The sequence below is a fragment of the Gracilinanus agilis genome, chromosome 4, assembly GCF_016433145.1.
Source record: "Gracilinanus agilis isolate LMUSP501 chromosome 4, AgileGrace, whole genome shotgun sequence".
Taxonomy (NCBI): Eukaryota; Metazoa; Chordata; class Mammalia; order Didelphimorphia; family Didelphidae; genus Gracilinanus; species Gracilinanus agilis.
This window is the reverse complement of record NC_058133.1, coordinates 33,135,256-33,205,521: the sequence shown is the minus strand read 5'-3', so window position 1 is coordinate 33,205,521 and position 70,266 is coordinate 33,135,256. Positions and strand designations below refer to the sequence as shown.

General features: G+C 44.4%; 3 protein-coding genes and 1 long non-coding RNA gene across 6 annotated transcripts; 1 reads left to right on the top strand and 3 right to left on the bottom strand.

Annotated features, from left to right (window-relative positions):
- Window positions 1-32,940: 32,940 nt before the first annotated feature.
- Window positions 32,941-38,019, bottom strand: CCDC163 (coiled-coil domain containing 163). Its single transcript, XM_044673901.1, has 8 exons — window positions 37,939-38,019; window positions 37,763-37,844; window positions 37,461-37,620; window positions 37,121-37,188; window positions 35,663-35,730; window positions 35,223-35,323; window positions 33,675-33,802; window positions 32,941-33,344 (listed from the first exon to the last, which is right to left on the bottom strand). Exons 1-8 carry the CDS (start codon window positions 37,987-37,989, stop codon window positions 33,211-33,213), a joined length of 792 nt encoding a protein of 263 aa, XP_044529836.1. The 5' UTR covers window positions 37,990-38,019; the 3' UTR covers window positions 32,941-33,210.
- A 13-nt stretch (window positions 38,020-38,032) lies between these two features.
- Window positions 38,033-39,311, bottom strand: LOC123245144. Its single transcript, XR_006506101.1, has 3 exons — window positions 39,121-39,311; window positions 38,322-38,361; window positions 38,033-38,117 (listed from the first exon to the last, which is right to left on the bottom strand). It is a non-coding gene; the product is annotated as an uncharacterized LOC123245144 (long non-coding RNA).
- A 559-nt stretch (window positions 39,312-39,870) lies between these two features.
- Window positions 39,871-44,354, top strand: MMACHC (metabolism of cobalamin associated C). Its single transcript, XM_044674089.1, has 4 exons — window positions 39,871-39,951; window positions 42,589-42,783; window positions 43,212-43,364; window positions 43,950-44,354. Exons 1-4 carry the CDS (start codon window positions 39,871-39,873, stop codon window positions 44,352-44,354), a joined length of 834 nt encoding a protein of 277 aa, XP_044530024.1.
- Window positions 44,355-46,109: 1,755 nt separating this feature from the next.
- Window positions 46,110-53,583, bottom strand: PRDX1 (peroxiredoxin 1). 3 transcript variants are annotated; one of them, XM_044676968.1, is made up of 6 exons: window positions 53,518-53,583; window positions 51,835-51,951; window positions 49,912-50,065; window positions 49,084-49,206; window positions 48,735-48,865; window positions 46,110-46,550 (listed from the first exon to the last, which is right to left on the bottom strand). In XM_044676968.1, exons 2-6 carry the CDS (start codon window positions 51,938-51,940, stop codon window positions 46,465-46,467), a joined length of 600 nt encoding a protein of 199 aa, XP_044532903.1. In that variant the 5' UTR covers window positions 51,941-51,951; window positions 53,518-53,583; the 3' UTR covers window positions 46,110-46,464. The 3 variants fall into 3 exon arrangements, with proteins under 3 accessions (XP_044532903.1, XP_044532904.1, XP_044532905.1); XM_044676969.1 differs by lacking the exon at window positions 53,518-53,583 and adding an exon at window positions 53,431-53,509; XM_044676970.1 differs by lacking the exon at window positions 53,518-53,583 and adding an exon at window positions 53,445-53,508.
- Between the last annotated feature and the right edge of the window lie 16,683 nt (window positions 53,584-70,266).

The window sequence follows — 70,266 nt, the reverse complement described above, 5'->3', positions numbered from 1 at the left end:
TCTAAGACTTTCAAAATGTGAGCACTCAATCACCAGTAAAAATCAGAGCCCCTACTCTCTGTCTCCCCTTTGCTTCACTTCATGACCAAACTTCTGGTCGAAGGTTCTCTGTACTTGATGAGGTTGGTCCCCAAACAGGAAGTATAAAATCCATCACTAGATCTACATTGAAGACTGGTAGAACCTACCCCAGATCATGCTTCCTTGGAAAAGCCTTCAAAAACCCAAGGTCACAACCATGACACAAGAAGACATTAAAATAAGCCTTCAATAGAGATACGCAAGTTATCTCTAAAATCTTTATTTTAAAATTGAAAATTTACCTTTGATTTTTGCACCAAAAAAAGCAATACTAGCACATTATAAATTTTATAATGTATAGAAGAAAGGTTTTTAAAACTGCCAAATAATCTAAGGATATCACAAAGTTAAAAAGACAGAAGAAAACAATTTAAGTTCACCAACTGCAACTATGTGAAAAACATTTATCTTTCCTATATCCCAGTTCATGTTGCTACCTAGGCCTGGGATTCCTTCCCCATCCCTTTCTACATAACACATTCTTACATATAAAGTCCAACTCATATGCTACCTTCTCCAGGAAACCTTCTCGTACCAAGTATGGTTTCCTGGGGAAAGGCATAGAGAGGGAAAGGGAAAATATAGATGACATGAAAACAAAAAATATCAGTAAAAAAATGTTTTTAGAAAGAGGAGGGGAAGATACCATGGATAATTTTGGAAAAGGCAGTTTCAGATGAGAAAGGAGATCAGAAGCCAGACTGTAGGACATTTAGAAGAGACTAGCTTTTGCCTTTTGTGAACTTAATGGCCCTTGTAGTGATTTCAGTAAGCACTGGAAGAGCCTATCTGTATTCTTTCAGATTAGAAAAGACAATACTGTTAGTTGAAGCTGGCTCTGGGGTTTGGGTTTTCCCATAGGTTAGTGAACTCAGTTTCTAACTGCAGTTCATTTGGTTTGGTTTGAATCTGTTTCCTGTGTCAATTTCAACATAAACCACTGAAGCTGTTCTTTTAAGAACTAGTATAAAAAAAAGAAGAAGAACTAGCATTGCTGGATAACATTCAATACCCTTCAGAAGCAAAAAAGTTGTACAAAAAACTCCATGCTTCTTGCCAGTGGAGACAACTCACTGTAAGTAAGGCATCTCTCCATGTCATTAAATGGAGTTTCTGGTTCCAGTGTCCCACAGAAACCTCTGCTGGTACTACAATTTCACTGCAGACCAAGGCCTAACAAGTACAAATGCTTAGTCAAAATAAAGCAAAGCTTGGGATACTTTTATGAGATTTTCCAAAGCTTTTCATGTAAATACTAATATGAAGAAATTCCAGGCTCTACAGTAATGCTGTCTATTTTCTCCTACTATCTAGACCACTTGATCTTCCTTTATTCCCTTATCATTCCCAACTTCATATTTTTTTAAGCGGATGATCATATTCCATCCTATTCCTCTAATAAAATGTAACCTATAGGAGGGCTGGGATTCTCATTTTTACTTAGACATCCCCAGTTTCAAGGAGAAAAAATCTCCATTTTTAAACAGATTTTTTTTAAAGTGCCAAAATGAAATACTACAGTCTACTATCAAAGAAGGGAAGCCTTTCTGCCCTCAGTTTAAGCTCCATCCCTTTGGCCAGTAAACCCTATGATTACTACCTACAGAGCAGGCCAAGTCGCTCCATTTCCTCGTTTAGAAAGTGAAAGGACAAGACTACATGACAAACACAATCCTTTCCAGCCCTAAGTCTATGATGCTACAATCCTTTTTCAAATACTTTAATGAAGTTTCAAAGGACTTAGTCTGACTTGTTTTATTAACCATGGAGCAGCAAAGGTAAGTGCCTAAACAGAATCCCAAGTCACTCCATGAATATCCCACATATGAACAACAAATTCATATTAAAACTCATCAGTATTAACAGATTCTTGAATAAATGTATCATTCCTCAATTGATGAATGATCAAATACACAGGAAGATAATTTTCCAAAGAAACCCAAGGTACCACTAGCTCTATGGAAAAAAATGCTCTAACTCACCAACAAAAAAAAAATAAAAACATGTTAAACTCTTGTATTTCCATTTCATACTCATCAGATGGGGAAGATGAACCAAAAAAAAAGAAAATGGAAAATGCAAGAGGTACTGTGTAAAAACAGGTACATTAATGAATTAATATGATGAGTAACTACTGTCAGTAATACTAGAAAGTATTTTCTAGCTATGTCAAAAAAGCAAATAAATTGTGCATACCCTTTGACCCAGACACCTCTTCTTAGGTCTATACTCCAAAGAAATCAAAGAAAGAGGAAAAGAAAAAAATATACAAAAATATTTATAGCAGTTCTTTTTATGATGTCAAAAATGAGAAACTAAGGGTGTACCATCAATAGGGAAATAGTTGAACAAGTTGTAAACGTGAATATGATGCATATTGTGGCAAAAGAAATGAAAAAATAGATGATTTCAAAAAAATCTAGGAAGAGCTATATGAACTGATATAAAGTCAAGTGAGTCAAAAAAGGAGAACAATAACAATGACATTGTAAAGACAAATAACTTTGAAAGACATAGGAACTCTGATCAATATGATGACCAACCACAATTCCAGAGTACTCATAATGAAACAAACTACCCACCCTTGAGTAAGAGACTCAGAGTACAAGTCAAAGTACTTTTTTGTACATGCCAAAGATGGAAACATACATATAAAATTATGTATATGTATCAAAGAAGTTTTTTTTCTTACTTTCTCAGTGGGTGAGGATGAAAGGGAGATATATTGGAATTTAAAATAAAATTTATTTTAAAAGTTATTTATACCCTTCTACCCAGTAATGCCACTACTAGGCTTGTATCTCAAGAGAAATTAAAGGAAGAGGAAAAGGGCCCACACAGAGAAAAATATTTTTACCCGTTCTGTTTGTAGTGACAAAGAATTGGGAACTGAAGAGGTATTCATCTAATAGGAAATGGCTGAACAAATTAGGGCATATAAGTATTAGAGAATAATATTGTGCTGTAAGGAATGGTGAAGGGAATGGCTTCACAGAAACCTGGAAGCTTTATTAACTGATGCAAAATGAAGTGAGCAGAAATAAGAGAACATTGTAGGCAGTAGCAATAATATTATAAAGATAATCAATTGTGCAACACTCAGTAACTAGAATACAAGTCATTGAAGTTTCAAAGGGCTCAAAGAAAAAAGATATCCACCTCCAGAGAGAGAACTAATAAACTCAGAATGGTGGAAGCACATTTTTTCTTTCTTTTTTTTTCTTGGTTTGTTTCTAGAATAATAAGAATTATTATCTAGAATAGAATTAGAATCTAGAATGATAAAGAAATTTTTTATATGACTTCATATTTATAATGGGTTCTGTATAACTTGCCTTTCTAGTGAGTAGAAAAGGAAATAAGAGAAGGGTGAAAATCTAGAACTGAAAATAACATAAAATTAAATTAAGAAAAAGAAATGATAAAGAGTTTTTTCCCAGAAAAACCTGACAAGATTTGTAAGTTGCATACTGAAGTGAATAGAACAAAGTAAACAATTTATACAATGATGACAATATTTTAATTGCAAACAAATTGAAAGTTTTAAGAACTCTGATCAAAACAAGAATTAACCATTACTTCAGAAAACTCATGATAAAACAGACTGCCTACCTCTAGATTAAGAAGTAATGGTCTCAAAAGGTGGATGGAGACTTTTTTTTTTAAATGAATAATGCAGGAATTTGTTTTGCTTGATTATATATTTTTTGTTTTTCTTGCTTCCTCAATGGAGAGAAGAAGACAAGTGGGCCAGAAAGAAGGCAGATTATTTTTTTAAAATAAAATTTAATTTTAAAAAATATGATTTAAGCATGCAATTTTTAGAATACATTTGCTTTGGAATTACCTGTTTTCAATCTATTCATATCAACATTAGCTTTGGAACCTAATGTAGTTCCGTCCTCCTGCAAAGATGTGGGTATTTCTTGAATAAAGACAACTAAAAATTTCTGCCCCTCTGCTACCTCTAGAAAAAAAAGTGCAGATGGGGAAAATCCCAAGGGTCCAGGCCTATAAAGCAGTTGAGATGGCTGCCCAAAACATAGCTCTACAGAGGGGATGTGGTCTGGTCCTGAGATTTCTTCCTTTACCAGTTGAGCTATACAACTTCCCAAGTAGCCTGGGGCACTGAGAGGGCAAGTCTTGGCCAAGATCACAAAACCAGTAGTTCTCTGAAGGTGGGGGGTAAGGGGGGCCTAACTCTGAGGCCAATTCTCTCTCCACAATGCCGAGCTGCTTCTCACCACAGATTATATGCAAGTGGCAAGTCAATCACTTAATTGACAAGGACTTTATGTCCCTGTTCTGTGCCAAAGATTGTGGATACAAATATCATAAATAATATAGTCCCTGTCCTCAAAGAAGATTCTATGGGGAGGCAAAGGGTGGGGTTTGGGAACAACATGTACAAATATAAATAGAGCACATAGAAAATGCAGAGAAAATAAACATCATTTGCAGGGGGAGGGAAAAAGGCACATGGAGGTGAGGAGAAGGATCAGGGAAAAGCTGTATGGAGAGGTGGTACCTGGGTGGAGTTTTAAAGTCATCCAAGCATTCTCAAAGCAGAGATGGCTGGAGTGAAGGGCAAGCCTGTGGGGAAAGCCAGGGCAAGTGCACAGGCACAGGAAATAAAGTGTTATAGTCAAGCTACTTGCAAGAAGGCCAATGTAGCTACACTGCCAAATACACGAAGAGTAGTAATGTAGTGTAATCCTAGAAGGATAAGAGGAAGCCAGGTTGTAAAGGGCTTCAAATGACAGAGATCTTTATATTTTATCCTAGAAAAACAGGGAGCTATAGGAGCTTCCTGAGAAAGGTATTAACAAGGTTGGACCTAAGCCACTTTGGTAGCTATGTGGAGGATTGGATTAAAGAGGAGGGCAAGGGCAGCAATTGCTTAAGTGCTTCCCCCATTAAAATGTAAGTGCCTGGAGGTCAAAGGCTGTCTTGCTAGTATCCCTATCCTCAATGCCAGACACATTGGAAGTATTTAATAAACATTTTCAGGAGGAAACACAGTGATGGCCATGTCAGTGAGGAAAAGGGAGAGATGCAAGAGATGACAGGAGGTAGACTTGAGGGCAGTTGGTAACCACTGTGAGGGGGAGGTGAGGAAGAGTAAGGATGACTAGAAAGGTTTGGAAGCTGCTAAGTATGTTTGAGTAGGAAGGTTGTTCCATTTTAGGAAAAGCAGTTCCAAACTTCACCAGGCCAATGACAATGAGTGATCAGTCTTACTCTCTGGAATATAAATTAGTATTTGAGAGTTTTCAGAAGGCTAAATAATTATGCGGTTTTCAAAGTTACAATAGATTTTTCCAGTAATTTGTTTATAATTTCACTGGTTAATAAACTGGAAAGCTCAAAAAGGGATGTTTCCTTCACAAAACAGGTTTTTCTTCTATTACCTGTATAGACTAGTTTGCTATCTCTGAGTTAGTTCTGATTGATATTGAAGTGAATTAATTTTCCCAATGAGGGAATGAGGGGAAAATATTTTTTAAACAAGGAGCTCAGATTTGGGGAGGAGAGAAGAAGCTGAAAGAAAATTAAAAGATATTAATAAGAAAAAAAGTTGGTTTCCAATTAGTAGAAAAAAGTGTTAAATATCTAATGCTCATTATCATATTGTCTCTTGATTTGAAGATAACAGAAATTTGTTTCTCAAATCGTTGTCAGAAAAAACACATTCATTTTTTAGGCCTTCCAATGTTGACAAGTCCTCAGTTTCAAATATCTCAAAAAAGCTGTCCCTCCCCCTATAACGCTATATATAAATATAAATATTTTCCAAACAAAACATGAATATTTGCCACCTATTACACTAAATAGCTAAGGAAGCTTTGGCTACTCTCCAACCCTTGTACCACTTACTGAGCAAGAAAATCAATTCTCGAAAAGCAACACATTTCTCTTTGGACCAAAAACTGGCAGCCTTCCCTCACTCACCTATAGCAGACATTAATATCTTACGCAGTAATATGAAAGACAAATTAAAAGCATCAACAGAAAAGTCATGCTGACAGTTCTTCAACATGGTTCGTTACCAATCAAAAATCCATTGTCCCTCATCCCCTTCAATTTAATTTGAAAAATAAATCACACATGTACCAGGGGCAGCTGTGTCAAGCCAGAGAGCTAAAATAGACTGGGCAGAAAGGTGTCCCAAACTGGCAAGATTCTCCAATCTTAATGATCTCTAGGCAAAGATATTCACCAAGATGCCCTGAAAAGGGCACAGAAAAGGGCAAAAAACTCTAAAAGCCAGATGCTCTTTAAACCTCTCTGAACTAGGAGTGAAAACCAGAGCACATCATTTTAACATTGTCAGTTCTTTTCTATTTCTATAACAGTTCCCACATGCTTAAGAATAAGCACAGAACTCATCCAAAAGCTCATCTGCCTAATTTGGTGTTAGATAACTCTGAAGGGTTCCTTCAAGATTAACATATGGATGCTGACAAGAGAGCTTTGGGTTATCCAGACCAGTCACATGGGTTTACATGGAAGATAGGTTTGCTCAAGCAAGCATTGTTTCTAGGTCTCAAAACAGCAAGTGTATCCATTAGATACATTTCAGTTTGTTTTTCTAATTAAAAAAAGAAGTAATAATGCTGTGCTGTTGAGTTTGCCATGCTATTATCAAAGCTTCCGTTTCCATTCAAGTCACAAAAATTATCATTAACTATGTAATTTTCCCCACAAATACCCAATGATATACATCAAAACCTGATTCTTAAAACTGAATTGAGCTCCTTGAAACAAGTCTCCTATTTTTTAGTTCTCACAGTCTCCAATCCCCTGCACCAAGGTCTAGAGAAGAATCATAAAAACTCAGATGTGGAAGAAACCTTAGAAGTCTTCTGACCTGTTATGAAATCATGAAGTACAAGTATGTCCCCAAAGATGAGACAGGAGAAGACAACTACTCCCACTCCTCAGGAGAGGTAGAGGGTCCGGAGGTATGGTGAATTGCAATGTAATGCCAGATTTTTTCAATATACTGATAGATTTTGCTGATTTTTTTTCTCACCTTAATCTTTTTCTTTTTGTTATAAGGAATGAGGGGAAAGAGATACAGGAGGGAATCTAGGAAATATGAAAACAAAAGATATTAATCAATCAATCAAGATTTCCTAAGTACCTACTATATGCCAGGCCCTATACTAAGTGCTGAGGATACAAAGAGGCACGAGACAGACCCCAGCCTTCAAGTCGCTTACAATCTTATGGTCTTCCAGCCACACTATTCTCTCAGTGTAGAAAGATCTGTAGATCATCAAATAATAAAGATTAATAAAGGCTTACCATTTTTTTTCTTTTTTTTTCTAAAATTTCCCTTACATTCCATCTTGGGATTAATATCATATATTGGTTTCAAGGCAGTAGAGTAGTAAGGGCTAGGCAAAGAGGGTTAACTGACTTGCTGAGGGTCATACAGCTAGGACGTGTCTGAGCTTAAATTTGAACTCAGGACTTCCAATCTTTGGGCCTGGCTCTAGGCCTGAGCCACCTAGCCCTAGCTACCCCCTTACTATTTTATTCTATGATAGACAGTGATATTATGAAAGTTACAAAAATAAGGTAGTCCTCGCCTTCAAGGAAATTAAATTTTTGTTAGGATATGTTCAAAATATAGAGTGATATGGAGGGTAGAGAGCCACTAACTACAAATTTGGGGAATGAAGGAAGACTACTTAGAATAGGTAGGACCTGAACTGAACCTTGAATAGAGCTAGGAGTTCCAAAAGGTAGAAGTGAGAAAGGAGAACATTTTAGACATGGTAGACGTCATTTAAAGGCACAAATGTAGGCAAAAGAGTATCAGGTACAGGGTATCGGCAAATATCAGGTAACAGCCAATAGGTCAGTTTGGCAGATCTTAAAGTACCTAAGGAAGAGAGATGGGTCATCAGTCTGAAAAGAGAGGCTGGAGCCAGAATATGAAAGGCTTTAAATATCAAACAGAGTCAGTCAAACATTTTCTTTTTTTTTTTTTTTTTTTTTAGTTTAATTAATTAATTTAGGGTATTTTTCCATGGCTACATGATTCATGTTCTTTCCCTCCCCTCGTTCCACTCCCATCCTGTAGCCAACAAGCAATTCCACTGGGTTTTACATGTGTCAGTCAAACATTTTTTAAGTACCCACTATGTGCCAGGCACTGGACTAAGTCATGGGGATACAAAGAAAGTCAGAAGATAATCTCTACTCTCAAGCAGCTGACCATCAATGGGGGAAAGAACCTACAAAATCTCAAAAACTATCTACTATCAAGCTGTATACAGGAAAATATGGAGATAGTAGAAAGTGCTAACATTAATGGGGTGTGTAATTAATTTCTGTACCCTAGAACTCCAATTCCCAGCACCCCACTCCCCTTTTCATGTTAAGTGCTGATGTAGATAGGATATAAATTTGTTTTGTTTTGTTTGTTTGTTTTTTTTAAACCCTTAACTTCTGTGTATTGGCTCCTAGGTGAAAGAGTGGTAAGGGTGGGCAATGGGAGTCAAGTGACTTGCCCAGGGTCACACAGCTGGGATTTGAACCTAGGACCTCCCGTCTCTAGGCCTGACTCTCAATCCACTGAGCTACCCAGATGCCTCCTACGATATAAATTTGTATAGCTCCACCTCTTGCTCTCTCTTTCTGTGATAGTGTGCTGTCAAGGGGAGGTGAGAGGCAGGAGACTATGGCTCATGTGATCTTTTTGTTAGATAATGAGGGTTTTTATACTTCTATTTCCTTTTTATTCCTTCTACTTCAAGTGATTATTAATAAACTTTATATAATTAATACTTGGAGTGTTGGACATTAATTTAAATCTTATAGGGGTAATCTTCCTGTAGAAGGTGAGATTTTGGCTGAGAATTGAGGGAACCTGGGAGATAGAGATAAAGAAGAATTCCATGCATAGGAGATAGCCAATGAAAATGCCCAGAGCTGGAAGATGAAGTGTAGCCAGCCCTCATTTTTCTCTGATATATATCTATAGATGATAATTAAATCCCTGGGAAATGATGAGATGGAATCCTTTTTGTTATGAAGAGATACTTTTTTTTTTTAAACCCTTACCTTCCGTCTTGGAGTCAATACTGTATATTGGCTCCAAGGCAGAAGAGTGGTAAGGGTGGGCAATGGGAGTCAAGTGACTTGCCCAGGGTCACACAGCTGGAAAGTGTCTGAGGCCAGATTTGAACCTAGGACTTCCCATCTCTAGGCCTGATTCTCAATACACTGAGCTACCCAGCTGCCCTGAGATAGACTTTTGAAGACAAAGGGGGAAACCATTTTCAATGAGGAGACATAATTGGATTTATCTGAGGAAACCAATGTGGATACACAGGGAATTCACTAACCAACTTAGAATTTAGGAAAAAATGTCAAGAAGACAGAAGGCCAGGTAACAAAGGATAAATATAAGAGGCTGGCACAGCCCTGTAAAGAGTTTCAAGAATGCTCAAGCTTAGCATGAGCAGAAACTGGCAAGGGAAAACTGAGAAAAACAGAAGAGACGAAGCAAGAAGAGGACCTTTGCCCGGATGCATAGGACAATGAGTCCTGATAAGAAAGCAGAGCTGCTCAATCAGTATTTTGTTTGTTTTCTCTGAAGAAGAAAACTCCACATTTATTCTGGGAAGGATAGAACAAAAATAATTCCCAGGGAGATGAAACTCAAGATTAGCAAAAAGATTGGAAGAGAGACTCTGACTATCCTTGAGGAATCAAATGAGCTGGCCTGGATGAACTACCAACAACAGCCTTAGAGCATGACAGAATGAGCAGGTGTGACTGTGGAGGTCCTTTCTCAGGTATGTGAGGGATTGTGGAAAAGAGAAGCTTTGTCACAAGATGGGAAAAGGGCAAATATTCTGATTTTCAAAAATAGGAAGAGAAGGGTCTAGAAGCTAAGATCAGTGACCTTGACTTGGATTCCTGGGAAAAATCTATGAAGGATCATTAAAGAGGTGACTGTGAGCTATCTAGAAAAGGAAATAGTGATGACGAAGCGCCAACAAGCTTGATAAAGGATTTCTTAACTGTGAATAAGCAAGAATGTCATGGCTTATAGTCAACTAGACTTCAGCAAAATGTGGGATAAACTCTTTTGAGACAACTATTCTTGTGGAGAAGATGAAGAGAGATGGATTCCATGATAATAAAGTAAGATGGATTCAGAATCAGTTGGATGGCTGTACTCAAAGGGTTGTAACAGCTCTGTGACAATATAGCAACAATTCTCCAGTGGAATATCCCAAAGATCTGTACTTGGCCCTCTTTTGTTTAAAATTTTTATCAGTGACTTGGGAAAAGTATGCATAGTATGCTCATCAAATGTGAAAGTGACATAAAGTTGGGTGGAATAGCTAGCACATTGGATCTACATTGGCTAAAGCACTGGGCTGAACTTACTAAGCTAAAACTCATTAGGCATTAATGTAAAGTCTTCCACTAGAGTACGAAAAAAAAAAAAATCAACTCCAAAAATGTAAAATGGGGAGGCATGGTTAGGGAGCAGGTGTTCTGAAAAAGATCTCAAAGTTTTAGTGGCCTGTAAGCTCAGAGTCAGGAGTGTGAATGTATTAGCCACCTTGGGCTGCATTAGAAGGGGCATAGCTACTGGGAAGAGAGGTAATAATCCCACGATAAGTGCCTTTGTCATACCTCTCATCTAGAACGTTGTGTTCAGTTCTGGGCAATACAGTTTAAGAAAAAAGAACATTGATAGAGATTGGGTCAAAGCCAAGGTAGTGGAGTGGAGTGGCAGGAAAAAGTATAGGGAATCTACACCCCCAAACTCCACACTCACCCTAGTAAACTCTTCCAAACACATCTAGAAAATGCACTAGACCAAATGCTAATGGGAAAATCTAAGAAAAAAGTCACAGTGAATTGCTTTTCCAAGCCAGATCAGCATAGGAGGATAGATAGTATGATCAGCAAAAATTAGGAACAAACTCTGGCCAGAAACCATGCGTAGGGCAAGAGGATATTCCATACCCCTATGGGGGCACCACGTGTAGGATACAGGAACGGGTGCCATGGGACAGCTTTGTCCCCACCACCCAGATCCAAGTCAAAGATTCAAGATGGATTGAGAAAGAGTCTTGCGTTCAAGGGTTACTAAGCAAGGAGAAAGTTCTGTAGCAAACAGCAGCAATATGGCTCAGACCCCAGCAACAAAGAACTCTTGGCTCTAGCTTCTAGCCCACTCTGAAACCTTCAGGGAATGGCCAGAGCAGGAATTTCAGACCAAAGGGAGTCTGTAGTTCTGTCACCCTGAAACATCAAAGCTTCCTAGTTGGCTGACAAAGGCTGTATCCAGCCTGCTAATGGAGCTCAAACCCAGATCCATGTCAAGAAACTGCCAAGCTAAAATCAGAAGGGCAATGATCAGATTTTCCCTACATCACATCACTTTGGAAGTACTGAAAGCTTGTTGGTCCCTAACTGGTTTCTGAGATCCTGGAATAACACAATATTTAAAACTTCAAGAAAGCAACTATAAGACCAGCCCAGACCTTCCCTCTAGAAATAGAGGGAAAAACAGAGACTAGTCCTAACATTATATCCAAAAATAAAAAGTAAGCTGGAAGAAAGATCAAACAAAAAGAGTATGCCACCATTAAAAAAAAATCTATTATCATGACAAGAACATTCAAGACACAAATTTAGAAGCAGAGAATAACAATAAAACCTTTACAAACAAACCCTCAAAGGAAAACACAGCCTGAGTTTTTCTCTCTCTATTTCCCTAATTTCAACCTTCCTAATTGTAAATAAACTTCCATAAAAGTCATCCTGACTTGGCTCTATTTTAAATTCGGAATTGAGCTAATCCAATTCCTGGCAACCATACCTTAAATATCTAGTTTCCCCTCTTACGATACAAATTAAACTAAAATTCTTTAAGAGATGATTCAAGAGATTTTTAATAGTTTTTAAAAATGTATTTTATAAATTAAATGAGTGTTAGAAGAAAAAACTGGAAAGGAAATGAGAGTTATAGAATCCAGGACACAAGAAATATTTAGACAAAATCAAAAGACTTCCAAAAAAAAAAAAGAAAGAAAGAAAAACTGTAAGATACCTCATGGAAGAAACAACTAATCTGGAAAATGGATGGAGGAGAAAAAAATATAAGAATCACTGAACTACCTAAAAGCCATGACCCCCCCCCAAAAAAAAGCCTAAACATCATGTTTCAATAAATTGTTACTATCTCATTTGATCCTCACAACAACTTTGGAAGGTAGAAATTATTTTTATCCCTCATGTTACAAATGAGGAAACTGAGGCAAACAGAGTTTAAGTGACTTGACCAGGGCCACACAGCTGGTGAGTGACTGAGGCTGAATTTTAACTCAGGTCTTCTTGACTCCAGCCTAACAATCTATTCACTGTACCAAAAATCAGGAATTTGTTCTGCTTGACTATACATATTTATAATGAGTTTTGTTTTTCTTGCTTCCTCATAGGAGAGAAGGGCTATGATATAGGAAAATGAAAATTCAAAACTGATAACAAAATAAAATAAAAATTTTTAAATAAATAGAAGGGGACAACTAGGTGGCTCAGTGAACTGAGAGCCAGGCCTAGAGATAGGAGGTCCTAGGTTCAAATCTAACTTCAGATACCTCCCAGCTGTGTGCCCTGAGACAAATCACTTAATCTCCCCATTGCCTACCTCTTACCATTTTTCTGCCTTGGAATTAATACACAGGATTGATTCTAAGACAGAAGGTGATAATTTTAAATAAATAGAAAGAATCCATCAATCACCTTCTGAAAAAAAAAATTCCAAAATGAAAACTCCCAGGAACATTACAGCCAAAATCCAGGGCTTCCAAGCCAAAGCAAAAATACTACAGGCACACACAAAAAAATTTTTTTCAAGAGTCCGAGGAGCCACAGTCAGGATCATATATAGTTTAGCAACATCCACTATAAAAGATCAGATAGCTTAGACTGTGTGATTTCTGAAAGCAAAGAATATAAACAGAGCCAAAAATAACTTACCAAGCAAAACTAAGTATAATCCTAAAGGAGAGAAAATGGATCTTTAAGGAAATAGCAGAATTCCAAACATTTCTAGTAAAAGAACAGAACTACACAAACTCTAAAGTACAAAAACAGAAGTGAAAAGAAACATAAGATATACACTAACAATGATAAAGGACTAAATAAGGATAAGCTGCTTACATTCTAACATGGGGAAATGACACATATGTCTCCTCTGAACTTCATTATCATCAGGAATCACAGAGATCAAAAGGCCTAGGCATGGTTCTCTTATGTATTAATGATATTTTTTAAAGGATGAGAAGAAAAGAGAAATGCACTGATAAGGGAGAAGGGAAAGTTGGAAAAAATTATCTCATGTAATCAGATTCTACTAGTAGTAGTCTATACAAAAAAAAAAAAAAATCAGATGGGAAAGCAGCTGACTCTTGAACCTCATGCTCACCTGAATAGGTTAAAGCACTAAAGAACCCAGATATGGGTGCATGTATACACACCCAAAGAGGTATAGAACTACATTTTACTCAACAGGGGGAAAAAAACGAAAAGAGGAAGAAGAATAAGAGGAAGGGTAGATTATGGCAAGGATTAGTCCTAAGCAAAACAAACTAAGAATATACAAAAACATTTATAACTCTTTTTGAGGTAGACAAGAATGGGAATCTCTTCAAAGGGATGCCCATCAGTTGGGAAATAGCTGAACAGGTTGTGGAAGAAGAATTAGAGGAAGGGTAGATTATGGCAAGGATTAGTCCTAAGCAAAATAAACTAAGAATATACAAAAACATTTATAACTCTTTTTGAAGTAGACAAGAATGGGAATCTCTTCAAAGGGATGCCCATCAGTTGGGAAATAGCTGAACAGGTTGTGGTGTACCGATGTGATGAGAGTGTCACTGTACTCTAAGAAATGATGATGGGAATGGTTTCAGAGAAAATTGGGAAAACTTAAATATATTGATGCAGAGTGAAGTAAGCAAAACCAAGAGAACAATGTTATACAATAACAATAATATTCTAGTAAACAACTTTGAAAGACTTGGAACTCTGACCACTCTAATGACCAATCATGAGAGTTAAGAGGTATATACATACATGCATATACATATATTTGTTAACATATATGTATATGTATATATTACACATATAGTTTCCTTTTGCAAATTCAGAAATGTGTTTTTCTTGACTATACAAGTCTGTAACAGGGCAGAAATGAAATATAAGGGAGGGTAAATTTTAAAGGACACTAATAAACTAGAGAGTATCTTGAGAAGGGCAACCAAAATGGTGAAATGTCCTTAGTCCATGATATATAGGACAGATTAAGGGAATCGGGTGTGTTACCTGAAGAAGAAAAGGTTCAAGGGAGGCATGACAGCTATGCTGAAATATTTGAAGGTATACAATGTGAAAGGGGATTCAATTTATTCTATTTTGCTCAGAAGGACAAAGTCATACCAGATCTTACTCAAAATATCAGTCAATAGGGCATCAGTAATTAATTACCAACCCACATATCTACTTTCCATCTCCTTATAAAAATTTTATGAGAAGCCTCTACATCAGGGGTCAGCAACCTTTTTGGTCGTGAGAGCCACAAAACACCACATTTTTTAAAATGTAATTTCATGAGAGCCGTACAGTGTTCACAGTGCCACTCCTGTAACAGTGCCTGAAAAAAAAATGGACTTTATGGCTCCTGTAGAAAGACCCATACGTTGCCAACCCCTGCTCTACATATTTATCAAAGGTGTCCTTAATGAAAATATGACAAAAGTTCCCCACACAACCTTCCATAGCAGGTCATATCTTCAGTCACACAACTGAATGGTACAAAGAACACAAGATCACAATGCATTTATTGATTATAAAAAAAGCATTTGAGGTCTGTAAAGCAAAACTCTCTGTCCAGAAGGCATCTTACAAGTTAAAGCTACACAAAGAATACAAGTCACTACAATTTAGCAGGAAGAACCTTGCCTCTAAAGTCGGAGATCTTGGGCTCAAATCCTACCTCTGAAATTTCCTGCATGCCCACAGACAAGTTACTAAACCTCCCTGGGTCTCAGTTTCCTTATCTGTTAAATGAAAAGACTAGCTTAGACAGCCTCTGAGGTCCATTCCAATTCTAATGCTATGATCCTATAATTTCTTTATAAATGTATCTGAGATAATTTTGTTCAATAATCCTCTAATTGTCAATATTAAGTGAAGTTGAGGACAAAGATGTGGACTACTGTTCTGGAGGAAGTCCTAGGCACATTTCAAATAGAAGAGGGATTCCCAAGAAGTGGCAAGGTTTTCCAAATATTCCTGTCTGTCAATGACATTGTGTCAATTGCATCTACTAGACTACTAGAGTACCTCCTAAATGAGATCCCTAATCTCTAAGAAGGAATTTGCATAAAAATCCACAAAGGAAAAAACAGATGGATGAAAAAGCTCTAATTCTAAGTCTATGATATACAGTTGAATGAGCAAACCATTGAGTTAGTCCATCACCTTCATCCTGCCTTGGACAAGGAAACATGAGCTGGGCCCAGAATTGGATGAGACTATGGGCTGGATCTTATTTGGAAAAGTACTTTGAAAACCAATATCCCAAGCTGCTCCGGTCCCCAAAACTCATCTTTCTAATCTAGCAATGAGATACATAGTTGTGCCTCATGAAACAATTTCCATTCACAATAAAATTGCAAATGACCCAAAGACCAATGGAAAGATACAAAGTTGACTTACATAAACTGTAAACACATCACCAACAATTGTTGAACTCAAGTAGCATAAAATATATTTTTCATTTCATCTGAATCTGTGGTTTCCCAGTGTAGTAAATTCCTTGGGTGAGGAAACACCTACCAATGCCCACTAGCACCTGTTCTGTAGCTTAGAGTCTTCAAGTTCTCAGGATACTGTGAGAAATTAAGAACCTTGGGGACAGCTGGGTAGCTCAGTGGATTGAGAGTCAGACCTAGAGACGGGAGGTCCTGGGTTCAAATCTGGCCTCAGACACTTCCCAGCTGTGTGACCCTGGGCAAGTCACTTAACCCCCATTGCCCACCCTTACCACTCTTCCATCTATAAGCCAATACACAGAAGTTAAGGGTTTAAAAAATAAAATAAAATAAAATAAAAAAAGAAATTAAGAACTTTGGCCAGGGTCAGAGGCAGAACTTTAGTCCAGGTCAACCTAAGACATCAGCTCTCTCCACTACTCCCTTTCCTACCATAAAAGATGCCATTCAAGAATATGTAATTGGAAAAGGAGGCAGCACACAGAACAGGTGTTCTTAACCAGGGGTCTGTGAATCTGTTTGGCTTTTTAACATTTAGATTGCTGTATTCCAATATGTTTGGTTTACCTTGAAATCCCATGTAATTTATCTTAAGCATTTTAAACCATGAGTCTGGGAAAAGGTGCCTAAGCTTCTCCAGACTAAGTGCCCAAGGTAGGGCGTAAAGGATGCCCAATGAAACAAAATAACGTATCCTTCTCTACCTTTGAGAAGTCTCCAGTGCTCTATGGAGGTTTTATGGGAGAACATGGACAGGAATGGCACAGAATGAGAAGGCAAGAATGAGTTACAGTCTGGCTCACAGAAATGAGGTAGCAACAAAAAGATCAATTAATTGAGTTTTATCTTCTTACAGAGACTGTAAGTTCCTTCCTGAAATAACTATATCATGTGACAAGCCCTTCAGTAGGTTCTCAATAAATATTTGCTAATTAATTTAAGTATAAAAGAACTGGGTGGCCAGCCTGGTAAAGTAAACAAAGCTACTCTTGGATTCAGGAAGACCTGGATTCTAGTCCTGATTCTGACATTTAAGAGCTGTGACCATGGGTAAGTTACAACATTCTCTATAATGATTAAATCACATGCAGAAAAAGAAGAAGGGGTTGGAGGAGGGAAATCAGAGGAAACACTAGGGAGTCTATCAGCAATGTGACTAAGAATAAATAGGAAAAATTTTATCTTAGTGACAATATTAAAAAATCAGTAGTAAAATACGATGAAAGTTTTAAGAATCAGGATGGCTAGGTAGTGCAATGTTTAGAGTACCAGGCATGGAGTCAGAAGGACCTCAGTTTAAATCTGGTCTTAGAAACTATCTAGCTATCTGATTCTGGGTAAGTCACTTAACCCCAATTACTAGGCCTTGCCACTTTTCTCCTTAGAATTTAGACTAAGGCAGAAGGCAAGAGTTTAAAAAAAGAAGATAAAAAATGATGCTTCTAGGCTATAAATTTTAGACTATAAAATTTAGACTGTAAAAAATATAGACTGTAATCTTAAGAGAAATTGGGTCACTCAATTAAGTAGTCAATTCATTAAATTCACTTATTACATTTACACAAATTCATTCAATTTAACCCTGTTTACCATGGAGAAACAAAATGCTCCATGCCATTGAGAAAGAAGTGAGAAGTAACTGCTCTGAGCTCAGACACATTACTGTGTAAGATACTTGAGCAAGGAGATGGATAACCTTATAATAAGATGTAAGATGAAATGGCTAAGTTCATTCAACATTCAATTGTAACAAAAAGAATGTAAGTCCAAAATTTTATCTTAAATGGGGTTTGCAATCCCTTTTAAGTCATGAAATTCCTCAAATCAATATCTCTATTGCAGTATTAAACTGACTCATCATACGTTGTCACATATTAAAGGAGAAGCACCATAAAGGTATAGAATGCTGACAGTGAAGAATCTAAGAAATGTTTACTAGAATATGAAATGAGGAAGAGATTTATTCCTAAGTGCTCATTCTGCTGATCTGTCATTTTTCCAGTTCACCAGAAGATTAACAAAGCAGTTTCACTCTGGCATTAGTTATTTTTTCCCTGGGCAGCCTGAAGGTCAGTAGATTTTTTATTTTCTCGGTGTGCCCAGGAAATCAGATTAAAGCCACAGGGATTCATCTTAGGACATATAAATTTTCTTTCTGAGAAACTCTGCCAAAGCTCAAACTTCCCACTACAAAACTGGGCAAACCTACATCCAACACATATTGCATCCACATACTGAATATCCACATGTACAAGATACCTCTCCTTTTTTAGAAGAAAAAAAAAATAAGCTGCCCCTTTTACGAGTCAAAGTTCAAAGAGTTTGCTAGAGATAGTGAGTAAGGCAGATTAAGGTAGGTTCTTCTTATGGATACATACCAGAGCACAGTAGCAAAAGCTCTACGTTCAAAACTGTTTCAGGATTCCTACAACTCAGGTTTTGAAAAATTCTATGTTCAGAACAAAAATTAGCCCCAAGGTCATGCTATCCCTCATTGGTGACTACATTATCAGTTACTTTATAAATGCACACACTTAGTTACAGAGCATTTTAAAACAGGAACACAAAGAATGAAATGCAAGAGTGTTTCTTTTTCAAAAATCTCTCTTGGTTTTCCACGTCACAGAAAATTCTTTCACACCATACTGAAATTAGTTGTTTTGTTTGCTTTGAAAGAGAAAAATGACAAGAACTCATTCTAGGAAGGAAGGAAGATTAATAACATTTTGTTGTTTTTGATGTTCAATTGTTTCAATCATATCTGACTCTCCAAGTTTGGAGTTTTCTTGGCAAGATATTGGAGCGATTTGCCAATTCCTTCTTCAGCTCATCTTATAGATGAAAAAACTGAAGCCAACAGAATTAAGTGACTTGCTCAAGATCACATGGCTAGCAAGTATTTGAGATTGAATTTGAACTCAAGCCTTCTTAACTCCAGGCCCCAGTACTCTATCCACTACACCACCTTGCTACCCCAATAACACTTTTTTTTTTTTTTAAATACTAAGCATTGGTTCAAAGGCAAAAAAAACAGTAAGGCCTAAGCAATTAGGGTTAAGTGACTTGCCCAGGGTCACATAGCTCAGAAGTATCTATGGTCACATTTGAATGCAGGTCCTTCTGTCCCTAGGTCTGGCTTTCTACCCACTGAGCCACCTACCTGCCCCACCCCACCCCAATAACAACTTTACATGCAGAAAGTTGTTTATGGCTTTCCTCATACTTTCACATTATCTCATGCAATTCATTCAAGAGCATTGTATAGCACACAGGGCACAGGTCATCCATCCCCATTTTTCAAACTAGTAAACTACAGTTCAAAGATTAGGCAAATTGCCCAAGTCTAAATACTAGTCTAGAGCTCTTTCTATTCCACATCTCATGGCCTCTCAGAAATCTTAAGGCATGGACAGATCAACCTTCTTGAAAGGAAGCTTTTCCCCAGCTGCTGAGCCACAGTACCCTGGGAATGCTAGACCCATATAACACCTCTCAGCCAAGAATCAATCCATTCTGCTTTGAGACCAGAGATGTTCAGTTCTCAGAGGGTGTCCATCCAACAGCACATCTATCCAACCCTATTCTTTATGCAGCACTAGCCAATCTCAAGTACTGTGGATTTCACTCTCTCCCTACTTTTTGAAGCCTCCCCAAAGGCCAAGTTGGAGAGTCTTGTTAGCTCTTGGCTTTACCTAAACTACTCTATTCTAGGAAACCATATGAATTTCAGCTCCCCCAGCTCAATTAAACCACCAGCTCCTTCAGACAGAGTTTGTTTGGATTATTTTGCATCTTGGTATCCCCCAGGATCAGCAAAGTCCCTTTTATTGAATAACTAGAAGAATTCAACTAAACAAAACCTGCTAAGGGCCATGGTGTAAAAAGGGAATCTCCACCTCAAAAATCTAGTGGAAGGCAGTGAGAAATGGAGAGAGGAATTCTCTAATGGAGAAAGAGGAATTCTCTACGCCAAAATGGGAGAGAGGCAGTCCCAAATGCAAAAATCTCCAAAGGGCAGGTAGGGGATCTCTCAGAATCATGGAAATGTAAAGATGATGAGAATGTCTAGTTTCTAGAGGGGTAGGGGAGGGAAGAACTACTCAGGAAATGGGAAATACAAGTGAGATCCTAGATCAGACAGACAATGAAGTGATAGGTAACCAGGAGAAAAGGCATGAAACAGAACCAGCACCCAAGGTGTAAGGAAAGCCAAGGGGTCTCCAAAGATGCCTTTGTGAGAAGTGGAGGATCTGGAGGGTGGAAAGGGGATACTCTGGAATCAACTTAAGGAGTTGGAGAGAGAGAAAGGAAGATAAACGTGGCAATGGGGGGAAAGTTCCTTCGAAGTAGGAAGGAAGAAGGGCTAAAGGAAGTTACAGCAGCAATGAGGTTATGGGGGGAAAGGATACTTTAAGATACTTTAAGAACAGAGAAAAGGTAAGAAAAAGGAGAGGAAATCCCTTAGATTTAGTCGGGGGAGGAAGGGGTCTGACGCAAGGGAAGTTGAGGGGAAGGGGATTGGGATGAGGTAAAACAAGGGATCCCAGGGGGAGAGAGGACTCAGATTGGAAGTGAGAAATGTGGGGTTGGGAGGTGGCCTAAGAAGACTCTAGTAGAGGGGAAGGACCCTTCTGAGAAGGGCAGTTCTCTGAAAGTTGGGGGTTACCCCTCCTCCTTTAGGTAAATCCTAAATCCTGAATTGGGGTGCAGGAAGAGGGCTCTGGGAGGAGGGAGAAATCTCAGAGTCTGGCCTTGAGGGGACAGGGATCAGGGTCTGGGAGGTAGGAAGACGGACCCCCCTCCACAAGAATGAAGCTCTTGAGGGCCGGGCATTATTGAGGGGGCGTGGCCTCTGGGGGAGACGCCTCTAGGGGAAGGTCCTACGGGGGGAGGAGAGGGAGCCCTAAGAATGTGGCAAGGAGATTCCCCCCATTTCCACTAGTGGGAAGAGCCCAAGGGCGGGGCGTAGGGAGGGGGCGTGTCTCGGGGGTAGGACATGCGGCAGGGAAGCCGTGAGGGCGGAGCCTGAGGGGAGGAGGGGCAGGAGACTCTGGGCGGCTCACCTGAGGCTAGGGCAGCGACTGCAGCTGCGGGCCGGAGCGGGGCCTGACAGCTCGGGCGCAGGGCTCATAGTCTTCAGCCCCCGGCCGCGGTGGCGGCGGTGGTCCGAGTCCCTGGCACAGGCAGTGGGGGCGCTGCGGACCAGGCGGCGGCGGCCATGTCCCTGTCCCCGTTGCTGTTCCTTTTCCCAGGCCGGAGCCAGGCCGCTGCCCCACCTGGGGCCGCGTCCTCGGGGCTCGACAGCCGCGAACGACTGAGGCGCCCTCCCCGCCGGCCACCGGGCTGAGAAGATGGGGGCGGGGCCTCAGCTCCGCCCCCCCATAGCTCCCCTCCCCCGGGCTAGCCAACCCACGGCGGCTCTCCGGAAGCTCGGATGCCTCATTGGCCTGTGCGTCCACGTGGTCTGGAGGGCCGGACGAAAAGATATCAGAGCCAATGAACAGCCGGGAACACTAACTCCGACAGACCCGGGGACCAATAGGCAAGAAGCCAAGGCATAAACAGTGGAGGCGGGTTGAGAATTAACTGAGGAGCTATGCATTCCAGGCCCCGCCGAACCCCCAGAGGGCGGGGGTAAACACAGAGGTAGGCCAATCAACTGCGGGAAGCCAGTTAATTGACGTTTCATAAAGCCAATTGGCAAAGCGGCGCGGGGAATACGATTTCCTAAGGCTTCTGGTGAGTTTTTGGTGAAAGCTGGGAGCCAAAGGCGGCTAGAGTTCCCCAAATTCCCTGGCACTCCCCCAGCTCGAGCTGTAAGTGATTGAAGCGCCAGGATCTTCGTAGGGATGGCTGGAAGAAAAGAGTTACTAAGCGTTTAACTCAGCCTAAACCCTGGGCTGAGCCCCTGAGAAATACAACCCGCCTTCAAGAAGCTTCCACCCTATTGGGGCAGACAACACATGTGGCTTGGAAAAGGCCTGGTGGTCCACTGAGTTACATACAGGGAAGATGAGTGCAGCCATAGAAGACAGGTTGATCCAACCCAACCAGGGACAGTGATCATGATCTCAGCATGGCTCAGCCTAGGGGTTTTTCACCCTTCTTTGGTCCTTGTCCCTGAGCAGTCAGGTGAAACCCATGATTTCTCTTCTCAAAATTATGTTTTTAATAAAAATTATAGGATTTCAAAAGAAACTAACTTAATTGAAATACAGTAATCAGAAAAAAATGTTTTAACAAGTTCATTCTTTTTTATTTCCCAATTTTTTGAGTTACATGGGGAAACAATTTTTGACAATTTTATCTGACATTTTAAAATTCAGATTTTCTTCCTCCCTCTCTCCCTGAGGTGGTGAATAGTTCATTATTAAAAACCTTTGACCTGGAAACCAAAGAAGACCTCAAGTTCAAGTCCCATTTCTGACATACTATCTGTGTCCCTAAGCAACTTGCTTAACTTCTTGGTGCTCACAACCATTCTTTATGTCTATAAGTTGGAGAAAAGATGTTGACCTACATTGGCAAAGGGAATTTCCTCATATAGAAGTTCTTGTACCAATAAATTTGCAGGTGGTCCAGTCTCTGTCCTATCCAGTCTTTATGGTTCCAAAACTGGATTAGATAGCAAAACTGTTCATGAGAAGATGGTCTGAGAATAAGGAGAGAGATAGAAAGCTCTTTGAAAGTTACACAGTCCAAACCCTTCATTTTATAAATGAGCAAACTAAGACCCAAAAATGTGCAGGGAATTATCAGAGATTTCTTTCACTCAAGTAGTTACTGGCAGAACCTGGAAATACAGGTCCTCTGCCTGAGGTCCAGCATCTAGCATTCTACTACTTCTTACTGACCTCTTTCCAATTGTTACCATATTTTAAAAAGCATTACTAATATAGTCTTCCTCAGTCTATCCCACCCAACCTCCAAGTCTATGTTTTTGGGACTCAAGAGGGTCATCCTCACAGGATAACAAGATGGTCAGTTTGGCAAGACCATAGAGTACATGAAGAGAAAATGTAATGAGCCTGGCAAGTAAGAAGTCAGAGTTTGTGTTTTATCCTGAAGATTATAGGTAACTACTGGAATTTATTGGGAGGAAAGCATTCACCAACCCCTGATTTAAGATTATCTCTTTAGCAGCTGAGTGGAGAATTCTTTTCATGATCTCAAAGAACACAAGGAACTCTTGGGAAACGGGATTCCCAGTAAGCAATTTGGGGCCTAATTGGGAAAAAAAAAAAAAAAGCCTTTTCATACACAATATTTTATTTTATTTTTTTTAATAATTTTTTATTTTTAGAAAAATTTTCCATGCTTACATAATTCATGTTTTTTACTTTACCCTTCACCAACCCCTCAACCCTGGTGTCCCACCCCCCTGTAGTCAAGACTTATTTACATATTATTGATAGTTACATTGGTGTGGTCTTTTCTGGTCTACATCCCCAATCATGTCCTCATCAAGCCAAGTGTTCAAGCAGTTGTTTTTCTGCTGTGTTTCCACTCCTGTAGTTCTTCCTCTGAATGTGGGTAGTGTTCTTTTCCATAAATCCCTCAGAAGAGTCTTGGGTTATTGCATTGCTGCTAGTACAGAAGTCTATTACATTCAATTTTACCACAGTGTATCAGTCTCTATGTACAATGTTCTTCTAGCTCTGCTCCTTTCACTCTGCATCAATTCCTGGAGGTCTTTCCAGTTCACATGGAATTCCTCTAGTCTATTATTCCTTTGAGCACAATAGTATTCCATCACCAACATATACCACAATTTGTTCAGCCATTCCCCAAATGAAGGACATACCCTCACTTTCCAGTTTTTTGCTACCACAAAGAGCACAGCTATAAATATTTTTGTACAAGTCTGTTTATCTATGATCTCTTTGGGGTACAATCCCAGCAATGGTATGGCTGGATCAAAGGGCAGGCATTCTTTTATCACTCTTTGGGCATAGTTCCAAATTGCCCTCCAGAATGGTTGGATCAGTTCACAACTCCACCAGCAGTTCATTAATGTCCCAATTTGGCCACATCCCTCCAACATTCATTACTCTCCCCTGCTATCATTTTAGCCAATCTGCTAGGTGTGAGGTGGTACCTCAGAGTTGTTTTCATTTGCATTTCTCTATTAGAGATTTAGAACACTTTCTCATGTGCTTATTGATACTTTTGATTTCTTTATCTGAAAATTGCCTATTCATGTCCCTTGCCCATTTATCAATTGGGGAATGGCTTGATTTTTTATACAATTGACTTAGCTCCTTGTATATTTGAGTAATTAGACGTCTGTCAGAATTTTTTGTTATAAAGATTTTTTCCCAGTTCGTTGTTTCCCTTCTGATTTTGGTTGCATTGTTTTTGTTTGTACAAAACCTTTTTAATTTAATATAATCAAAATTATTTATTTTACATTTTGTAATTTTTCTCTAACTCTTGCTTGGTTTTAAAATCTTTCCTTTCCCAGAGATCTGACAAGTATACTATTCTATGTTCACCTAATTTACTTACAGTTTCCTTCTTTATACTCAAGTCTTTCACCCATTCTGAATTTATCTTGGTGTAGGGTGTGAGATGTTGATCTAAACCTAATCTCTCCCATATTGTTTTCCACTTTTCCCAGCAGTTTTTGTCAAATAGTGGATTTTTGTCCCAAAAGTTGGGCTCTTTGGGTTTATCATACACTGTTTTGTTGATGTCACTTACCCCAAGTCCATTCCACTGATCCTCCCTTCTATCTCTTAGCCAGTACCATATTGTTTTTTTTTTTTAATTTTTTTTTAAACCCTTGTACTTTGGTGTATTGTCTCATAGGTGGAAGATTGGTAAGGGTGGGCAATGGGGGTCAAGTGACTTGCCCAGGGTCACACAGCTGGGAAGTGGCTGAGGCCGGGTTTGAACCTAGGACCTCCTGTCTCTAGGCCTGACTCTCACTCTACTGAGCTACCCAGCTGCCCCTGTACCATATTGTTTTGATGACCACTGCTTTATAGAATAGCTTAATATCTGGTACTGCTAAGCCACCTTCCTTCATGCTTTTTTTTCATTATTTCCCTTGATATTCTTGATCTTTTGTTCTTCCAAATAAACTTTGTTATAGTTTTTTCTAATGCGGTAAAAAAGGTTTTTGGTAGTTTGATAGGTATGGCACTAAATAAGTAAATTAATTTGGATAGAATGATCATTTTTATTATGTTAGCTCATCCTACTCATGAGCACTCAATGTTTTTCCAATTGTTTAGATCTAGTTTTACTTGTTTGGAACTACATGATTATCTCAATAGATGCTGAAAAAGCCTTTGACAAAATACAACACCCATTCCTACTGAAAACACTAGAAAGTCCTTTCCTAAAAATAATAAACAGTATATATCTTAAACCATCAATAAGTATAATATGCAATGGGGATAAATTAGAAGCCTTTCCAATAAGATCAGGAGTGAAACAAAGATGCCCATTATCACCTCTATTATTTAATATTGTACTAGAAACACTAGCAGTAGCAATTAGAGAAGAAAAAGAAATTGAAGGTATTAAAATAGGCAATGAGGAGACTAAGCTATCACTCTTTGCAGATGATATGATGGTCTACTTAAAAAATCCTAGAGAATCAACTAAAAAACTAGTAGAAATAATCAACAACTTTAGCAAAGTTGCAGGATACAAAATAAATGCACATAAATCATCAGCATTTCTATATATTTCCAAAAAATCACAGCAGCAAGAGGTAGAAAGAGAAACACCATTTAAAATCACTCTAGACAATATGAAATACTTTGGAATTTATCTACCAAAACAAACACAGGAATTATACAAACCTTTCACACACAATAGAAACTATCTATCATATATTGGATTGTATCTCCCCAGCATTTAGCACAGATAACCTGGCATGTCACTCTCCTTTCTCATTCTAAAACCTACAGGATTTCCTATAGGATGCAAGGCTCATCATTCCTGGCACTTGGAGGCACCAGAAAGAGTATTGCCATTGAGTTACAGGACAGTGGTTAAATCCTGTCTTTGTTGGCTACTTCCTGTGTGATTTTGGCCAAGTCCTTGTCTAGGTCTCAGAAAAATGAGGTCTTTTGGAGCTCTTCCCCTCCTCTTGTAGGATCCTTATTAGTAACACCAGCATAGTGATGTCTGCACCACATCCCTCACAGTTGTATTCAGAAGAAAATACTCTGAGGAAACATTTTTTTTACCCTTCTTTCTGAATTAGAATTAATATTTAGTATTAGTTCCAAAGCAGAAGAGCAGTAAGGGCTAGGCAATGGGGGTTAAATGACTTGTCCAGGATCACATAGCTGGGAAGTATGTAAGGTCACATTTAAATCCATTTCTATTGTTAGGTCTAACTCTCAATCCACTGAGCCACCTACCAGCCCCATAATAGGCATTTTATAAATGCTTGTCTATTGAATACACAGAGAAAGCAGGAGGTTCTGGGTTCAAATTTGACCTCAAACACTTCCTAACTGTGTGACCCCAGGAAAGTCACTTAATCCTGATTGCCTAGTCTCTACTGTTCTTCTGCCTTGGAACCAGTACATAATATTCTAAGACGGAAGATAAAGGTTAAGGGAAAAAAAAAAAAAGAATATTTCTCATCCAGACTCTGATATGCAGTTGGACGAACAGCCCATTGAGCTGATCTATCAGTATATGCATCTGGGATAGTTCTTACCAGTGGTCAATGAGTTCAATCCAGAATTGACCAGGGAGAACAAAGCCAACTAGATTGCACTCACTCAGGATCCAAGTAATTCAAGCAGCTCAGTGAACTCTACTGGTCCTAGAGTTAGGAAGAAATAAGTTCAAAGCTTCCTTTAGATACATAATACATGGCCCGGGGCAAGAGACCTTAACCTCTGCTTGCCTTACTTTCCTTATCTATAAAATAGGCATAATTATAGCACCTATCTCCTAAGGTTATTATTAAATGAAATAATATTTGGAAAACACTTCATCACTTTAAAGTGCTCTATTTATGGTGACTATTATTATTTATTAAGTAATAACCATTACTTCTTCTTAAAATCAATTCTATGTATTGGTTCCAAGGCAGAAGAGTAGTAAGCCCTAGGCAGTGGGGGTTAAGTGACTTGCCCAGAGTCACCCAGCTAGGAAGTGTCTGAGACTAGATTTGAACCCAGCACCTCCCATCTCTAGGCCTAGCTCTCAATCCACTGAGCCACCTAGCTACCCCCTATTATTATTTTTTATTAAATGACCTCTCTCTGAAACTAAGACCATCTTATTTATGCTGCTATCACTGTATTTGTGACTTAAGGAAAGGGGGAAGGGAATAAGTATATATGTAGCACCTATTATGTGTCAGGCCCTGTGCTAAGTGTTTTTTTACCAATATTATCCTATTTTGATATTCACATGGCATAACAGTCTATCAGTAATGGAAGTTGAAGATCATCTATAGAGAACTGAGTGAGCACAAGTGGCCTGAAACATTTTCAACCAAGAACTACATAGGAGAAGTCACAGCTACTACCAGGCTTGAGGAATTCCCCTTCCATGTAAAAATCCTCCATGACACTTTTTAGTTACATTTGTGCAAAGGATGCAGATGGCAAGAAGCCATCTCCATTTTGTGCCTTACTTGACAGTAATTGGGAGACACTGCAGACAGTTCTCTCTAGCTGAAGTTCTCAAAGAATCCAGTAACATTGAGTGCCTGAGGATTCTTGGCCCAATAAGAGCCAAGGAACATACTTTACTCTCTTGGAGCCGAATGCTTTTACTTTTTATCAATACACAAGCGGACTGTCCTTTCTGGTCAACTGTGTGATTGTAAGGACAAGATCTGCCATATTCATTTGGAAAAACCTTCTCTTTACCTTATGCTTTCACCAAGGAGACCCTTGAAACATATATATATATATAGGCTGTCACATATAGAAGCTAAAAAAGCTCATTCATTAAGAGAAGTAGAATATCCAGAAATAAGGAGAGGTAAGAGTCCCATTCTCCTGTACTCTGGCCAGAACACATCTGCAAGAATTCTGGGCATGCCTTAGGAAGGGCAAGTCTAGCAGTAGAGATCCAGATACTGATAGGACTAAAAACCAGCTGGGCGGCTCCATACCATTTCTAGATCAGAAGAAGGAACTGAAGATGTCTAAACTTGAGAAAAGCCCTCAGACAGTGGTGGTAGGGAAGACACAGGAGAGATTAAACCTGTCCTACTTCAGTCCAGAGGTCCCCAGGAAGTTCCTTCCTGTGAATCTATTGTCATGTTCTATAAAGGCAGGAAGGACAGTGTGGGATAGGATAGGGAGCATTGGACTGGAGTCAGGACACGAGGTTATAGGTCCATTTCTGCCACTTATTAACCAGTTGACCTTGGGCTAATCACTTCCCAAATGGTGAAACCAAAAGGAGACTGATTCCAGTTTATGAAACAGTGAGGAACAGTAAAAAATACTGTTGGATTTGGAGTCAAAGGACCTGGGTTCAAATCAAGAGTATCCTAGCACCAGCTTGACTGGACTCCCAAAGCTATTTTCACCTCAGAAAATGCTACAAATCAATGATTTATTATTTTGTTTTTTTTTTAAACAAAATAAAGATACAGAGGGGCAGCTAGGTGACTTGGTGGATAAAAATCCAGGCCTGAAGTCAAGAAGACTGGGGTTCAAATCTGTTCTCAGTGACTTCCCAGCAGTATAACCTTGGGCAAGTCACTTAACTGCTCTTACCAGTCTTCTTCCTTGGAACTGATACTTAGTTTAGTATTAATTCTAAGACAGAAGGTTAAGGATTTAAATTTTTTTTTTTAAGAAAAAAAATGTTAATGCAGATTAAACTTAAAAGCATACCTTGGTTACATTTTTTTCCCTTTGGTGAGTTGGTTATTAAACATTTACGAGCATACCTGGTTCGAATCTTGGCTTCTTCTGCTTCGTGACATGGTGCCTTGGGCAAATAACCTCACTTCTCCCAGCCTGGTTCTTTAACTGTCCAAACAGAATGCCTAGCTCTACTTTAAGGATCCTCTAAAGCAGTGGTTCCCAAACTTTTTTGGCCTACTAGCCCCTTTCCAGAAAAAATATTACTTAGCCCCCTGGAAATTAATTTTAAAAAAATTTTAATAGTAATTAATAGGAAAGATAAATGCACCTGTGGCCATCACCGCCTCCCTGGATCACTGCAGCACCTACCAGGGGGCGGTGGTGCCAACTTTGGGAATCACCGCTCTAAAGGAAAGACATCCTAAGGTAGAATTGGCTGACTAGAAAGATTCTGAGCTCCCCATCAGCAGAGATGCTCAGACAACTGCTGGGGAAAACTGCAAAAGTTTGGGTAGGATAACCAGAAAGGCCTCTCCTCCCTGCAGCCCCAAGTCACCCAGGACTGACCAGCCCAAGGTCCTAAATTTTGGATCCTGTCTCCACTTCATTAAGGGCCTTGACTTAACAAGGCCCCTAAGGGCTATCAGAGACTGTCAAGCCAAATCTCTACCTATTCCCCCAGCATCTTATAGATGAAGAAAACGAGACCCGTAATGTGGCCTGGAATCACACAGCTAGTAAGTGTCTACGATGGGATTTGAACCAAGATCTTCCTGAATCCAAGACCAATACTTTCTATACTCCATGCTGCCTCTCCATGAATTGAGACAAGGAAAATTTCTTAAGGCTTCTGCTTCCAACAGAAATGGGGAGAAAGTCATTCCTGGCCCCTCAGCTTTGTCCCTTTTACCTGGGATTTCCCACCTCGAAAAGTGCCACCTGTGTGCCACAGCTGCCTGGTACCTCAGGCCTGGTAAGGGCACCCAAACAGAGGGCAATATTGTCCCTCAGGCCTCAAGTCTTCCTGGGAATGGTCCCCCATAGTCTGAAGCTGCCCAGTTTCGAAGTCCTCAGACAATGCCACAGTGACCTCTAGTGGCATCCAGCCTCCCAGCCCAGTCAAGGCTTGGGAGGGCTCTCTAGCTCCTCCCTAGGCTGAATCTCACAAGGATTCTTGGGACCCTCATCCCGGGAGCAGCCTCTGATGCTTTCTAGTTGTGAGGCTGAGGCCAAGGGCAAGTCACTGCCCTTTCTAAGGTCTGTTTTGTCATCTGTAAAACACCTGTATTAGCCCCTCCAGAAGGGAGAGACCAGGACAGCATCAGATAAATAAAGCTCTGTTGAGCAAATGAGTTCTTTCCAATATATCTGGTACTGGGATTTCTCATTTTAGCATTTCTTAAGGCATGCTGCTAGGCCATCACCTTCCTCCCCTGTTCCACTCCTTTTATCCAACCATCCAGAAATAGACCATGAGGGTTGGTTCTGTTTCCCTTCTGGCCCAAACTGTGCTCTCACCCTTGTCCTCCTCTGTGGCCCTGAGCACATGGCTTGAGTATAAACACATTGGCCTACAGACTAATTACCTGCTCCTGTGAATTTCTGGGCATTTCAACTCCTCTTCAGTCTTTCAGCTTGATAAGGAGTAATTGGGCAACAGGTCCCCCTCCCCTTTTTATTTATTTTGGATTAGATTCACAAGACTCCAGGCAAATATGTTTAATTCCTTGGGTGCCTTACCCAAAATTCCTCTGTCTTAAGCCAGGAACCCAAGTCCATTCCAGGTAACATCTTTTTAACCTGCTCTTCAATCCTCCAATCTACTTCTGTCTCCAAAAGCAGAGAACAAAGCAATGCCCGCAGTCCCCAGCCAGGACTCCCTAGGCCATAGCAATGATACTTCGAATCATGGTGGCAGTAATGTGTCTGTATGGATCCCTAAAAGATGATTACGGACACCACTAAGTTTGATGAGCCCTCTGTCGTGTCCTTTATGTGTGATCCAGGAAGGCAGAACTCTGGGATTATCAGGTTGGCAAACAGGATTCTCAGTCCCCTTTCTCAAGAGCTATCATCCAATGGACCAGGAGGTCTCTTCTTCCTCTGACCTGACTGGAATAGTTCTCCCTCAATAGCACCAACTCAATAGCTGCTCCATCCTTGGGAAGAGCCCCTAGAGATACTCCTTTCCCTTCCTCCTAAGCTTCCTTTGGGCCTCTTATCCTTTTTTTTACTTTGAAGCCTTCTTCCATTTCTTCCAAGTAACTTCTCATGCCTGATAACCTGGAGTGTGGAGCAGCATTCAAAGCCTTTTTCTACTAAAAGGAATGTCCACTGTACCCCTGGAACCAGATGCCAGATGGAAGCAGTGATTCTGCTGCTTTACTCAGGACTTGTTCTGCCACAGACCCTGAGCCCATGCATTATTGTTCAGTCTAGGCACTAGGGCTGGAGCCTTAGCTTCACCAAGAGGAACTCCACTAGCCTAGCATTGACTCACCATGACTTTTTTTTTAATTTTCAAATAATTTATTAATTTGTATTTAATTAATTTTAAATATTTTTCAGTGGTTACAAGATTCATGTTCTTTCCCTCTCCTTCCTCTACCCCCTCCTATAGCTAACACCCAATTCTACTGGGTTTTACATGTGTCATTGAACAGGACCTATTTCCATATTATTGATATTTACATTAGGGTGCTCATTTAGAGTTTACATCCCCAATCATATCCTCATCGACCCATGTGATCAAGCAACTGTTTTTCTTCTGTGTTTCTACTCCCACAGTTCTTTCTCTGGATATGAATAGCGTTCTTTCTCATAAGTCCCTCAGAATTGTCCTGGATCATTGTATTGCTGCTAGTAGAGAAGTCCATTACATTCGATTGTACCACAGTGTTATCAGTCTCTGTGTATAATATTCTGATGGATCTGCTCCTTTCACTCTGCATCGATTCCTGGAGGTCTTTCCAGTTCACATTGGAATTCCTCCAGTTCATTATTCCTTCAAGCACAATAGTATTCCATCACCAAAAAGATACAATTTGTTCAACCATTTCCCAATCAAAGGGCATCCCCTCATTTTCCAATTTTTTACCACCAGAGAGTACGGCTATAAATATTTTTATGCAAGTCTTCTTCCTTATGATCTCTTTAGGGTATAACTTTCTCCAAAGACTACAGTGGGTATGGTTGGATCAAAGGGCAGGAATTCTTTTAGTGCCCTTTGGGCATAGTTCCAAATTGCCATCCAGAATGGCTGGATCAATTCACAACTCCACCAGCAATGCATTAATGTCCCAATTTTGCCACATCCCCTCCAACATTTACTTTCTTAGCTGTCATGTTAGCCAATCTGCTAGGTGTGAGGTGGTACCTCAGAGTTGTTTTGATTTGCATTTCTCTAGTTATGAGATATAGAACACTTTTTCATGTGCTTGATGCTTTTGATTTCTTTATCTAAAAATTGCCATTAATCAATTGGGGAATGGCTTGATTTTTTGAACAATTGATTTAGCTCCTTATAAATTTGAGTAATTAGACCTTTGTCAGAGGTTTTTGTTATAAAATTTTTTTCCCCAATTTGTTGCTTCCCTTATAATTTTGGTTGCATTGGTTTTGTTTGTACAAAAACTTTTTAATGTAATCAAAATTTTTATATTTTGTAATTTTTTCTAACTCTTGCTTGGTCTTAAAATCTTTCCTTTCACAAAGTATACTATTCTGTGTTCACCTAATTTACTTATAGTTTTCTTCTTTATATTCAAGTCATTCACCCATTCTGAGTTTATCTTGGTGTAGGGTGTGAGATGTTGATCTAAACCTAATCTCTCCCACACTGTTTTCCAATTTTCCCAGCAGTTTTTGTCAAGTTTATCATACACTGTCTTGCTGAGGTCACTTACCCCAAGTCTATTTTACTGATCCTCCCTTCTGTCTTAGCCAGTACCATATTGTTTTGATGACCACAAAGCACCATCTCTTAATGCTCATGGCATTGCTAGATACCAGGCTACCAGGAATGCCACAACCTACTATAGAAAGAGACTCCCATAACCAGACCAGAGAAGCTGGACGGGGTGGGAAAGGCCTATCTCAACCTGGCCAGGATGTATGAGAAATGAAGCCCCACCCATTGAATCCCCCAACATGCTGTGGGCCTGGCATTCTGGGGTTCAGCTTACACCCTGGCTGGGGGAACTTTCTCCAAAGACTACAGTGGGCAAGGATAGAGTTAACACTTTTTATTCCAGATTTGGGGGATGGGGGAAAGGGAGAAATCTTTGGGGGAGATGAGAGGAACAGAAGGGAGCCAGGAAACAGACTGCAAGGATTTGGGGCCAGCAGCCCATCAAGAAATCCTTTGGGAAAGTCCCTCAAGGCTCCTGGGAAAGGGGAGGCTACCGGGAATAAGATGCTTCCCTCGGTTCTCTCTCCCCTTTTCCCTAAGGCTGTCCCTTGTCCTTCAACAGGCCAAGACAGAGTGCTGGCCAGCCCTTTCAAAGGTCACTAAGGAGCAGCTTGGGTGCCTGATTTGACCGGTTGGATGTCTGGGGGCTCCTTGTAGAAGTGACGAGCTCCGTGCTGGATTCAACGCTCGATGCAGTGTTGCTACGGGGATCTGCTGGCAAAGCTGAGTGGGGCAGGCCCAGAGCAGTGGTCAGAAAATCCGCTGGCTCAGGGCTCTCCTCTATCCTGGTTCATAAACCTCCCCAGGGATCAAGGGGGTTAGAGGGCAGAGGAAAGAGGGCATGTGTCTATATAGCCTTGTGGCTGGGAACCCTTAAAGGAAATAAGGACCAACTCTGGCCCAAAGACATTCAATTCTGAGGTGGAAGGTAAAGGTTGAAAGGGAGCAGGCAGGAAGACTGTTAAGACCCTGGGCCCCATGGATTGTAGTTGGAGGCAGGATGGGGGAGGTAGTGAGGGGAAACATACTCCCAGGCCTACCAAGCTCACCCACCTGCCTCCCGAGACGGTATATCCCAGCTGCTGTCACTGTCTAGGAGGCTCAGGTCAGAGCTAGAGACTGCAGAGTCTGGCCGAGGGGGATCCCCTCGAAGCTGAGCCTGCAGAGAACACACCATGGCCCTATGGGGGGCCCTCAGGGTCAGCAACAGAGTCCTAAAGAAGAGGCCAGAGCCTGATGCCAGAGCCTCAGAGCCAGGGCCTCTAACCATCCCCAAACCTGACTCAGTTTCTCTTAAGTGGAAGCTGAGGGTCATAGAAACTATGGGAGCTGAGAGGAGGGATACACTGTGATATGGAATAATAATTTCAGCTTAGAGAAACAGGAAAGTGCCCCTGGGGAAGGGAGAGGGAGCTATTAGCTTTTGCCTCTGTGTCCCCAAGGCTTATAGCAAGGTGCCCAGTGTCTGACACATAGGAGGCATGCTGGAGTGGTTTAACATGTCCTTCTCCAGTTCATTTTATAATTGAAGAGACAAAGTGAGGTAGAGTTAACTGGATAAAGTGATTTATCCAGGGTCACACAGGTATGAAGTGTCTGAGTCCAGATTTGAACCTAGGATTCTATCCACTTCACCATCTAGTTGCCCACATGTATATAGTGGGCACTTAATGTTTAATGCCTACTATACAGGTTTTATAAGCTACTCCCCAAAGGTGAAGCAGCCTGCTCTTGGTCACAGAGGAGGCAGAACTCAGCCCTTCAAGATCCTAGGGAAACAAACCATCTGTTCCAGCAAGCTTTGAAGTCCCTTGGGGAGAGGGAGAGGGAATAGACAAAAGAACAGCATTTATAGGGCTCACTAAGGTTTGCAAAGGGCTTTACAAATATCTCACTTCATCCTCAAACCAATCCATTTTATAGATAAGGAGTCTGAGGGACATAAGACACAACTGGTAAGTGTCAAAAACAAGATTTGAACTCCCATTTCTTCAGTATGCCACCTGCTCCCTCCCTGCACTGGGCAGAGTGCTAGGAAGCATGGGTTCAAAACCTGTCCCAAATGCCTTCCAGCTGCATGAGCGAGGGCTCAGGGCGCTTCTCTCTCATCTGTGATTCCAGAATAAAGGTTGGACTCTCCTCTCTTCCTTCCAGAGGAACAGGTCAGGGACCAAAGTGGGGCTGGTCTCCTCCTTCTTTGAAGTCTGGGATCTGGGCCAAGACTTCCAAAGATGTTTCACCTCCCCCTCTGGCTGTCCAGCAGGAGGATTATAACAAGGACAGATGGCTTTGTTGGACAGTAGCAGGGCTAAGTCTAGGAGCCAAGTCCTCTCTGGAGCTCTGTCCCACTGTGCCCCCTGCTCTGACCCTCCTTATCTTGTCTTGCACTGTTTGCCTGGGCCATGCAGAAACAGAGGGGATCCCAGGGGGTGGGAAAAGGTGCCCAATTTCATGGTCGACACAAAGAAAAGAATATCTAGAAACCTCCGAAAGTCAGGTCATTAAATGGGACCCCATCTCCTTCCTTCCCAACCCCTCCTAGAACCAGGGCTATGCAGCCACTCCCCTAAATCCCTCCCAGCCCCAGACTGAACCCCAGACCTGACAAGATCAATCTCCTGCCGAACATCCCGAGCCTCCTCCCTGGCAGCGTCCACCACCCGGAAGTGGCCTTCTTGATCAATCTGTAACTGCTCCAGTACCTGCCCAGGGACAACGCCCCCCCCCACATTGGTATTGACCTCAGACATTTTCCTTCACCCAGGGCATCCTCTCTTGTCCCCCAGAGTACTCTCAATAAGCCAGGGTCCTTAGCCAGGAGAATTTAGAGGACAGTGAGAAGGGGGGGCTCCCTAAAGGGGTACTGTAGGGATAGGGGGCAGTAAGACCATTTCTCCAAAGCATTCCATCTTCCTATATATAAGGCTAGGAGAAAAAGCATCAGAATTGGCCCAGGGTTGCCCATCTCAAGATGTTTTTTTTTAAGGATAACCCCTTGTCAGGGAGAAGGAATCTTCAGATGCTGAGGTTACAGAACCTACCTTCCAGCTCCGCCCCTGCGCTTGCCTGGCCTCAGCCATCTGCCTCAGCAATAATTCCTGCTGTTGACCTGAGGGAGAGAGGTGGTCAGCATACCTGGGCCCTGGGGCAGGGAAAGGAAAAGACCTTCCTTCTTTCTCCTTCCCAGAATGCAAATCTACTCTTCTTTTCAATATTCCTTCCTTCTTCCTCCTTTTCCTTTCTCCCTTCCCTTCTCTCCTTACTCCTTTCTTTCCTTCTTCCCTTCTTTCTTCTTTACCCTTTTCCTTCCTCCCTTTCCTTTTCCTCCTTCTTTCCTGCCTTTTTTCTCCTTCCCTACTTCCCTTTTCTTCTCTCCCTTTTCTCCTTCTGTCCTCTCCTTTCCTTCCTTCCTTCCTTTCCTTTCCCCTTTCTCCCCTCCTTCTTCCCTTTTCTTTTCTCTCTTCCTCTCCTTTCCTTCTCTCCTCCCATTTTTTGATGCCTGTTGACATGTTTGTGTTGGATGGAAGGAACTGAGCTCCAGAGGATCCCACAATCAAGTAGATGAGGGTTTGTCCTCTCCCCACAGTCCTCATGATGAATGACCATTTCAACATTTCCGATCATTTTCCACTGCTGTAACAGAAGCCTCCCTTAACCTTATTCAACTGGTATGGTGTTACTCTTGTCTAAACATGGGTCTTCCTATCCTGAACCCATACTGTGCTCTCTGGCATCAGGCCTTTGCTTAGTCTGTTCCCAATGCCTGGAATGACTTTCCCACCTGAAATAATTCCTTCAAGTCCACTTCCCTGTCAGTCCTTACTGCTATACTGCCAGCTACCTATGTTCCTGGCCTAGGTGTCTCCAGTGGCCTGTAGGCAGCCAAAGGGCAGAGCCCTAATCATCCATAAACTTGATCTTTGGCTTAGTACCTATCACAGAGGTGTGCCTACAGCAAGGTGCACTGGATAAAAGCTCATTGAGGGGAAACTGGGTGGTTCAGTGGATTGAGAGCCAGGCTGAGAAACCAGATCCTAGGTTCAAATCTGACTTCAGATACTTCCTAGATGTGTGATCCTGGGCAAGTCACTTGACCCCCATTGCCTAGCCCTTACTTCTGCCTTAGAACAGTATTTATTCTAAGGTGGAAGGTAAGGGCTTTATAAAAAAAATTTTTAAAGCTCACTGAGTGAATGGTGCCCCCATGCTCATCCTCTCTCCAGGATGGAAAGGATCATTAGGACTAGGGTTGAAGAGCCTCTAAAATTCATCTGACCCAATGTTCTCATTTTGTAGGTGAGGAAATTCAGATCTAGAGAGGAAAATGGTCTGCCCACCCCACTCTGGCAGTTAAATGGCCAGGTTAGACTCTCAGCCAAGGCTGGGGTTCCAGAGCACCTCCTGCCTCCCCACCACTCATAAGAACCATTTTGAAAGCCACAAAAAGGCCTCAGGGGAGAGAAAAGATGTGAGAGAATTGGAAAGGGAGGCCTGCTCACCCAGTTGGTCCCGAAAAAGCTTCAGCTCCCCTTGAACGGCTTCATATTCCTCCCATAGCAGCTGGCGGCTGGAAGGGTCAGGGGGTCAGTAAGGCTGTATTCCAAGGCTCCTATGTACAGCTATGCAGGGAAGAGGATACCGCCCCTCCATCCCCACTACCCACCTGCCAATCTTTCTCCTCCAGCAGAGAGGAGAGAACAAGTACTCAGGTATGAATACCCCATCAAAATCTATGGAGATGAGACTCCCTGGAAGGTACCATCACCCTGCCTGAGAAAGGCTGTGGGATAGGCCAGTTAGGAGCCATGTGTGATGGAGTCCCAGGAGATCAGTACTCACTCATTCTGTAGCTCTTGTCGCAAGAGAGCAGTCACACTGGCCTCCCCTGGACGGGCTTGGAGTTGCCGCCGTAGGTTCTGCAGCTCTGAGTTCAGGTCCTCTACTCGTTGCTCCAACCTTGCTCGCCCTTCAGGGGTCCCTCGAAGCCGGCCCAGCTCATCTGGGCAGCAGTGGAAATGTCATCCCTACCCAACAATCCCTACTTCCCTCTCCCTTGGTGGGGACTGATCCCATAGGGCAGGCAATCCCATGGACTTCAGGTAGGAATGTCTGCGGTGGGGGCCCTTCATCATAGGGGTTACCTTCTAGATCATCAATCTGACATTTCTGATGCTCTCTATCTTCCATCAGGCCCTGGATAGCCTGACTCATCAGCACTGTCACCTGGATCAGACCAGGAAGAAAAACAGTTTTCCTGGGCCCCAGAGGTGCAAGAGGGACCTCTACCCCATCCCCATAGATACATGCCCCACAGCACCTGGGCCTGGGTCCGGAGCTGGCTTCGAAGAGTGGCAATTTCTTCCCACATCGATAAGGAAAAACAGGCTTCATCCCAGGTCTTCCCCTCAGTGGGGGTATCCAGGGCCCAGATATGACGAGGCAGTTCCCCTTCAGGATTAGAATGGGATATCCAGGGCCCAGAAGGAGTCAGACTTGCTACAGGAAGCAAAGGGGGAAACCGAGGCTGGGCCACATGAACCAGCTCCTTTCTTTGGAGAAAGATGGAGTTCTCAGGGCCCAGAGATGGTCAGATTCCCTTTGGGTGGAGGATGGAAGGAAATGGTCAGAGCCAGAGGGAAGGGAATGAATAGGCTAAACCCCAAATCTGAGAGCTAGAGGGATGGAGGATGACACACTTACAATCACCAGTTGCAGAGACCCCAAGGGGGCAGAGATGCTGCTGTAAAACAGGAAGGAAAAAGCAAGAAGGGGCAAATATCAGCAGTCAGATCCTTCTCTTTGGGGCAAGACTTGAGCTCTCCCCACCCTCCCCTGCCTTAAAAACACTTTAAACACTTTTTTTTTTTTAAAGCTTTCAGGGGCTTTCCAGACTATCTGGTCCAACTCATCTTACAGATAAGCAAAAGGAGTCCCAAAAGCAGGTTAGAGCCTAGACCAAGGACGTTGGAACAAGTGAACTGAAGCTTTGGGAAGGTCAGACCCCAATCTAAGGTCATTTTACTTCTGCAAGGAAAGGGGCTTTAGGAGTCCCCAAGAAATAGTACAAGGAGGCTCTCTGTGACCATAGGGTCACTAAGGCAGCAGGACAGCAGAAAAGACCCCTCTCCAACTCAAGACTCCTTGAGGGGTCAAGACCAGCTCAGGGCCGAGCACTCCAGGCACGGTCCAACTCCAGCCCACCCTGGGGAGTATGGTTAGACTTCCCAGAAGGCAGACAAAGCTCAAGTAAGCCAGATCTAGTGAAGATTTCCCTCTAAGACAGACAACTCCCGCTTCCCAGGAGGGGGTGTGACTGCTCGGAGTCGAAACCTAACTTTGTAGGCGTGGATCATCCCGAGCTCCACCCTAGGAGGCGGGGCTAGGCGTGGGCAGTAACCAGGGGAACCAGACCCGCTCCCAGAATAAAGTGGGTCTGCCGGGTGGGCGCGGTCTAAGACTACAGGGGCTTCCCCGCTACGCCCACCCCCGAGCTGCCCACCTTGATCCGGGCCACGTTGCCATCAGTGGCCTGCAGGAGTGAGTCCAGCTGCTCGGACCACTTGGAATCCTCGGACCCTGGGGGTAATCTGAGGCTCGGCGGCTCCAGGGCTGAGGGCAGCAGGCCGCAGCCGGGGCCCGAGGGCTCCAGCAGGGGAGCGGCGTAGGACAGGGGCACCCGGCCTGGCCCCAACAGTGAGCTGGTCGCGCAGGACTTTCCGGGGGTCAGGCCGGGCCTGCCCCAGAGCCAGGCCGAGACGCTCAGAGTGAGAGGCGGCGGGGGGGCGGTCCGGGACCGCCGCTGAGGCCTGGGCTCAAGAAGCACGGGACTCAGCGAGAGGTCCGAACCGCAGAGCCCGCAGCCGCCACGGCCCGGCCCCCAGATACCGGAGCCATGGCCCCTGATCCGCCCCCACCGACGCCACCCAATTCAAACCTGGCGCGCCGGCGCCGCCGCGGGGCCCCCTGGAACACTGAGTCCGCCTCCCGCGGTCCCAACGGGCTGTGCGAGGCAGCCGAACTACGACTCCCGGAAGGCTGTGCGCGCGCCCCACCCGCCGACGCCGGCCACGAACTCTGCCGAGAAACGCTAGGCGTCAGACTGAGAAACCGTTGTCCCATCACGCCTGCGCGATGAACTGTATCTCCTATCCGGGAGCGTGCCGCCCCCGGCGCCAGGTGGGAGTAGCAGACCGAACTGCGCCAGTCCGGAGCAGCTTAGCAGCGGCGCGACGCTACGCGGCGCGACGCGATGGAGTCCAGAGTGATTGAGCTGGAGCGCCGGATCCGGACTGCGCTGGAGCCGTTCGGCTTCGAGGTGCATCCCTTCCAGGTGTGCATGCGCAGCCTCGCACGTGTCTTGCTTGTGTAAACATGTGTTTGGTTTGCGGGAGGGGAAGGGAGATTGTGGGGCACGCGGGCAGTGTGGGGGGAGGGGAGTTTTCCTGATGGCCACATGGCCCTTCGGCCTCAGCCAGGCCGGCTTTGGGTCTAGCCAGAGGTCGTTTGTCCTTGAGACAACCCTGGACCGCCTGAGGGTATAGGCCACCGGGGGCCTCTGTCATTAACACGGAGTCCCCCAGATATGGTTCCCATTCTGTGACCACCAATCCCCCCAAAATCTGGTGACAGCCCTATACATGTGGCCCCCAGCATGGCCTTGATCTTTGGACTGAGCCTGGAGACTGCCCAGGAAGGCAGGGTAGGAGAGGTTCTCATCCACAATTACTCCCCACAGAAATCTGGGAAACCGCTAAACCGAGCAGAGATGACAACATCCAAGGAAAAGTTACAGTGAGCCTTTCTTCCAGGCCAGCAGTCGTAGGAGACTGCAGACAGGGACCAGCTAGGAGGATACCATGCAGAGGCTTCCAGCACCATGATTGACTGGACAGGGCACTAGAGCAGCAGGGCACTAGAGGAAGAAGTAGTCCTAGATCCGACCCTGGCCTGTTACAAGGAGCTGGACCAGGAGCCAAGTGGCAGCTTTATGACTCAAACCCCAGACCTAGATCACAGATCTGGTGCAGATTGCTAAGGAGTACACCTGTCCTAGGGATGGCAGATTAAGGCATAGAGTGATCACTGGCTTCTTAGAAGCTATGGACTGGGTATAAAGCTGGAACAGAATCAAGCAGCAGCTGTTTGTGTCTGACCTTAAAGTGGAGTCCCAGAGTCAACCCCCATCCTGGTCTGAAGTCATTACCTGAATAATCAGACCATTGGGAACCTGCAGAACTTTCCAGGTAGCTAATAGGCTTGGCACCACCTACTGGAACTCCAGCTGCCAGCAGTTCAGTTGTATTGCCCTAACCCAAACTGGGGTCAGGAGCTTTTAAAGCTCAGATGAGGGGGCAATAATCAGATTTAACCCAGTATCAAGTAGCTTTGGGTACACTGAAAGCTTACAGATCTCTAGCCTGAATAAAAAAACTAGTACAAGAAGAAAGCAAGTACAGGACCCCAAAAAATAATGAAGAGGACACAAACATTCCCTCCAGAAGTTCATAGAACCTGGCCCTAACACAAACTCCTAAATAGAAAAATAAAGCTGGAAGAATGGGCAAAAAAGGTTCCCACCATAAAGAACAATTATAGTAATAGGTTTCTTAAAGATACAAACTCAGCAGTGAATGACTCCAAAACATCAGTAAGCAAAGCATCAAAAAACAAGGTCTGGTTATAAAGCCAATCAGAATTCATAGAAAAAAATTAAAAAGTGGGAAAAAAATTATAATTAAAAAGAGAGTGCTTGAAAAAAGAATTTGAAAAAAAAATGAGAACAATGGAGAAAGACTTGGAAGGAGATTAACTGCTTAACACAGGAGATATAAAACCTTACCCAAGCAACAGACTCCTTGAAACTTAAAATGACCAAACAAATGACTTCATAGAGACAATGAGAATTTTTTTTCAAAATAGAAAGGAAACTTAAAGTACTTTATATAAAATAGATCAGGAAAGGCAGCTAGGTAACTCAATGGATTGAGAGCCAGGCCCAGAGATGGGAGGTCCTGGGTTCAAATTCGGCCTCAGACTTTTCCCTGCGGTGTGACCCTGAGCAAGTCACACTTAACCCCCATTGCCTAGCCCTTATCTCTCTTCTGCCTTAGAACTGTGGTTCTAAGAAGGAAGATAAGGGTCTAAAAAAATAGATCAAAAAGAGATCATCAGACTCTGAAAACCACAACCAAAACTAGGACGTGGACAAGAAATCATGCCCAAATCTCTGAGAACAGAAGAGGGCAAAAATTAAAATAGCTTTCACTGGTCACTTCTTGAAAATTCTTAGGAATATCAGGCCAAATTCAGAGCTTCCAGGCAAAGAAAATAGTGCAATTATAAAGCAGCTATGGTGCCTGGCACTGACCCTAAGCATGACATTAAGGCAGCAGCTCTGAGGCCTAGTGCTGACTTTAATATTGACATTGATTCCTCTAGCCTGGGGCTCCTTGCTGGAAGGCTCATTCTCTCTCTCCTCCTCTCAGCTGTGACTTTACTCACAGGGTGTCCCTCCTCTATTGACCTCTCCAGGCATGACTGGTCCTTTCTCTTTAACTTGTCACTGCCCTCTGCTGTTTCCTGCCAGCTCCCCTGCTGTGAGGATCAGCAACCAATCAGCTGGGGAGGTAGAGAGCCCGCCCTGGGCTGGGAAACCTGAGACCTGGTGGGCGGTCCAACCCCTTGTGCTCCAAGGCTTGTGGTCATGTGACAGAGGAGACTCTTAAGAGAGGAAGGGACTGACCCAAGGTCACTGGGATCTGGCACATTGGCAGATGGGACTCCTTGCCTCTACAAATTGGCAACATTCTCCTTGCCCTCGTTGAAGAGGGCTACAGTGAGGATCACTTGAGGTCCATGGGGACTTGTAAAGGCCTCAATGGCCAAGCCTGAGTAGAGGAGTAAGGGAATGGGGAAAAGTTTGACCTGGTGGATCTCTGGAGAGCCCACTTTGCCTGTCTCTGTCCAGGTGGGATGGTACAATGCATTGCTGCCTCCAGCCTTCCAGCTGCCCCTGCCTGGACCCACACTTGCTTTCGTGGTCCTCAGCACACCTGCCATGTTTGACCGGGCCCTCAAACCCTTTCTGCAGAGTGCCCACCTACAGCCTCTGCAGGACCCAGTGGACCAGTGCGTAGCTTACCACTTCACCCAACTCCAGAAGGTAAGGCCAATCCCTCTGCTCCTCCTCCTCTGATACTCCAAGGAAATGTCTTCCTTTCCCTAGATACTGAGTTAGGTGATCTCTTAAGTCCCCTTCCAGGTGTCAGGTGGGCCCCCTCCTCCAGCCCAGCCTCCTTGCTTCTGGCCACTCCCTCTTCAAACCAAATCTGCCTCTCCCCCAACTAGCCCTACTTATTTCACAGCCATAACCCTGGAAGCTCCCTACCTTTGACTTCCCTCCTGAGCCAAAAATCATCCCAGGCCCCAGCCCCACTGCCAACCTCAGACACCTAACCACATCCTTTTACCACCCAAGCCCTTCACCTCAGACCAGGGGCTCCCTGAGGTGAGGGGCTATATCTTTCTCCCTGGCAGATAGTCAGGGGACTGTTACCTGTGCTGGGATGACTCTATCTCTATCTGTCCCAGAACCTTCCAGAGCAGAAGGTAGACTTCATCACAGACTATGACATGCACCCAAACCGGCGTCCCAAAATCCTGGCTCAGACAGCTGCCCATGTGGCAGGGGCTGCCTACTACTACCAGCGGCAAGATGTGGGGTCTGACCCCTGGGGAAACAAGGTAGGTGAGGTGGGCCCATGAGGCCCACACTGGGAGCAGGGAGGGCAGAAAGGAAGGCCCTGGGGACTGGAGAATAGAGAAGGGCATCCTATTAAGATCACTCCTATAGAATTCCACAGCCAACTCTGCTGAAAGGGAGGAACCCAAGCTCCCTCTCACCCAAGTCTGTCTCACTGTCCTCTGTCCCCCTCAAGATTAAAGTGATCAATTCCCTTGAGAGCGTCAGTGACGCCTGTCACTAGCCAAGGTTAGAGGAAGAACCTGGGCTAGAGGAAGAGAGGTCAGGAGGCCTGATTTCCAGCCCAGCCCCTGAGTGACCCTCAGCCAACCCCTAGTTCAGGAATGCTGTAGAAGGGTTCCTGCATTCAAGCAAGTTGGGCTACATTCTTGAGGGTTGAGATTTAGGGCCCTGGAGCCCATCTCCGATCCTTCATCTTATAGCATAACTAAAACTTTGAGCTGGGACAAGGGAGACTTCCTGATTATCCATTCCCTCCCCCAGGGAGTGAGGGTCAGGGGTGAGGAGGAGCTTCAGGTCCATGGACTCAGCCTCTAGGGTTCCTTCTCTCTCTATCTCTCCTTCAGAAGATAGCTGGTGTGTGCATCCACCCCCGCTATGGAGGCTGGTTTGCCATCCGGGGGGTGGTGCTGCTTCCAGGGGTAGAGGTGCCGGACCTGCCACCCCTAGCACCCCCCGACTGTGTGCCCACCCAAGAGGGACGCATTGCTCTGTTGGAGAGCTTTAACTTCCACTGGAGAGACTGGGCTTACCGTGATGTCGTGGTCCCAGTGGAACGCTACTCTGAAGAGCAAAAGACCTACTTCTCTACCCCACCTGCCCAGCGACTTCACCTGCTGGGGCTACTCCAGGACACCCCCCCAGACCCTCTGGAGCCTTTGGGGGACCATCCCAGAGAGACAGTGGACCCAAACTGGGGCGGGCATCTAGCTGCCCCTAGGATTTTTGCTCCTGTACCACAGGGGACCTAGTCTACACCCCTTCCTTTTCCAAACTGAGCTGCACAAGGCTTGTTTTTGGTATGGAGGGTGAGGACCAAAGAAGGGATGGGCAGAACTTGATCTTAAAGATGCTAGGAAAGTATTCTGGTAGCTGCGGAGATGGGACGCCACAGGGCAGGGTGTTCCTGAGCCTTGAAGCCCTTTTACTATTGATCCTCAGGTTTCCCCTGTATGTAAGGATGGTGGTGGTCATGAGCTCAAGCTTACTTTTCCTCCAGGAGGAGCTAGGAGACTCCCCTGGATAGGGGTTAAAATGCTTTAGGAATAGGAATCAGCCTATACTTTCTCCAACCATTTTAATCCCATTCCTCCACCAGAATCCTGCTTCGTAGCAGTTATTTCAGGAAGGAGCCAGGCCATTCCTTAATCTTAGATATTAGAGAGCTCTGGGAACAGGCCTCACCAGACCACAGTTCAGAGACAGGGCTGGCTTCTAGCAGCCAGAGCAACACTAGAGGCTGCAACAAACTGGGTTCTGGGTTCTCCAATTGGAGTACCTGACCCTTAGCTACATCATCATTCTCACCTTCTCCCTATGTGGGGGAGGCCAGTCTGCCTCTACCTTCCTCTTCCTCCTTTGGTGACTGGTCTGGTCAGTTCCAGGTATCAATGGTCATTTCTACACTTCAGCTTCCTAGAAGTCATGATAGTGTGCTAAACTCTTTGAGGATGAGGCCTGATTGATACCTCATCCATAAGAGAACTTCCCAAGTCAGCAAGAATTTCTCATTTTGTCTGGTGGCCTCCAAGTGCCTGCTGTACTTTCACTGTCACTGGACAAGGATCTTTCTTGGATAGTGGTCTTCTGTGGGGTCTGGGAAAGGACCCTGGGGCAAACCTCCCAATTGTTTGGGAATCCATGACTGGGGCCTTGACTTCAGGAGTCAGCCATATCCCAGGGTCATAGGGCAAAGGAGAACATGAGGTTGGGTCTACAGCTCTCTGAGCTCATTTCTGAGTCCTGGAAAACAAAGCTGCTAATAGTATCTACCTCACAGTTGAGCATCAAATAAGATATGCTTTGTACAAAGCTCTTAAAAATTGGTGTCAGTGTTGGTTATTTTGTCTTACCCACCCATAAACTAATCTGCTGTCAAGTCCCCATCCAGGCACCTATGTTGGCCAACCACTGTGTATAGGTCCTCCTCTCCATGGACATTGCCGCCAGACAGGTGCACATCCTCATCACACCTGAATAGACAATATCCTTCTTGTGTCCATCCTCCAGCTTGTCCAGTTCATCTTTGTAAAGTGCAGGTCTGGCCAAATGACATTCTCCCCTCTCAGCATCCAATATCCTATTCTTAAGTCTTTCATAAACTGGCCTCTCCCTTCCAGGGCAGGACACTCTCAACTGCCCTGCCCTTCCCCAAAAAAAACTTGACCCAGTGTAAGACATTCCATGTGCTCCCCCTCCCCCTGGAAGTTCTCCCCACCTGGATTCTCACTAACCTGAAGTCCCAGTCTCAACACCTACTGGGGCCTTGCCTGTTGATTTTCTTAAGGGCAGACACTTTTGCCACCCCCAAAGCTTAATGCTTCATATTTCATGACAACCTCCCTCCCCAGCCAGCTGTTCTAATATCCTAGGGCCCTAACCACCAGCCAAAATAAAATGCCTTATGGCTCCTGATGCCACTCCCTCCCTGGGATGGATAGGTGAAAAGCTCATTACCCCTAACTCAAGAACAAGTCCTGTCTGCATAGACTGAAGTCCCCACAGAATGGATTTCTTAGGACAAGTTTAATACAACTACAAAAATATCAGATGAGCTCAAGCCCCAAAGGGCTGACTATGGTACAAACAAACATTGTTAACACAGCACTTGGTCATTAAAGAGAAAGAAACACAGCAGGCCTAAGGCAGGGGTCAACTGATGCCCTGAGAGGAATGATCTGAATCAAGGCCTATGAGGAGCAGACATGCCCAGCTACCCCCCACAGTGTCTTGGCTCCCCCTATGAAGGCGGCCTAGTTGAAAGCTTGGGAAAGGGTCAAGCGTGTTTTCCCTTGACCTGCAGACAGCAGTTAGGTGTGTCCCCAGGCCCTCTGCAGCGGGAAATCCTCAGCAGATAAGGGCTCAGTTCTGCTTAGAGAAGTATTCCTTACTCCCCTTAACATCAGGCTTGATGGTATCGCTTCCCGGTTTCCAGCCAGCAGGGCACACTGAAAGACAAAAAAGGTGACTTTGACCTCCCCTCTCTAAATGACCAAGAATCCTTCTTGCTTTGAGAAGCCTGGGAAGAGTTCATCCCCCATTCCTAAGGGTCACCAGCCAGCTCTTTCCGTATAGTGAGCCTCGTACACAAAGATCACAATGGGGGCAAATCCCATCAATGATGCTAGCACTCAACACCACACACAAGTCACTTCTTGGGAGTACCTCAACAAAGCCCAGAAAACAGCATTCAAATCATCTGGTTTATTGTTAGGAGCTGGCCTACCTAAGCCTGGGTTCCACAACTTCTCAATTGGCACCAGTCCCTAACAAGGAATTTTACAAGGACTGAACACTCCTCAGGCTCCTGTATTCCTGCCCCTCAATTTTAGGACAGAGAAGACTGGATGCCTTCAGAGACACTCCAATGGCCCCCCATCCTTCAGCTGATCATGGATTTGTCCAAGAGCTTAAGAGATAGCCACAAGCCTGCCCTGCCACCCTTCTTACTCTCCTCTGGGAGCTCAGGAGCTTCCATACTGCCCATTATGGCCACTCTAGATGAAATGACCCTAGCTATCAACTACTGTGCAGGCAGGCCTCACACCTTAAAAGCAAGGCTGAGCGCAGAAGAATGTTGGGGGGCTGCTGACAAGAAAGTTAAAGAGCTGCATGAGACACTTGTATCTTCACGGCTTCCCTTCCTTTCCAACTGCTTCCATGAAGCCCTTTCTGTGTCTTGGACAAGTAATCCAGTCTCAAGGAACAGAGGGAAGTGGGTGCAAAAGCTTTCAGGTGCACCAGAAGTTTAAGGAGCTACATTCCTACACCTAAGGTGCCCAAATCCTACCCGTGGCTTTAGCTCTAGAATCCATCTGCCATGTCCCAGGGAAGCCTTAGACTGGTCCCTTCCCTTCCTTGGGTTTCTAGAAGTCAGACATTTTCCCAGAGAGTCAATTAAAGGGCTTCAGTACTTGCTAAGGGAAGACCAAGCTACCAGCCCATACTGATGGGAGGTATCACAGATTCATGTGAGCTCATATTGAGGGAAAAGTGCTAGATTAAAAGACACATTGCTGGGTTTCAAAAATCCTCCCCTTGTTCAGTGACTAGAAAAGGAAAAGAGAAGTCACTTTTGAGGATTAGTTTTCCTCATCTGTAGAATGGGGTTGCTTGGGGAACAGTGAAGAATACCAGAAGAACCTGGGTTCAAATCTGGCCTCAGGCACATAACCCTAAACAAGGCACTTAATCCCTATTGCCTAGCTCTTGCAGCTGAGAATTGATTCTAAGAGAGAAGTGAAGCTAAGGGTTAAAACAAAAAGATTAAGATCAGCTCTGAGCTACTTTGAGAGATTAGAATGAGATTTTATGTAAAATACAACCAGATGTGCAAGAATTCCCCTTCCCTCTTAAGATAAGAATGAGCCCCAGGGATATAAAAAGCAAGTCCAGCTAACTAATTCTATACCAACCCCAATAATGCATAGATCATCCACAACACAGAAGGGCAGAACCTTACCTTTCCCTTCCCCCGCCCTCCACACATCCACCTATGGAGGATGGGGGTTGGGAGCAGAAACAGTATGGTTGGGAAGAAAGTCCCTCCCTCCAGTGTTCAGGGCAAAACAAGGGTGCAAAGGATGAGCAATTACCTCAACTTTTCCTCGAAACACTCATTTTGGTAGGGCTGAACCAAAGGTTTGCTACCTAGTTCAGCTGGACTGTCATCTTGCCCAATCTTGCCAGTGCTCCCTCCAGTTCTTGTCTTTCTCCTAACTCCCAGGGGCCAGCAAAGTAAGGTAGTGGAGGTCTTCTAAGCCCTCCAGCCTGGACTATCACATCCTGGGAGCCCAGGTCTGACCATATCACTCCCTTAACTCAAAGAACCCATGCTGTCCTCCTGACTCAAGAGTCAACTCTCATCCCCTTTTCAGTTTCTCTATCAGTTTTAGTTTATTCAATTATATCTATGGGCAGCACAAATATTTACTCAAGTGAATAAGGCAGGAGGAGCACCCCATGTACCCAAGTCCTCATATTTCAGGACAGGATTTGATCCCCAAAGTCAACAACACAGCTGGGCTCACAGGATCCTGGGAGCTAAGAAAACCCAATCATCCCTAGTCCTTAAGGTGGCTCTTTCCTTCAGTGCTCTAGTGTTTTCTCACTCATTTGCTCCGAAGACTTACCCTCGCCATGCTTGTCTGTGAACTGGAAGGCCTGAACTAACCGCAGAGTTTCATCTACCGAGCGGCCCACAGGAAGGTCATTGATAGTGATCTGGCGAAGGATCCCCTTCTCATCAATGATGAAGAGACCCCTAATGAAGAAGACGTCGGAGTTTTAGAATTGAAGGAGCCAGTTTGTATCAGGAAAATGGATCTTAAAACACTCCTGATCTTCGAGAACTAGGCCTCAAGTATCACATTCAGTAAGCAGTCTATCTACTCCTTTCTAGGCTCCAACAGACAGAGGTGTGCTTAGGAAGAATCATGCAGCAGCTGAATTCAAGGTTTTATAGAATATAGCAATGCTCACCTGAATGAAATTCCCTCATCTGCCTTTAAGACTCCATAGTCTTGAGCAATAGTGCGTTTGGGGTCAGACATCAGTGGGATGTTGACAGGTCCCAGTCCACCTTGCTTTCTGAGTGTGTTGACCCTGGAGAAAAATAACATGAGACACAATGCAACTGAACTAGTATGACAAGTTTTTATTCAGACATTGGATCTCCTGTAGAAATAGGTAAGAAGAACTACACCCAAGTGCCCTCAAGGTGCTTCTGACTTTAATAGAGTATGAGCTAATTCTGCATGGCATGCGCCCTTCTCTAGGCCTGCGGTAATTAAGGGCTGGGACACCCACCCCTGGGACAGATAGATTCTTCAGCCAAGCTCTGCCTCATCTGCTCTCTTCTCACCAGCCCAAGTTGCCTTTTTGCCAAGACTCTCTTCTCTCTTCAAATGACCTTATGCAGCAATGCCTCTCCAGTCTCCTCTCAAATTCTGCTTTCTCCAGGAATGTTCCCTTCTCATTTCTCTCCATCTAGAGCCTGTTTTGCACATCATCGTCAGCCCCATTAGAATGCAAGCTTCTAGAAAATGTTTACTTTTTCCTTGTACTCTCAATACTTAAAGCAATGCCTGCCAGCCAGGTAGGAAACACAGCATTGATGTTTTCTCATTGACAGACTGATTTGGGGACTGCTCTATTCCTCTAAGAGACTGGGAGGTGCAACTATGAAGTGTTTGCTGACTTGTGCTGAGGAGCCCCAAGTCAAAGTCCTCCATTAATGAGGAAATCCAAGTCAATTCTCAGGAAAGCCTAGTCCTCACGCCACTACTTCCAAGGCACAAGAATAGTTACCAGGCAAGGTGACAGAAGTGGGAGTCCACGGAAGCCCCAATCACTTGGCAGTTGAGTTTCTTAAATTCTTCAGCGCGATCACTGAATGCAAGAATCTCCGTGGGACACACAAAGGTGAAGTCCAAAGGGTAAAAGAACAACACAACATATTTCCCTGGATGGTAAAGAGGGACTGATGAGTTCAGGTCGCCTGGTTTCTGGAATGACCTGGGTATCCTAAATTGGCAGTTATACACACATCCTACACACTAATGGAAAAACTAAGAAGTCAGACCCAAGTCCCTCCTTCCCAAGGCATTCTCCTCCCCAGATACAGTGCTAAGCTATGCTAGGCAATGTACAGGTAAGCTTGAAAGCAGACATAAGGTAGCTAGCCAAGGATTGAGCACCAGGCTATTTATTCTGTATCACAGTCCCACTGAAAGGGGACTTGCCAGGTGAAAGCATGCCCCTCTACCCTTTTCTCCCACACCTGTATTGGTTCATTCATTGGCAAGACTACATAGTGCCAGCAGAGGAGCTGGTCAGCCTAGGCATAATGGCTAAACCCTGTTAACTAGGTAGGTAAAGATCTTCCTTTATAATAGAAGTGAGGCTCAGGTGATATGATGCTAAGAAAAGCAGGATTCCTAGAACTGAAACCCAGATGTTGGGCCTCTCAGTAAGACCCCAGGATCTCTTCAAGTCCTCTGCACAACGCCTTTCTCCACATACAATCTAAAGGAAATAGACTTGATTCTAATTCTCAAGAGACTAAGATGGGTAAAGAAAGAACCATAAAGTATGCTATGCTAACCTAACTCAGAAAAAGGAAGGCTGACTACTGACTGGACAAAACTAATGAGACCAGGCTCAAGAACTTGGGGGGGAAGGAGGGGACCACAACTCAGCAGCACAGGCAGCAGTGTATATATGCTTATAGAACCACTCTGGGCAAACTTACAGAATAATCACTGAGGCAGATCCCTCCCTCAGAGATAAGCAGCAGCAGGATTTCTAACACTCCCTTTCTGTCAATAGACACCTACTTAAAGGCTGCTGCCACTGTCATACCAGCCAGTGGGCCCAGAGACTAAGGTTGGCTCTACCTCATAGGAGTAACACTGGTAGAACAAGCTCGAGGACTAGGGATGTTCTGAGTCAGAGCCAAGGCTAGGTGTGCATCAGAATTCCCTCTGAAAGAACCTTGTGGTTCCCAACAAATCTGCCAGAACCTTCCCTATTCTCAGTACCTCTGCAAGAGGGAAGCGTCTTGGACCACTGGCACTCCAATGAGAGCTACTTTCTCTGGGTAGGGAAGTGCCTACACATGCAAGGACATGAGAGCTACTCTCCCCCCAACTCTGCCAATCAGCTTTAACCTGCAAAAGGCCCAGACTCAAACCATGAATAGTCTCACTCTTATCAGCTTCCACAAGGGGATAGCTCTAAAGAAAGGCAGCTGTATGTGCTAAGAATGTAGATACTCCTGGAACCCAGGAAACACAGCAGGCCTGAGAACTTTGGAAGAAGAAAGCCCTGATCCTTTGTCATTCCACCTAGTCTACCATCATTCTTCAGGAAGGGATGTAGGAGAAGCAGTGGAGTCTTAAGTCAAGGCACAAGAAAGGAGAGCCCCCCAGAAGGAGGGAGGCTGGCCAAGGTTCTCCAGGTATTAGTTATAAAGGACTATACAAAAGGAGATTCCCAAGCCCTTCAATATGAGAACTAGAGGCCGACAGGGTGGAAATAAGCCTGCATCGCCTGGGGGAGGAGTGGGATCATCACAGTAGGGGGGAGGGGAGGGTCTTGGCTTGCCTCCTTCAGCTACGGTGGACCCAGCACAGAAATCAAAACAGCTTACAGAAAGGGTTCAAAGCTGCTTCTGTTATGGAGATTTTACTAATCAAGAAATGTAAATCAGTTTCTGGCAATTCAACTCACCTTTGTAGTCAGAAAGGCTGATGTCTTTGAACTGCTGATCTGGCATAACAGCGGTGGCAATGAAATTGGGGGCTGGGTGCCCAATCTTGGCATTTCCTGCCGACATGTTGACAGCAGCTGAGGACCAAGAGAGAGGCAGAATGAGGCTGGACAAAGCAGTCTCCAAAAAGTGCACCAAGCTCATTCTCCATTGGGTTGCCACACCCCATTCCAAAAGACAGCCCAGGGTGCTCCCTTCTTAGGGAGCCCAAAGCAGCTCACCAACCATAGGTGGACTTGCTGGCAGAGACCTAATAGGCGTGACCATCTTGTGGCTGGGAGACCTCTACCTGTAGCTCACACATAGCAAGGTTGCCTAGTCTTTTAAAAGGACTCAGTTTTTTATGGTAAAGTCCTGGCTGGGGGTTGCCCCATGCACTTAAGAGAGCCACTGGTTTCTCAGGACTGAGCTCTTCTACAGGGATCCTCATCCAATGAAGAGGCAAGGACCTCTGCACGGAATGCCTTCTCCCAAAGCAGCCAGTCCCCAGAAAAGAGAAGGGAGGTGGTTGGTTTATTTCTGGTGCCTGCCTTGGTAGGAAAGCAGCTGAGGCTTGTGCTAAGCAGAGATAAGTTATCAAGCTGAATTGGTTTCCAATCTGAGTGTTTCCAAGCCAAGGGGCCAAGGAGTACACCACCTGCCGCGCCCGATGTCCTCTCCTTCCTACCTCAGTTGATTTCTACATCAGCTTCTATCTGGCCTGTCTTAGCCCCCGGCTAACTCGCTATCTCACCCATCACTAGAGAGGAAGGGAACGGGCATCAGTAGACCCTCATCCCTTTACACCTCTTATTCTTTCAGTTCCTCACCCTGACGCTGAGATAGAGGCAAAACGACTGATGCAGGGTCAAGGCTGGGGCCTGGTCTAAGGCGACACGCGACTCCAGCCCAGCACTGACCACCATCTGCCTGAGTGACTGCAAGCATTTAACAGCCTGTAGGGACACATCTTCAGCTTCCCAAAACCATTTTATAGGAGTGCCCCAAAGGGACCTCCAACGCCACCCCACCGACATCTCCCTTGGCCGGACTCAGCCGCGGCTTTTTAAGCCGGATGTTGCACCCGCCACCCCCCTCAGCACCAAAGCCCCAGGGGTCCCAATACGGAAGAAGTGTGGACTGCTGCAACCCATTCCCACCCACCCCTGCCCATCGGTCATCTAGCGCCTAAGGAAATTGCCCGTGTCCTTGGGACACACTTTACGGAAAGGAAAACTAAGACGAGGTGCCGGGCGGCTCCAGCAAGGCACCCAAGCCCAAGGGTACACGGGAAGGGGGACCCAAAACGCGGACGGGTGGGCTCCGGACGCAGGATGTGCATTACTCCCGAGGCTCCCCCCTCCTCCTCGGTCACGGGAAGAATAGTGTCCCCTTGCTTCCCTGATCTGTACCTCAGTTTCCCCGTCTGTCCCTCCCACGCCTGGGCCTCAGCGCCCCCCCCAATAGGAAAGGTTCCCGAACACGCCCCCACCCCGTCGGGCCACGTGATCAAGAAAGCCAATCAGCGACCTTCGAACCCGGGGGAAGGAGGGGGCTAGCCCGCCAGAAGTCCCCACCCTTTCTGCCCAACCTCCACCGCCAAGAGAAGGGCGAAATGTGCACGACCCCGAGTGGATCAGGAACTGGCAGTGTCCCGGCCTCACCAGATGGGATCCGCACACAGCGTTCGGAAAGACAACCAACACGTGAAGACGAGCTGGAAAAAGCGAGGGAGGTGCGCCGAACACTGCTTTTATGTCCCACGAGATCTCGCGAGAGGCTGAGGGACGGGACGGGGTGGGCCGTACCCTAGGCCACGCCCTATCCCCTTGCCTCCCACCCCCATCCCCCATCCTCTCTCCGGCGCGCTCAGCATGACTCGGCACTTTCCTGAGGTCAGACTCCGAGTGCCCCTCCCCCCGGGGGCCTCTAGCCTTGCCCTGAGCCCACCTGTGGAATTTAACCCCCCCCTTGACGTCACGGGAGAGGGGAGCCTCTCCGACGGGGAAGCTCCCTGGCCTTCCAACCCTCCCGGGGCTGTACCGGGGCTGTAGAACCCGGGACCTGCCGGGCTTTAAAAGAAAGAACAATAGCAATAATAATAATAAGGAACAATTTAATCTCCTGGTAGCCGCTATCTCAGCGGAGGGCCCCCAACCGCCCCGCCTCCAACACAGCCCCAAGTGGTTGTCAACTGGCAGTCCTGGGAAGCGTGGGCTCTGCCACCCGCCGACCGTGTGACCCTGGGCAAGTCACTTCACCCAGAGGCACTTACCTCTCAGCTTTAGAAGTGACCCTCGGTATGATTGTAAGGCAGGAGGAAAGGGTTTCATTTACGAAGCCGCCTGCGGAGGCAGACAGCGGTGGAGCTGGCCAATGGCTAGAATCCTACACGGCTAATACACAGCGGGAAGGGCGGCCGGGCGCACTGAGGCAGCACTAGAAAGTACAGGCTGGGGGCATTTGGGCCCAAGCAAAGAACGGGAGACCCGGGAAGGATCCATGGAAAGGGTAGCACCAGGGCTCAAAAGGAGCCTTCTCGGGCCAGTAGCTGGAGTCTGGGAGGTGCCTGAGGAGGCCGGGCCCAGCCTTCAGGAATAGGGAGCCCCCTCTGGAGCAGGGGGACAAACTGGAGAGAGGGGATGGGGCGCCCGCCCTGGGCCTGCCGCAGCACCCGAGCTGAAGGGAGGTGAACTGAGGAAAAGTAGAATCCAGAATGAGCCTCCCTGTGAAGGCCAGCTGGCTCAAAAATAACATTCACAGGAGAAAAGAACTCCCTGCAGCTGTCTCACGGTCCAGGGTAAGAGACAGTGCAGAGCCCCAAACTACTACCTTTCACAAGATAAAAAGTTTGCTTCTAGGCTATGTAAGGAACATTATTCTCTTTGTATCTCGTATCTTGAACCCTATGAAAACTGCATTTTAATTTCAGTTCGGGCAGCTAGGTACGTTTATTAATCAATAGATTAATAAATAACTATTGGTTCCACTCATTTGAACTTCTGGGTGTCTGGACTTATTTTCTGAGGTTTTCCACTAAAGAAGCACCTGCAGGGACGAAGACTAAAAGGAGGCCAGGCCCTGCCCCCTTAGGCTCGGCTCCCTTCCTGCTGCATGGCAGGAAGGCTGGGGGCTCCATCAGAGCAGTCCTCTGGAGTCTATCAGGCCTGGGAACAGAAAGGGGGAGACTGCCAAAAGGCCAGATCAATTAAGGTTCAGTGTTAGAAAACCCTCACTCTCTGGGGAGTGACCAGAAGCAAAAGGAGTTTCTTTGGGAAGGTAGTGAGCCCCCCATCCCTGGAAGCCTCCGGTCAGAGACATGGGGTTCTCTGGTGGAGGATATTGGGGGAATTCTGCTTCAAGGGTGGGATTGGCCTCCATTCTGTGAGAGGGTTACATGAGAAGCAAGAGGAACAAATGGGAAGGGGTGCCAAGGGAGGGCTGGGGGTGGGGATTGTCCCTGGGCTGGCAGGGCAGCAGCCACAAGAGCTAGAGTCAGGGATGAGAGAGGAGCCTGGGAGTCGGGGCTCCCTTTCTCACAGTGAGAGACTCCTGTAGGCTTTGTAACACCTGATACCTTTGCTGGGCCCAGAGCCTGGAGCCCTGCTCTTTCTTCATCCCCACCCCCTTCCAGGAACCAGCCTCTCCTCCTCCTGGATATGGCCTTTGTACTCAGTGAATCCTTCCTCCTAGCCCAGTCTTTCCTGATTATGTTGTAAGCTCCCAGCCTGCCATATGCTGGGGGAAAGGAAGGGAAGAAGAAAGGGTCCTCCTGGGAATCCTTTAGTTTGACCAGAACAATCAGTGAGCTGAGAAGACTCCAAACCAGGAAAGACCCTCGAGACCAGCCTAAGGAGGCTGCATTTTATCCGGGGAACTGAAAAAGCCTCTCTAGTTTGGGAGTCTGAGACGTGACCCCCAAGGGCCACAGGTTGGGTGGTTACTTAGGGGGTCTGGCAGTGTGGATGATGGGTGGGTGGGAGATCACTAGAAGCCAGAACAGCCAGGGGGCTTCCTACTGATTTCCTGATTGCAAACCTGGCCTTCACTTACCTTTCCAGATCCATTATACTCCTCCCACATCTAAAATGTCCTTTTCTTTCCCCTCTTCTATAACCCAGAGTCCCGCTTCCTTTAAGATACAACTCAGGCCCCCCCTACCTTCTACATAAACCTTTCCTGAGCCCTCCAACTGCTGGGGCTCCCCCTCCCTAGTTACCTTGAATTGAGAACAAACTTTGTCCATATTGTAGTTATTTGCTTCGTATCTGTGCAGTCTGTACTTGTACCTATTGTCTCCCCATTGGAATGTAAGCTCTCTGCAGGTAGGCAGTGTTTCATTCTTTGTTGCCATTCAGTTATTTATTGATTTATTTGTTACCAATTACATGTAAAAACAATTTCCCACATAAATTATCCAAAGTTATATGATCCAAATGATCTCCTTCCCTTCTTCCCTCCCCAATCCCAGAGCTGGCAAGCAATTCAATCTGGGTTATACTTGTATTATCTCATTCTTTGTTGCTGTTCAGTTATATCTGACTCATAGTGACCCTATTTAGGACATTCTCGGCAGAGATACTGGAGTGGTTTGCTATTTCCTTCTCTGGCTCATTTTACAGATGAGGAGACTGAGGTAAGCAGGGTTAAGTGACTTGCCAAGGGTCACACAACTAGTAAGTGCCTGAGGCCAGATTTGAACTCCGAAAGATGAGTCTGCTTGATTCCAGGCCCAGCTCTAACCACTTTCTAAAATTTTCTTAAACGCTTACTGTCTGCCTGAGTAAAACTCTAAGACAGAAGAACAAGGGCTAGGCAAATGGGATTAAGTGACTTGCCTAGGGTCACAAAGCTAGACTATGTCAGAAGCCAAGTTTAAACCCAGGCCCTCTTGACTCCAGGTCTGGTACTCTATCCACTGTGCCCCCTACTAAATTAAAAGCATTATTATTTGCTTGTTGTTTGATTAGGGAATGTGGCCCTAAACTAGGAAGGAGGGAAATCCAAAGCTGTTATCAAGTACTTTGGAGCTCCTTTAGGACTGTCAAGAAGCTATCAGTATTGGTCTAGACCAGAATGGTGAATGTCTGCTCTTGGCTAATGGCAGCAACAGTGGAGGCAGGGTTAGGGTTTCAGGGTCTTTCTCCTCCTCTTGGAGCAGGAAGGTCTCCCAGGAATCACCCCGTCCAACTTGCTTTTACACCAGAGTTCAAACGACTTGCCAAGTCACACAAGCATTATCGTGAGAACCTGAACTCCAGTGTCAGCCTGACCCTGCCTTTCCTGTTGTTGCTCTATCCTGATCATGGCTTCTGAGGACTAGGTTCATTCTTCACAGTGCCCTCCCCATGACACTAAAGAAAACAAGAGCCATGATGCCTAGGGAAGAACAGTGCAGGTACTCTGGGCTCAGGGGAGTCATTATCCCTCATTGCTGAGGTTTCCACGACCTTTTATAGTTACAAAGGTTCCTCACATTTATGATGATCTCTTTCCACTCCCATAACTTGTTGGAAGATTGATAGGGCCTCATGAGAGCCAGTGAGGTTCAGGGGCCAAGGTCCCAGTGCCAGAATTCCCACCATTATTACTCTGGAGGATCTAGCCCTTCCTTGGTGAAATTCTGGATAAAAGAAAGCAGAAAGGAGGAATTAAAAAGGGAGCTGATTCACCCACCCAGCGCAGCCTCCCTGAGAATAGTCCAAAACAAGCTTCCAGGATTTTAAAAGAAGGTAGGGGGAGTGGTAGTTTCTCAGTCTGTTGGAAATTCATCCTCTGAGCAAGCAAGTGCAAGGTCCCTGTGCCCTGAAATCTTTAAGTGGAAGATAGATTGTGTGACTTTTTTTTTTTTTAATCCTTAACTTCTGTGTATTGGCTCCTAGGTGGAAAAGTGGTAAGGGTGGGCAATGGGGGTCAAGTGACTTGCCCAGGGTCACACAGCTAGGAAGTATCTGAGGCTGGATTCAAACCTAGGGCCTCCTGTCTCTAGGCCCGAATCTCAATCCACTGAGCTACCCAGCTGCCCCAGATTGTGTGACTTCTAGAAGGGGGAAGGGAGAGCTGCTATCAGATGCCTTCTGCCTGTCCTCTCCATCTGTCTGTCTCACAAAATTGCCTATTTCTCTCTCTGTTGGTCTTCACCCCAATGCTTTCTGCCATGCTCCCTTACTGACCCAAAGACTGTTGAGTTATGGGGCCATGCAAACCACAAGGGTTTTCCCAAAGGCACACTACATGACCGTGTCTTTAGCAAAATCACAGTCACTGACTTGGACGAAGACATAGAGGGCAATTCCATCAAGTCCTCTGAACATTCAAAGCTGGGAAGGCTGTGTTAGCTCACGTCAACAGAATTTAGAGTCACCCTGACAGGACAGAATCAAAGCAAATAACTCAGTTGCTTCATGGTGGGAGAGGAAGTAGATTCTCAGGGGGATGGGGATGAGAAGTGGAGCACCCAGGGGAGAACTCAAGCTGGCAGACAGTGAATTAACCAAGAGTCAGATTTCAGCCCTGTAGTCTGGAGGAAGTCCAGCTCAAATCCAAATATGGAAAAGGGCCACATGATAGGGAATGTTTCAATGAATGAATGAATGAATGAATGGTGGATCACTGGCTGCTTGGGGGTGGGGGTGATATTCTAGGGGATACTTCAGCATAGAAAGGGAGGTTTGATCCAGCCTCTGGAACACTCTGATTTCTATATGTGGGTGAAGGCCAAGAAGGCAGACCAGTGGAAACAGCGACCTTCTCCCACAGACTGACTTCTCCAACTTCCACCCAGAGGAAGTACCTGGGACTCTATGTTTCCTGAAAGCTGTTAACTAGAGAATAACTGGGCTGGCTTAGCATCTTCTCTAGTTTCCTTATGAAGAATAAACTGGAACTCTGTTTTTCACACTGTAATATGTTTGTTTGTTTGTTTGTTTTTCCTGCCTGCTTAGGTTGTTTGAAGACTTTTGCCTTTGTGTCTTTGTGTGGATTGTCACGACAGGACTCCAGTAACTTGGGGGTCAGGGGAAGGGGTAGGGTGGTCAGGGTCAAGGTTGTGTGACAGTAGGTGGGAGGACTCTAGCAATTTCCCCTGGAGTTCCCACTATCAACAATGCCACAGAATTAAAACTCAGCTTTACTGCATCTGAGGACTAGGGGGTAAGAAGGTGGCAAGTTGTGTTTGGGTGGGCACTGTAGATTTTTTTTAATGTTTTAGTGTTTAAAATGTTTAGATCTTTTAATTAGAGATGTTTGTATGGAGATATTTCTATAAGATCTCCTTCTGTGGAGGAAGAAGATGATGGAAAAAGGAGAGAGAGAAAGAACACACAGGTGTAGCAGCTAGCAATCTTAGCCCTCCTATTTCTTAGAACACATATTAAAAAAAAAAAAAACAAAAGTAAAAAGGTCTCCCTGCCCAGGATGCTCTGTAACTGGGAAGCTGGGAAACAGCTAAGGGTTTCAGAGAGTCCTGTGGCCTTCTTTCTAGGGGGCACAGTTGGATAAGAGGCAGCTGGGATTCCTGCTTTGTCCTTTTAGGTCCTCCAGCCCCCAATACTTCCCAGATCTGTTCCTCTGAAGACAACTCCAGAATCAGTTTCATAAAACTGGGTCATGAGAGGCAGCTAGGTGGAGCAGTGGATAGACAGCCTGGCCTGGAGACAAAAAGTACTGAATTCAAATTTCGCCTCTGATACTTCCTAGCTCTGTGACCTTAGGCAAGTCACTTCACTTCAGCTGCCTAGCCCTTACTCACTCCTGTGCCTTGGAAACAATATATAGCATTGATTCTAAGATAGAAGGAAAGGGTTTAAAAAAAAAAAAAAGACAAAACCCAGTCACAGTCCACTGCCATCACAGGCTAGCTATCACCTGGGCATCCTCTGGTGACACAGAATTATAGAACCACAGTTGGAAATGTAGGAAGTCATCTACTCCAGAGGTATCCAATATGATGCCTTCTGTTCCTGAATGCCAGGGAACCCGTTAAAAACCAAATTGGGACATTTAACAGAATAAATAAAAATAAAATAAAATATAGAATATATTACACTTTAAAACTAAGTCAATATGTTTTCTATATGATTTAATGGGCCCCGCTATGGAGTTTGACACCACCGAGATGCTCCATCCACCCACAGCGGCCTAGCTTCCGCAGAAGTACAGAATCCATGAGGAGAGTGGGCACAAATTTCAATTAAGATAGTGGTATAGTACATGTGGCAGGAACATCTCAGAACGTGGCGGACAGGCCCTGGGCCCATGGGTGCTCTGGCCATTCCTGGTCCCCCAGAAGCCCAGCATCTCTAGAGGCCAGGTGACCCAGTAGAATCCCTGGGCTTGTTCCTCAGGGGGCAGCTTCCCTAGTATCCACCACTTCCAGCTGTAGGCTCAGGAGACTCTCCCTTTAAAAAAAAAAATAAATAAATAAAGACAAAACCCTTATTTATTTATTTTTTTTTTAACAGATCACTATACAACGATCTTCCAAGGCATCAGTCCAAAGCTCCTCTATGCCCAGCTGGGAGAGGGAGGAGGCTTCATCTCAGCCTGGCCTTTTCACATGCAAATGAAACACTAGGCAGTCTCGCATCCTTTGCCAGAAACAAAGCTCCACTGAAATCTGAAATGGAGCTCTTCCTCCCTTCATTATAAAAGCTGGCAGAGAACAGTGGGCAGAGTTTGCATCTTCAAGAGTCTGTGACTTGATGGTTACAACCTTAAAGGTTCTGCCAAGGGAACACACCCTTATGTATATAAAGATGTAAGACGGTAGACTGAGAGGGGAAGGCCCAAGCAACTATCACTGTGGGGAAATGACAGGCCTTCCTATACTGGAAGAAAGCAGCCTTGTCCCACCTAAGCTTCTTTTTCAGATAAAACAATCTTGCCTCAATTCACCTGCCCAATGCCCGCTCCACCTGCCCCCAATCTAGGCACAATGTCCCTGATCCCCTTAAAATATGTCTTTTTTAATTTTGTTTTTTTCCCCAATTACATGTAAAAAGTTTCCAACATTTTAAAAATAATTTTGAGCCTCGAATTCTCTCTCCTTCCCCCTCACTGAGATGGTAAGCAATCTCATATGGATTTTAGAGGTGCAATTATATAAAACATTTTTCATATTAATCTTTTTGTGGAAGGAAACTTGAACAAAAAAAATTAAGTGAAACAAGTTTGCTTTGGGCTGGATTCAGACTTCATCCTTTCTTTGTCTGGACACAGTTGGCCTTTCTTATCAAGAGGCCTTTGGGATAGTTTTGGATCACGGCTTTGCTAAAAATAGCTAAAAATATGCCTCTCTAGACAGGCGCTGAGCAAAGAGGAAAAATAGGACAGGACCTTTTGTTGCCCTTTTCTGAAACTAGTTGAATCCCAGCCTTGAAGAATCTGTAATTTTGCTGGTTTGAACATGCCCTTTACTAGCCCTGAATCTGTAAGAACGGGGTGATCACTGAGAGCTGTGACACCTGAGACTCAAGTGGGGCTGGGCACCCCTGATACTAGCTAGATCTCAGACACTAGACACTTAGACTACTAAATACTAGAGTTCTGAGACACTGGATACTGGGGCCAGAGAGTCTTGGTCAGGTTAGTTCTGGAAATGGATGAACTCAATGGCCTCTGGGTTATTTCTTCTTTTTTTTAAACCCTTTCCTTCTGTCTTGGAATTGATACTGTGTATTGGTTCCAAGGCAGAAGAGAGGTAAGGGTAGGCAATGGGGGTCAAGTGACTTGCCCAGGGTCACACAGCTGGGAAGTGTCTGAGGCTAGATTTGAACCCAGGACCTCCCCTCTCTGGGCCTGGCCCTCAATCCACTGAGCCATCCAGCCACCCCCTTCTGGGTTATTTCTGAGACTGGTATTGGCCTTCTTTGCTGGTTATCATACCTGACACCACATCTCCGGATTGCATGCCTGGAATGCTCTCATTCTTCATTTCTGCCTCCTGGCCTTCCTGGTTTCCTTCAAGTCTCAATTATAGTCCCATTTTCTGCAAGAAACCTTTCCCAGCCCTCCTTAAGGCTGTCTTCTCTCTACTGACTATCTGCAGGTCATCCTTTATATACTTTCTTTGTCCATTTGTTTGCATGTTGTCTCCTCCCTTAGACTGTGAGCTCCTTGAGGACAGGGACTGTCTTTTGCCTTCCTTTGTATCCCCAGCCCTGAATCAATGCTCCATGACTTGTCCAAGATCCATCACTCATCAGAAATACTTCAGTTAAAAGAAAAGAAGGCTGCCAGGCTGCCTTGGCTATTCTACTGAGAGGGGCCTCCTGGAATGTAGTGTTGGGATGTTAAGGGTGAGTGTTGCATCCCTTCTTGGTGGGGAGGCCCCACAAGGGGCACATTCCTATTCCTTCCTTTGGGGTTCAGCCTTTCATGCATTCTTAGCCCTGGCCTCACGATCCCCAATTTCTACCACTACAACACCTCTTTCCACTTCCCCCTTTCAACAGCACCTCAAAGTCATACTTCTTTTTAACCCTCAAAGGGCAAGTGGAACAAGCAAACAGGACTCCAGCGATGATATATTGGACTGTATTTCATGAGGAGTGGCTTACTATCTCACTGAGCTTTACCCTGGCAGAATCACCCTTTGTAAGATACAAAAAGACCGTGATTGACCTTGGAGTCTTTATCTTGGCATTCCTCCTCTACCAGTTGGTACATTTTAGACATTTAAGGGACAAACCTGCCAGATAAAAATAAATCTGAAAGGGCCTTTTCTTCTCTGATCCATTATAACGGCCATTTTTTTCTTTTAAATTTTAATTTTTTCCAGCAATATTTTTTCCCAATTACACATATAAATGATTTTAAATATTCAGTTTCTCACATATTGAGTTCCAAATTCTTTCCCTCCCTTCTCTCCCCATTCCTGAGACAGTAAGTAAGCCATTTGATATCAATTTAACAACCTTCTAACTTAGTTCTTCATCTTCAGTCATCATTGGGATGACTGATTTGGGCAAGCAAGGTCCCCCTACCTCCCCACTCTCATTTTTAAAAATAAGCTTTTATTGAGTTTTTCTGTTTCTTATATCAAAAGCGTTATCCCAAATATCCCTTCTCCTTCCAGAGAGATATTTCACATAATAATATTTTTTAGAGAGGAAAAAAGTCAACACAGCTCATCAACACACTGAAAAAGTTAGAAAACCTAGAACACGTATAACACTACCTCCAAGAAGAGATGGGTTAGGAGGATCTTCCCATTTTTTGAGCTTTTCAATTTTGCTACATTCACTTTTGATTTTTTATTATGATTTTAAAATATATTTTGTTTATTTCATTAAATATTTCCCAATTGCTTTTTTAAAATGTTAACATTAATTTAAAAAAAGTTAAGTTCCGAATTCTCTCTCTTCCTCCCACCCCTTCTTACTCTTGAGAAGACAAGTAATAAATCCATTACACATGAGAAGTCATGCAAAACCTATTTCCTTATTAGCCCATTGCATTTATTACTTTTTTTTTTTTTAGTGTGTCGTTCTTTCCATCTATACTGTTGTAGTTACTGTGTATATTGTTTTCTTGGCTCTGCTTATGTTACTCAGCATTAGTTCATACAAATCTTTCTATCCTTCTCTGAGTTCATCACATCTTCATTTCTTGCAACATAGTAATATTCCATTACATTCAGGTACCACAATTTGTTTAGCCTCAATGGAAAGACATCCAATTCTTAGCTATCACAGAAAGTGGTGCTATAAATACAGGGACTTTATTCTTATCAATGTCTTACTTGGGGTATAAGCCCAGGGTATAGACATTTTAGTCACTTTATTTTCATAATTCCAAATTGCTTTCCAAAATGATCTTCCCATGTCACCATTCCACCAACAATGTATTAGTGTCCATATCCCCTTCAACATTCTCGTACTTTTGTGGTCTAACCTGGTAAAAATCTGTAAATTAGTTTATAAGCTTTAAGGCTCCATATCAATGCCAGTGATTATCAGTAGTCCTTGTTCTCATTCTGCTTTCCCTCTTGCCTGGCCTTGGCTCACTGTTTCCCACCTCAGAGTGGAAGTCATTGGTCCTCTCTGCTCTATCTGTAAAAGGGGTCACCTCCTTCTCTTCCACCCTCCTTGTGTGCTGGGGTGTTCTGCTCAGGCCTATTTACTTGTCATTCTTCAAGCTCATGGTTCTTAGTCATTAAAGAATAAACTCCTAGAGCCAGACCATGCCTTTGTGGCCTTTGTGTTTCTTGACTGGCCTGTGTCTTCCTTGGTGCTTTGCTGAATGCTTTGTACAGTTTTTCCTTCTGGTATTGGGGTAGGAACTGTCTGGCGATCCTAGAGCTGGTCATTTCACTCCAGAATGAGCTACACCAATGAAGGTAGCCACATGGTAAATCCCCAGCAAGGCCCCTTGTGGGTGGAATGCTTCTGAGTTAAAGGAACCTGACAGGCTTTAATTAGTTCCTAGTTGGATCATTTAAATAATAATGACTTCCCTGGGTGCCTCTCTGCAGAGCCTTTATGAGGTTATGTAATTAGGAAACCTCAAGATTTCCTAGACCTAGACAGGGAGACCCAGAGGAAGTATCAGGATTTTTTTTTCCTGTCCTAGTCTTTAAGAGAACTTTCTAGGTAAATACCAAGAGGCCAAGTACCAGCCCAGGGAATCCTTCAGCCACGTCCTCCAGGAAAACTTAGGGAAGGCAGAGAATGTCCAGAGGGAAAAGGGACCTAGTACCCACTGTCCTCCTAACTGATTTCCCTGATGCAAGGCCCTCCCTTCTCCAGTCCATCCTCTTCTACTCAGCTGCCAAAGCAATTTTCCATTTCTTTTTTCTTTTTCAGTTTTACCTTTATTTTATTTTAATAACAATTTACTCATCAGCTTTCCAAGTTTATATGATTCATGTTGTCTCCCTCTCTTCTTCCCTCCCCTTTCCCAGAATTGACAAGCAATTCAATCAGCTCAAGCCCATGTCTTAGCCACTCCCCTACTCATTAAACTCTGTTGGTTCCCTTTTATCCCCAGGATCAAACATAAATCCCTCTCTTTGACACTGAAGGACGCCTTTCACAACCTGACTGCTTTCCAGGCTTATTATATAAAACATAACGGTGGGATTGCCCATCACTGATTCCCGGGTAAAAGGTTTAATAAGGTTACCACGTGTAGCATTGGAGGGGGGGAAGGAGATGGCGGTGGTGATGGCGGTGGAGCTTAGCTGGCATTTGCCTCTGAGATCTAGGAGACAACTGACATTTACTTGAGTCACCAATGTCTCCCTGCTTTGTGGGTGCTCCCATTTTAGAGAGCTTGGGTTTGGTTCGGGGTGCTCCTACCACGTACCTCCTTTGTATATCTCTTTGTAACTTCCAAATGGTCCTCCACAGAGATCACAACCTTTTCCCAAAACTCTACTCGCTTATGAGCTAAGTCTGAGCCTGACTCATACCAATCCTGTAGTATTTTAAGGCTCAAACCGGAACTAATAAGACTCTCACAGCCCATCTAACAGTTAACATCTAGAGGTACTGATGCTAAGATGGAAGGTAAGGGTTTAAAATATAACTATTTTTATATTTTATATATATTTTTTATTTTTTTATTTTTATATTTTATATTTTAAAAGGAGAGTCAAAAACAGAGGATGGACAATGATCATGGAGAGAACAGTTTGGACAGAAGACGCTGAGGCTTGGGCAACTGGTTGCTGAGACTGTATTAGCTTTTCCCTCAAGGGAAGGAAGAAGAGACAAGAAGACACTGAGGGGTCTCACAGGGAATGGGAGCTGCTCCGTGGGGGGCTGCATTGTCTCCCCTCAGCAGTCTCCGCGGTAGCCCATCTCTCTGTCCAGCAATGGCTCCAGGAGGAGCTGCAAGCCAGCGAAGCCTCAGAGAGAAGGGACAGGGAACAAGATGGCCAGAGACCTAATGCCCGTACCCACCGGGAAAGCTTCAAGATGAGGACAAACTCTTTTTTTCAGGCTCCAAAAGCCCAGTCCCAGAGATGACACGTTTAAACGCTCTGTCAGCAACTGGGTGAGCTTTGGGATCAACTCAAGTCTTTTGTCTCCATAGCAATGCTGACAACAGAGGTGCCACCTCCATTTTACTCCTTCTCATATACTCTACTGTCCAGCCCAACTGGCTTTCTTGTTATTTCTAACTCAAGATCTTCCATCTCTAGGCCTTTGAATGGGCAATTTCCCCAGCTCTGGAATGCCCTCCCTTTTCACCTCCACTTCTAAGGGCAGCTAGGCAGCACAATGGATGGAGATCCATAGAGATGGGAGGTCCTGGGTTCAAATCTAGTCTCAGACACTTCCTACCTATGTGACCCTGAGCAAGTCACTTAACCTTCATTGCCTAGCCCTTACAACTCTTCTGCCTTCAAAACAATGAGAGCTTTAAATTTTGTGAGGTGCTTGGACCATCTAATCTCCTTTGACAGAACACCATGGGTGGGTGGGTGGGTAGGGATTGCACAGATCTGAAGGTAAGGGCTATTTAAAATTTTTAAACCAAAAATGAATAAATTCAGACCAACAAAGAAAGACCTGGCAAGTCTTTTGCCTTTTCCAGAAAAAAAAAAAAAAAGAAAGAAAGTTTCTTTTTATTAGAGAAAGGCTTGTCCTGTATAAGATAAGTCCCAACCCTGTGGCAGAGGCTGAGATAAGGCTCCCATGCTCCCCACAGAAAAGAAAGTTCCTTCGTTCAGTCTCCTTCTGGGCCCCGTGACCTGGTGTGATTTGCCTTCTGGGAAGAGGCCCGGTGTCCTTGTGGTGTCCTCCTGATAAGCTCTGATAAGAACCAAGAAAGTTTTAAGTTATGTGAAGTGCTTGGACCACTTTACCTCCTTTGATCCTCCATAGAGCAGCATGTGCATACATTGCACAGGTATGATTATTTTACAGATTATTGTTATTTTATATTTTTATGTTTGGTCATTTAGCTTTCTTTTGGCCACAGAGCTTATAAATGGCACCAGCGAGTGAAATGCCTGGAATCCAGCAGCTCCTCAATCCCCAGCTTTCTTCCTCCCCTCTCAACCCCTCCGGCACACTTGCCTTTCTAATTATACACTCTCCCTCCTGTTACCTCTCACTTCCCTACTCCCCAGTGCCGAGGTGTCTTTATTGTCTTGGTCCAATTCTTCCTCTGGCCTTGGTTCGGTCCACCTCAAACTGCCCCCTGAAAACCCATCAGTGAGTTCATATTTGGCCTCAGAAACTTCCCAACTGTGTGACCCTGGGCAAGTCACTTGACCCTCATTGCCTAGTCCTTAACACTCTCCTGCCTTGGAACCAATACACAATATTGATTCCAAAACGGAAGGTAAAGGTTTTAAAAAGACCAAAAAGTAAAATTAAAAATAATAATAATAATAAGACCAAAACACCAATGGTTTCCCCTGGCCAAGGGTAGGGGGTTTTGTTTTGTTTTGTTGTTTTGTTCTTAAATCCTTACTTTTTATCCTAGGAACAACTCTTAGACAGAGGAGTCTTGCCCAGGGTCACAGGTTTAGGAAGTGTCTGAGGCCATATTGGAATTCAGGTCCTCCTAGCTGACTCCAGGCCTGGCCCTCTATCCCCTGTGCCACCTGGATGCCTTCAGTGGTCTTTTTCCAGTGGGTTCTAACCCTTCTAACACTGGCCTCTTGGGGCCACCCCTTTTCATTGGCTTCTTTTCCCCAGCTGGATTAATGCTTTGTGTTTTGACATCCTAGTCATTTCCAGAAATACTCGGCCTTGAAACGAAACAAAATAGGCAAAAATGGCTGAAGTGGGGGCGGTAATAGATACAGCATTCTGCCCTGGCTGTCCTCCCACCTCCCCGCAGAGACAAAGGTGGTCACTTAGTGTCATTTGTTCTGAGACTGGCTGCCTTTAGAGATCTGGTCATTTCCATCGAGTCAGTCACATCCTCCTTCTTCAAACTCCTTCTCTTCTTATCATCCCTGAAGCCATTTTCCCCTGGTCCCTCCCCAGTATCTCTCATCACTTCTGTCCCCTCTGCTGGCTCCCAGCTCCCAAACTTAGTGCACAGCTGTGGCCTAGGTAGACCCTCAAGTCCCTTGTTAGGACAACTGCCTGACCGACTGGACCCCTGACCCTGGGAGAGTTCCTCTGCTCCTCTGTCCTTACTTTTTATGGTCCCAGAAGAGGGGGACAAAGAGACCAGGGTGGGGTGTCTTTCCTTAGATCCAAAGCCAACATGCTTCTATTTATTGGTCAAAGATTTATTTAGCAGCTGCCATATGCAAGAGAAGCAGCCTTGCCTACTGGACAAGAGGCCAAGAAGTCCTTGGTTCAAGTCCTGGCCATCCCCTACACCCATATACTGGCTGTGTGACCCTGGGCAAGTCACTGAACCTTTCAGTATACCAGACAGCTAAGAGTATAAGTTGCAGAGTTGGTGCCCATAATAGGTGAGTCTCCCTCACCAGGGACTTCCCATCCCTAGGGATTTGGATTTGGAGTCTAGGAGACCTAAATTTGAATCCTACCTTAAACATTTATTAGCTGAGAGATTCTGAGCAAGTCATTTAACTTATATCAGCCTTAATTTCTTCATCTGTAAAATGGGAATGATAACAGCAGCCTACTTCCCAAGGTTGTTGGAAGGACCAAATGAGATATTTGTCAAGTGCCTTGCAGACCTTAAAGGGTTGTGTAAATGCTAGCCAGTGGTGCCAGACTTAATAGAAACCTCCTTACTGATTTAGAAAACCTCAAATTAACATTATCTAGGCAGTGTCATATTTTGCTTTATTTTGTTAAATATTTTCTAATTATATATATTTTTAAACCTTTGCCTTCTGTCTTTGGAGTCAGTTCTAAGAGAGAAGATCAGGCAGGGGCTAGACATTCAGTTAAGGGGTTTTGCCCAGGGACACACAGCTAGGAAGTACCTAAAGGCACATTTGAACCCAAGATCTCCTAACCTGGGCCCGGCACTCCATCCACTGAGCCACCTAGCTGCCCCTCCCAATTACATTTTAATCTGGTTCCAAGAGTTTTGCTAGGGGAGTATGGCCTGCCAGTCTGATGCCTCTGATGGTAGCTCCTGTTATTACCAATAACATCACTGCTCTGCCCTGTAGCTCTACATGCCAGGCACTCTGGAGGGCATGAGGAAGAAGAGAAGATAATAAAGATATGGTCCCTGCCCTGAAGACACTCATAACAGAGCCAAGGGCTCCTAAGGGACAGCTATGGAAGACAGTGAAGATGTTTCTGCCTGGCCCAGAGGGATAACTGAACAAAGGCAATGTCTGGGGGCATCAGTGATTTTCAAACCAAATTCAAACTTAGAAAAAACAGGGAAGGAAAGCATGGTGGGGGAGGATGAGGAAGAAGAGGAAGAGTACCTAGAAGGGAGCAGAGCAGAGCCAGAGCTACTCCGGGCAGGAGCCAGGGTCCTAGGGAAGGCTTCTGCCAAGTGGCTAAGGTTATCTAGCACAAGAGGAATCCAAGCTGGGTGGAGAGTCTTCCTTGTGACTCACCTCTTAGGAGTCCAGCCAGACCCTAGCCCCAAGGAGGCTATAATTCAGGCACAGACAAGATCTCCTCCTTCATTTCAATGGCCATATCTGTGTCTGTGCAGGTGCAAAATGTCAGATGAGGCCTGAGGCTGGCCATGGGGTGGAACAGCCATGAGAGGATCTCTAGTGGGACTGGCTGCCTTCCTGCCTGTGGAGTCTGGGCTTGTGGAAGCCTGCTTCTGCTGGCTTGCCCGACACCTTTGAGCCTCCCATCTGGGTTCCTGGCCCAACAGCCCGCCTCATCCCCAGCCAGACGCTTTCCAAGTGCCTTACCTACTTCCTATGTGCCAAGCCCTGCCCTCTGGGAGCCTAACTATTTAGAAGGGGGCTAAAACACCGGAATCATGAGAAAAGGGAAGAGCTGAGGAACAGAATTAATTTTCTTTTCCCCTTAAACCTTCCCCACCTCCCAATTCCCTTAGGCTTCTTTCCTTGGGTTCCTGCCTTTGGGCCTCTGCTGATGCCCCTAGGTTCCTGTTGGCCAACTTATAGCATGTGCACCTGAGGACATTTCTCCCATCACCCACCCCTCTGGACAGCAGCCCAGTGGGAGCACTTCCTCCCTCCCTTGTCTGGGGTAAAGGTGCATGGCTCATGTACTACCTGAGGGTTTAGGGCACTAGGGCTCTAAAAGGTTCGCCATCTCTGACCTAGGTCCTGAAGAGTGCCAATAATGAATGCATGAAGTCATTGCATCATTCAAAATTAAATGTAAAAGATGATCACTGGTTGCAGACTGATGGAAATAGCAATGAAAATTGTTAATAATATTTTTATCTATTAGCATAAAATATCAGCAAAAGACAAGAAAAATGTATTTCTGATTCAGGTTTATTACAAAGTAATGAAAGCGTGGAGAATTCCTCAACTCTGAGGTTCTAAGAACCTTCCGAAGAGTACTTTACTG

Bases quoted from the DNA above. Each gene is read 5' to 3' on its own strand.
- MMACHC (XM_044674089.1), top strand. From the start codon at position 39,871: ATGGAGTCCAGAGTGATTGAGCTGGAGCGCCGGATCCGGACTGCGCTG. The intron at 42,784-43,211 runs GTAAGGCCAATC...TATCTGTCCCAG, and splicing joins ACTTCACCCAACTCCAGAAG to AACCTTCCAGAGCAGAAGGT. The intron at 43,365-43,949 runs GTAGGTGAGGTG...TCTCTCCTTCAG, and splicing joins CTGACCCCTGGGGAAACAAG to AAGATAGCTGGTGTGTGCAT.
- PRDX1 (XM_044676968.1), bottom strand. From the start codon at position 51,940: ATGTCGGCAGGAAATGCCAAGATTGGGCACCCAGCCCCCAATTTCATT. The intron at 50,066-51,834 runs GTGAGTTGAATT...TTTACCATCCAG, and splicing joins CAGCCTTTCTGACTACAAAG to GGAAATATGTTGTGTTGTTC. The intron at 48,866-49,083 runs GTGAGCATTGCT...CTTCTTCATTAG, and splicing joins GATGAGGGAATTTCATTCAG to GGGTCTCTTCATCATTGATG.
- CCDC163 (XM_044673901.1), bottom strand. From the start codon at position 37,989: ATGTGGGAAGAAATTGCCACTCTTCGAAGCCAGCTCCGGACCCAGGCC. The intron at 33,803-35,222 runs GTCTGGGGTTCA...GGCCCCCCATAG, and splicing joins CAGGAGATTGATCTTGTCAG to GGCCATGGTGTGTTCTCTGC. The intron at 33,345-33,674 runs GTGGGTGAGCTT...TGCCCCACTCAG, and splicing joins TATACCGTCTCGGGAGGCAG to CTTTGCCAGCAGATCCCCGT.